This window comes from Plectrocnemia conspersa, unplaced genomic scaffold, assembly GCF_051122295.1.
Source record: "Plectrocnemia conspersa isolate PC_06_02 unplaced genomic scaffold, ASM5112229v1 ptg000005l, whole genome shotgun sequence".
In the NCBI taxonomy this organism is placed as follows: Eukaryota; Metazoa; Arthropoda; class Insecta; order Trichoptera; family Polycentropodidae; genus Plectrocnemia; species Plectrocnemia conspersa.
In genome coordinates, this window is record NW_028277169.1 from 4,824,342 (window position 1) to 4,896,430 (window position 72,089).

A 72,089-nucleotide genomic window follows, 5' to 3' on the forward strand; every position below is an offset into this window, starting at 1 on the left:
CGAAAGTCTCAAAATGGCTAGTATGGGGGTACGATCGAACTGATACATCGCTTGTTTTCAAGCAAAAATATATATTTTTTATATTTTACTTAGATGAGCTTTAGGCTTCTCAACATTTCATGTATAGAGACCTTTTTGACAAAATTGAACACTACTGAGTAATAAGTGATTGAATTTTAATACTTGTCGCCATTTTGCAAAAAATTGACAAAATGGATTTTGCTAACAAACATACACAGGATGCTTAAGAATTCTATACTGTCACAAAATTTTGAAATTCAAATATGTATAAATAAGCTCACACTGACCTTAACTATATTGAAAATCTTATGAGCGTATGTATGGTGGGTCGATCGACTCATCACACTAAACGTGTTTTGAAAAAAAAATACTTTTATTTTTTAATTTTTAATTTTTTTGTATAGTATCGTAAGTATAGTTGAAAGCTCTATTTGGTATAAAAAATTCAAGTCAATTTCTTAAATAGAAGCTTCATACGAGCGTTAACTGTATGCAGAGTCGCATAAAAGCTCGTTCGAGGTCTCGGTCAATATATGGTAAGACTCGGTTTTTATTAAAAAAAAAATAATTAAGAATTGCTTTTATATGCAAAATAAAATTTCAAACACTTTTTGCATACGACATTTTTCAGTAGGATTTGATTTAGCAAAGTTATGACACTTTGAATTTTTACGATAGCCGCCATTTTGAAAAAAAATTTTATATATTTTTTTTAAACATAACGTATAGGGGCTGCACGTTAGTTCTATGCGATATTAAAAATTAAAATTTTAATCTTCGAAACCAAGCAGTTAAGAGCGTTAACTCTTCCGAAAGTCTCAAAATGGCTAGTATGGGGGTACGATCGAACTGATACATCGCTTGTTTTCAAGCAAAAATATATATTTTTTATATTTTACTTAGATGAGCTTTAGGCTTCTCAACATTTCATGTATAGAGACCTTTTTGACAAAATTGAACACTACTGAGTAATAAGTGATTGAATTTTAATACTTGTCGCCATTTTGCAAAAAATTGACAAAATGGATTTTGCTAACAAACATACACAGGATGCTTAAGAATTCTATACTGTCACAAAATTTTGAAATTCAAATATGTATAAATAAGCTCACACTGACCTTAACTATATTAAAAATCTTATGAGCGTATGTATGGTGGGTCGATCGACTCATCACACTAAACGTGTTTTGAAAAAAAAATACTTTTATTTTTTAATTTTTAATTTTTTTGTATAGTATCGTAAGTATAGTTGAAAGCTCTATTTGGTATAAAAAATTCAAGTCAATTTCTTAAATAGAAGCTTCATACGAGCGTTAACTGTATGCAGAGTCGCATAAAAGCTCGTTCGAGGTCTCGGTCAATATATGGTAAGACTCGGTTTTTATTAAAAAAAAAATAATTAAAAATTGCTTTTATATGCAAAATAAAATTCCAATTACTTTTTGCATACGACATTTTTTAGTAGGATTTGATTTAGCAAAATTATGACACTTTGAATTTTTACGATAGCCGCCATTTTGAAAAAAAATTTTATATATTTTTTTTAAACATAACGTATAGGGGCTGCACGTTAGTTCTATGCGATATTAAAAATTAAAATTTTAATCTTCGAAACCAAGCAGTTAAGAGCGTTAACTCTTCCGAAAGTCTCAAAATGGCTAGTATGGGGGTACGATCGAACTGATACATCTCTTGTTTTCAAGCAAAAATATATATTTTTTATATTTTACTTAGATGAGCTTTAGGCTTCTCAACATTTCATGTATAGAGACCTTTTTGACAAAATTGAACACTACTGAGTAATAAGTGATTGAATTTTAATACTTGTCGCCATTTTGCAAAAAATTGACAAAATGGATTTTGCTAACAAACATACACAGGATGCTTAAGAATTCTATACTGTCACAAAATTTTGAAATTCAAATTTGTATAAATAAGCTCACACTGACCTTAACTATATTGAAAATCTTATGAGCGTATGTATGGTGGGTCGATCGACTCATCACACTAAACGTGTTTTGAAAAAAAAATACTTTTATTTTTTAATTTTTAATTTTTTTGTATAGTATCGTAAGTATAGTTGAAAGCTCTATTTGGTATAAAAAATTCAAGTCAATTTCTCAAATAGAAGCTTCATACGAGCGTTAACTGTATGCAGAGTCGCATAAAAGCTCGTTCGAGGTCTCGGTCAATATATGGTAAGACTCGGTTTTTATTAAAAAAAAAAAAATTAAAAATTGCTTTTATATGCAAAATAAAATTCCAAACACTTTTTGCATACGACATTTTTCAGTAGGATTTGATTTAGCAAAGTTATGACACTTTGAATTTTTACGATAGCCGCCATTTTGAAAAAAAATTTTATATATTTTTTTTAAACATAACGTATAGGGGCTGCACGTTAGTTCTATGCGATATTAAAAATTAAAATTTTAATCTTCGAAACCAAGCAGTTAAGAGCGTTAACTCTTCCGAAAGTCTCAAAATGGCTAGTATGGGGGTACGATCGAACTGATACATCGCTTGTTTTCAAGCAAAAATATATATTTTTTATATTTTACTCAGATGAGCTTTAGGCTTCTCAACATTTCATGTATAGAGACCTTTTTGACAAAATTAAACACTACTGAGTAATAAGTGATTGAATTTTAATACTTGTCGCCATTTTGCAAAAAATTGACAAAATGGATTTTGCTAACAAACATACACAGGATGCTTAAGAATTCTATACTGTCACAAAATTTTGAAATTCAAATATGTATAAATAAGCTCACACTGACCTTAACTATATTGAAAATCTTATGAGCGTATGTATGGTGGGTCGATCGACTCATCACACTAAACGTGTTTTGAAAAAAAAATACTTTTATTTTTTAATTTTTAATTTTTTTGTATAGTATCGTAAGTATAGTTGAAAGCTCTATTTGGTATTAAAAATTCAAGTCAATTTCTTAAATAGAAGCTTCATACGAGCGTTAACTGTATGCAGAGTCGCATAAAAGCTCGTTCGAGGTCTCGGTCAATATATGGTAAGACTCGGTTTTTATTAAAAAAAAAATAATTAAGAATTGCTTTTATATGCAAAATAAAATTTCAAACACTTTTTGCATACGACATTTTTCAGTAGGATTTGATTTAGCAAAGTTATGACACTTTGAATTTTTACGATAGCCGCCATTTTGAAAAAAAATTTTATATATTTTTTTTAAACATAACGTATAGGGGCTGCACGTTAGTTCTATGCGATATTAAAAATTAAAATTTTAATCTTCGAAACCAAGCAGTTAAGAGCGTTAACTCTTCCGAAAGTCTCAAAATGGCTAGTATGGGGGTACGATCGAACTGATACATCGCTTGTTTTCAAGCAAAAATATATATTTTTTATATTTTACTTAGATGAGCTTTAGGCTTCTCAACATTTCATGTATAGAGACCTTTTTGACAAAATTGAACACTACTGAGTAATAAGTGATTGAATTTTAATACTTGTCGCCATTTTGCAAAAAATTGACAAAATGGATTTTGCTAACAAACATACACAGGATGCTTAAGAATTCTATACTGTCACAAAATTTTGAAATTCAAATATGTATAAATAAGCTCACACTGACCTTAACTATATTGAAAATCTTATGAGCGTATGTATGGTGGGTCGATCGACTCATCACACTAAACGTGTTTTGAAAAAAAAATACTTTTATTTTTTAATTTTAAATTTTTTTGTATAGTATCGTAAGTATAGTTGAAAGCTCTATTTGGTATAAAAAATTCAAGTCAATTTCTTAAATAGAAGCTTCATACGAGCGTTAACTGTATGCAGAGTCGCATAAAAGCTCGTTCGAGGTCTCGGTCAATATATGGTAAGACTCGGTTTTTATTAAAAAAAAAATAATTAAAAATTGCTTTTATATGCAAAATAAAATTCCAAACACTTTTTGCATACGACATTTTTCAGTAGGATTGGATTTAGCAAAGTTATGACATTTTAAATTTTTACGATAGCCGCCATTTTGAAAAAAAATTTTATATATTTTTTTTAAACATAACGTATAGGGGCTGCACGTTAGTTCTATGCGATATTAAAAATTAAAATTTTAATCTTCGAAACCAAGCAGTTAAGAGCGTTAACTCTTCCGAAAGTCTCAAAATGGCTAGTATGGGGGTACGATCGAACTGATACATCGCTTGTTTTCAAGCAAAAATATATATTTTTTATATTTTACTTAGATGAGCTTTAGGCTTCTCAACATTTTATGTATAGAGACCTTTTTGACAAAATTGAACACTACTGAGTAATAAGTGATTGAATTTTAATACTTGTCGCCATTTTGCAAAAAATTGACAAAATGGATTTTGCTAACAAACATACACAGGATGCTTAAGAATTCTATACTGTCACAAAATTTTGAAATTCAAATATGTATAAATAAGCTCACACTGACCTTAACTATATTGAAAATCTTATGAGCGTATGTATGGTGGGTCGATCGACTCATCACACTAAACGTGTTTTGAAAAAAAAATACTTTTATTTTTTAATTTTTAATTTTTTTGTATAGTATCGTAAGTATAGTTAAAAGCTCTATTTGGTATAAAAAATTCAAGTCAATTTCTTAAATAGAAGCTTCATACGAGCGTTAACTGTATGCAGAGTCGCATAAAAGCTCGTTCGAGGTCTCGGTCAATATATGGTAAGACTCGGTTTTTATTAAAAAAAAAATAATTAAAAATTGCTTTTATATGCAAAATAAAATTCCAAACACTTTTTGCATACGACATTTTTCAGTAGGATTTGATTTAGCAAAATTATGACACTTTGAATTTTTACGATAGCCGCCATTTTAAAAAAAATTTTTATATATTTTTTTTAAACATAACGTATAGGGGCTGCACGTTAGTTCTATGCGATATTAAAAATTAAAATTTTAATCTTCGAAACCAAGCAGTTAAGAGCGTTAACTCTTCCGAAAGTCTCAAAATGGCTAGTATGGGGGTACGATCGAACTGATACATCGCTTGTTTTCAAGCAAAAATATATATTTTTTATATTTTACTTAGATGAGCTTTAGGCTTCTCAACATTTCATGTATAGAGACCTTTTTGACAAAATTGAACACTACTGAGTAATAAGTGATTGAATTTTAATACTTGTCGCCATTTTGCAAAAAATTGACAAAATGGATTTTGCTAACAAACATACACAGGATGCTTAAGAATTCTATACTGTCACAAAATTTTGAAATTCAAATATGTATAAATAAGCTCACACTGACCTTAACTATATTGAAAATCTTATGAGCGTATGTATGGTGGGTCGATCGACTCATCACACTAAACGTGTTTTGAAAAAAAAATACTTTTATTTTTTAATTTTTAATTTTTTTGTATAGTATCGTAAGTATAGTTGAAAGCTCTATTTGGTATAAAAAATTCAAGTCAATTTCTTAAATAGAAGCTTCATACGAGCGTTAACTGTATGCAGAGTCGCATAAAAGCTCGTTCGAGGTCTCGGTCAATATATGGTAAGACTCGGTTTTTATTAAAAAAAAAATAATTAAAAATTGCTTTTATATGCAAAATAAAATTCCAAACACTTTTTGCATACGACATTTTTCAGTAGGATTTGATTTAGCAAAGTTATGACACTTTGAATTTTTACGATAGCCGCCATTTTGAAAAAAAATTTTATATATTTTTTTTAAACATAACGTATAGGGGCTGCACGTTAGTTCTATGCGATATTAAAAATTAAAATTTTAATCTTCGAAACCAAGCAGTTAAGAGCGTTAACTCTTCCGAAAGTCTCAAAATGGCTAGTATGGGGGTACGATCGAACTGATACATCGCTTGTTTTCAAGCAAAAATATATATTTTTTATATTTTACTTAGATGAGCTTTAGGCTTCTCAACATTTCATGTATAGAGACCTTTTTGACAAAATTGAACACTACTGAGTAATAAGTGATTGAATTTTAATACTTGTCGCCATTTTGCAAAAAATTGACAAAATGGATTTTGCTAACAAACATACACAGGATGCTTAAGAATTCTATACTGTCACAAAATTTTGAAATTCAAATATGTATAAATAAGCTCACACTGACCTTAACTATATTGAAAATCTTATGAGCGTATGTATGGTGGGTCGATCGACTCATCACACTAAACGTGTTTTGAAAAAAAAATACTTTTATTTTTTAATTTTTAATTTTTTTGTATAGTATCGTAAGTATAGTTGAAAGCTCTATTTGGTATAAAAAATTCAAGTCAATTTCTTAAATAGAAGCTTCATACGAGCGTTAACTGTATGCAGAGTCGCATAAAAGCTCGTTCGAGGTCTCGGTCAATATATGGTAAGACTCGGTTTTTATTAAAAAAAAAATAATAAAAAATTGCTTTTATATGCAAAATATAATTCCAAACACTTTTTGCATACGACATTTTTCAGTAGGATTTGATTTAGCAAAGTTATGACACTTTGAATTTTTACGATAGCCGCCATTTTGAAAACCAATTTTATATATTTTTTTTAAACATAACGTATAGGGGCTGCACGTTAGTTCTATGCGATATTAAAAATTAAAATTTTAATCTTCGAAACCAAGCAGTTAAGAGCGTTAACTCTTCCGAAAGTCTCAAAATGGCTAGTATGGGGGTACGATCGAACTGATACATCGCTTGTTTTCAAGCAAAAATATATATTTTTTATATTTTACTTAGATGAGCTTTAGGCTTCTCAACATTTCATGTATAGAGACCTTTTTGACAAAATTGAACACTACTGAGTAATAAGTGATTGAATTTTAATACTTGTCGCCATTTTGCAAAAAATTGACAAATTGGATTTTGCTAACAAACATACACAGGATGCTTAAGAATTCTATACTGTCACAAAATTTTGAAATTCAAATATGTATAAATAAGCTCACACTGACCTTAACTATATTGAAAATCTTATGAGCGTATGTATGGTGGGTCGATCGACTCATCACACTAAACGTGTTTTGAAAAAAAAATACTTTTATTTTTTAATTTTTAATTTTTTTGTATAGTATCGTAAGTATAGTTGAAAGCTCTATTTGGTATAAAAAATTCAAGTCAATTTCTTAAATAGAAGCTTCATACGAGCGTTAACTGTATGCAGAGTCGCATAAAAGCTCGTTCGAGGTCTCGGTCAATATATGGTAAGACTCGGTTTTTATTAAAAAAAAAATAATTAAAAATTGCTTTTATATGCAAAATAAAATTCCAAACACTTTTTGCATACGACATTTTTCAGTAGGATTTGATTTAGCAAAGTTATGACACTTTGAATTTTTACGATAGCCGCCATTTTGAAAAAAAATTTTATATATTTTTTTTAAACATAACGTATAGGGGCTGCACGTTAGTTCTATGCGATATTAAAAATTAAAATTTTAATCTTCGAAACCAAGCAGTTAAGAGCGTTAACTCTTCCGAAAGTCTCAAAATGGCTAGTATGGGGGTACGATCGAACTGATACATCGCTTGTTTTCAAGCAAAAATATATATTTTTTATATTTTACTTAGATGAGCTTTAGGCTTCTCAACATTTCATGTATAGAGACCTTTTTGACAAAATTGAACACTACTGAGTAATAAGTGATTGAATTTTAATACTTGTCGCCATTTTGCAAAAAATTGACAAAATGGATTTTGCTAACAAACATACACAGGATGCTTAAGAATTCTATACTGTCACAAAATTTTGAAATTTAAATATGTATAAATAAGCTCACACTGACCTTAACTATATTGAAAATCTTATGAGCGTATGTATGGTGGGTCGATCGACTCATCACACTAAACGTGTTTTGAAAAAAAAATACTTTTATTTTTTAATTTTTAATTTTTTTGTATAGTATCGTAAGTATAGTTGAAAGCTCTATTTGGTATAAAAAATTCAAGTCAATTTCTTAAATAGAAGCTTCATACGAGCGTTAACTGTATGCAGAGTCGCATAAAAGCTCGTTCGAGGTCTCGGTCAATATATGGTAAGACTCGGTTTTTATTAAAAAAAAAATAATTAAAAATTGCTTTTATATGCAAAATAAAATTCCAAACACTTTTTGCATACGACATTTTTCAGTAGGATTTGATTTAGCAAAGTTATGACACTTTGAATTTTTACGATAGCCGCCATTTTGAAAAAAAATTTTATATATTTTTTTTAAACATAACGTATAGGGGCTGCACGTTAGTTCTATGCGATATTAAAAATTAAAATTTTAATCTTCGAAACCAAGCAGTTAAGAGCGTTAACTCTTCCGAAAGTCTCAAAATGGCTAGTATGGGGGTACGATCGAACTGATACATCGCTTGTTTTCAAGCAAAAATATATATTTTTTATATTTTACTTAGATGAGCTTTAGGCTTCTCAACATTTCATGTATAGAGCCCTTTTTGACAAAATTGAACACTACTGAGTAATAGGTGATTGAATTTTAATACTTGTCGCCATTTTGCAAAAAATTGACAAAATGGATTTTGCTAACAAACATACACAGAATGCTTAAGAATTCTATACTGTCACAAAATTTTGAAATTCAAATATGTATAAATAAGCTCACACTGACCTTAACTATATTGAAAATCTTATGAGCGTATGTATGGTGGGTCGATCGACTCATCACACTAAACGTGTTTTGAAAAAAAAATACTTTTATTTTTTAATTTTTAATTTTTTTGTACAGTATCGTAAGTATAGTTGAAAGCTCTATTTGGTATAAAAAATTCAAGTCAATTTCTTAAATAGAAGCTTCATACGAGCGTTAACTGTATGCAAAGTCGCATAAAAGCTCGTTCGAGGTCTCGGTCAATATATGGTAAGACTCGGTTTTTATTAAAAAAAAAATAATTAAAAATTGCTTTTATATGCAAAATAAAATTCCAAACACTTTTTGCATACGACATTTTTCAGTAGGATTTGATTTAGCAAAGTTATGACACTTTGAATTTTTACGATAGCCGCCATTTTGAAAAAAAATTTTATATATTTTTTTTAAACATAACGTATAGGGGCTGCACGTTAGTTCTATGCGATATTAAAAATTAAAATTTTAATCTTCGAAACCAAGCAGTTAAGAGCGTTAACTCTTCCGAAAGTCTCAAAATGGCTAGTATGGTGGTACGATCGAACTGATACATCGCTTGTTTTCAAGCAAAAATATATATTTTTTATATTTTACTTAGATGAGCTTTAGGCTTCTCAACATTTAATGTATAGAGACCTTTTTGACAAAATTGAACACTACTGAGTAATAAGTGATTGAATTTTAATACTTGTCGCCATTTTGCAAAAAATTGACAAAATGGATTTTGCTAACAAACATACACAGGATGCTTAAGAATTCTATACTGTCACAAAATTTTGAAATTCAAATATGTATAAATAAGCTCACACTGACCTTAACTATATTGAAAATCTTATGAGCGTATGTATGGTGGGTCGATCGACTCATCACACTAAACGTGTTTTGAAAAAAAAATACTTTTATTTTTTAATTTTTAATTTTTTTGTATAGTATCGTAAGTATAGTTGAAAACTCTATTTGGTATAAAAAATTCAAGTCAATTTCTTAAATAGAAGCTTCATACGAGCGTTAACTGTATGCAGAGTCGCATAAAAGCTCGTTCGAGGTCTCGGTCAATATATGGTAAGACTCGGTTTTTATTAAAAAAAAAATAATTAAGAATTGCTTTTATATGCAAAATAAAATTCCAAACACTTTTTGCATACGACATTTTTCAGTAGGATTTGATTTAGCAAAGTTATGACACTTTGAATTTTTACGATAGCCGCCATTTTGAAAAAAAATTTTATATATTTTTTTTAAACATAACGTATAGGGGCTGCACGTTAGTTCTATGCGATATTAAAAATTAAAATTTTAATCTTCGAAACCAAGCAGTTAAGAGCGTTAACTCTTCCGAAAGTCTCAAAATGGCTAGTATGGGGGTACGATCGAACTGATACATCGCTTGTTTTCAAGCAAAAATATATATTTTTTATATTTTACTTAGATGAGCTTTAGGCTTTTCAACATTTCATGTATAGAGACCTTTTTGACAAAATTGAACACTACTGAGTAATAAGTGATTGAATTTTAATACTTGTCGCCATTTTGCAAAAAATTGACAAAATGGATTTTGCTAACAAACATACACAGGATGCTTAAGAATTCTATACTGTCACAAAATTTTGAAATTCAAATATGTATAAATAAGCTCACACTGACCTTAACTATATTGAAAATCTTATGAGCGTATGTATGGTGGGTCGATCGACTCATCACACTAAACGTGTTTTGAAAAAAAAATACTTTTATTTTTTAATTTTTAATTTTTTTGTATAGTATCGTAAGTATAGTTGAAAGCTCTATTTGGTATAAAAAATTCAAGTCAATTTCTTAAATAGAAGCTTCATACGAGCGTTAACTGTATGCAGAGTCGCATAAAAGCTCGTTCGAGGTCTCGGTCAATATATGGTAAGACTCGGTTTTTATTAAAAAAAATAATTAAAAATTGCTTTTATATGTAAAATAAAATTCCAAACACTTTTTGCATACGACATTTTTAAGTAGGATTTGATTTAGCAAAGTTATGACACTTTGAATTTTTACGATAGCCGCCATTTTGAAAAAAAATTTTATATATTTTTTTTAAACATAACGTATAGGGGCTGCACGTTAGTTCTATGCGATATTAAAAATTAAAATTTTAATCTTCGAAACCAAGCAGTTAAGAGCGTTAACTCTTCCGAAAGTCTCAAAATGGCTAGTATGGGGGTACGATCGAACTGATACATCGCTTGTTTTCAAGCAAAAATATATATTTTTTATATTTTACTTAGATGAGCTTTAGGCTTCTCAACATTTCATGTATAGAGACCTTTTTGACAAAATTGAACACTACTGAGTAATAAGTGATTGAATTTTAATACTTGTCGCCATTTTGCAAAAAATTAACAAAATGGATTTTGCTAACAAACATACACAGGATGCTTAAGAATTCTATACTGTCACAAAATTTTGAAATTCAAATATGTATAAATAAGCTCACACTGACCTTAACTATATTGAAAATCTTATAAGCGTATGTATGGTGGGTCGATCGACTCATCACACTAAACGTGTTTTGAAAAAAAAATACTTTTATTTTTTAATTTTTAATTTTTTTGTATAGTATCGTAAGTATAGTTGAAAGCTCTATTTGGTATAAAAAATTCAAGTCAATTTCTTAAATAGAAGCTTCATACGAGCGTTAACTGTATGCAGAGTCGCATAAAAGCTCGTTCGAGGTCTCGGTCAATATATGGTAAGACTCGGTTTTTATTAAAAAAAAATAATTAAAAATTGCTTTTATATGCAAAATAAAATTCCAAACACTTTTTGCATACGACATTTTTTAGTAAGATTTGATTTAGCAAAGTTATGACACTTTGAATTTTTACGATAGCCGCCATTTTGAAAAAAAATTTTATATATTTTTTTTAAACATAACGTATAGGGGCTGCACGTTAGTTCTATGCGATATTAAAAATTAAAATTTTAATCTTCGAAACCAAGCAGTTAAGAGCGTTAACTCTTCCGAAAGTCTCAAAATGGCTAGTATGGGGGTACGATCGAACTGATACATCGCTTGTTTTCAAGCAAAAATATATATTTTTTATATTTTACTTAGATGAGCTTTAGGCTTCTCAACATTTCATGTATAGAGACCTTTTTGACAAAATTGAACACTACTGAGTATTAAGTGATTGAATTTTAATACTTGTCGCCATTTTGCAAAAAATTGACAAAATGGATTTTGCTAACAAACATACACAGGATGCTTAAGAATTCTATACTGTCACAAAATTTTGAAATTCAAATATGTATAAATAAGCTCACACTGACCTTAACTATATTGAAAATCTTATGAGCGTATGTATGGTGGGTCGATCGACTCATCACACTAAACGTGTTTTGAAAAAAAAATACTTTTATTTTTTAATTTTTAATTTTTTTGTATAGTATCGTAAGTATAGTTGAAAGCTCTATTTGGTATAAAAAATTCAAGTCAATTTCTTAAATAGAAGCTTCATACGAGCGTTAACTGTATGCAGAGTCGCATAAAAGCTCGTTCGAGGTCTCGGTCAATATATGGTAAGACTCGGTTTTTATTAAAAAAAAAAAAATTAAAAATTGCTTTTATATGCAAAATAAAATTCCAAACACTTTTTGCATACGACATTTTTCAGTAGGATTTGATTTAGCAAAGTTATGACACTTTGAATTTTTACGATAGCCGCCATTTTGAAAAAAAATTTTATATATTTTTTTTAAACATAACGTATAGAGGCTGCACGTTAGTTCTATGCGATATTAAAAATTAAAATTTTAATCTTCGAAACCAAGCAGTTAAGAGCGTTAACTCTTCCGAAAGTCTCAAAATGGCTAGTATGGGGGTACGATCGAACTGATACATCGCTTGTTTTCAAGCAAAAATATATATTTTTTATATTTTACTTAGATGAGCTTTAGGCTTCTCAACATTTCATGTATAGAGACCTTTTTGACAAAATTGAACACTACTGAGTAATAAGTGATTGAATTTTAATACTTGTCGCCATTTTGCAAAAAATTGACAAAATGGATTTTGCTAACAAACATACACAGGATGCTTAAGAATTCTATACTGTCACAAAATTTTGAAATTCAAATATGTATAAATAAGCTCACACTGACCTTAACTATATTTAAAATCTTATGAGCGTATGTATGGTGGGTCGATCGACTCATCACACTAAACGTGTTTTGAAAAAAAAATACTTTTATTTTTTAATTTTTAATTTTTTTGTATAGTATCGTAAGTATAGTTGAAAGCTCTATTTGGTATAAAAAATTCAAGTCAATTTCTTAAATAGAAGCTTCATACGAGCGTTAACTGTATGCAGAGTCGCATAAAAGCTCGTTCGAGGTCTCGGTCAATATATGGTAAGACTCGGTTTTTATTAAAAAAAAAAAAATTAAAAATTGCTTTTATATGCAAAATAAAATTCCAAACACTTTTTGCATACGACATTTTTCAGTAAGATTTGATTTAGCAAAGTTATGACACTTTGAATTTTTACGATAGCCGCCATTTTGAAAAAAAATTTTATATATTTTTTTTAAACATAACGTATAGGGGCTGCACGTTAGTTCTATGCGATATTAAAAATTAAAATTTTAATCTTCGAAACCAAGCAGTTAAGAGCGTTAACTCTTCCGAAAGTCTCAAAATGGCTAGTATGGGGGTACGATCGAACTGATACATCGCTTGTTTTCAAGCAAAAATATATATTTTTTATATTTTACTTAGATGAGCTTTAGGCTTCTCAACATTTCATGTATAGAGACCTTTTTGACAAAATTGAACACTACTGAGTAATAAGTGATTGAATTTTAATACTTGTCGCCATTTTGCAAAAAATTGACAAAATGGATTTTGCTAACAAACATACACAGGATGCTTAAGAATTCTATACTGTCACAAAATTTTGAAATTCAAATATGTATAAATAAGCTCACACTGACCTTAACTATATTGAAAATCTTATGAGCGTATGTATGGTGGGTCGATCGACTCATCACACTAAACGTGTTTTGAAAAAAAAATACTTTTATTTTTTAATTTTTAATTTTTTTGTATAGTATCGTAAGTATAGTTGAAAGCTCTATTTGGTATAAAAAATTCAAGTCAATATTTTAAATAGAAGCTTCATACGAGCGTTAACTGTATGCAGAGTCGCATAAAAGCTCGTTCGAGGTCTCGGTCAATATATGGTAAGACTCGGTTTTTATTAAAAAAAAAATAATTAAAAATTGCTTTTATATGCAAAATAAAATTCCAAACACTTTTTGCATACGACATTTTTAAGTAGGATTTGATTTAGCAAAGTTATGACACTTTGAATTTTTACGATAGCCGCCATTTTGAAAAAAAATTTTATATATTTTTTTTAAACATAACGTATAGGGGCTGCACGTTAGTTCTATGCGATATTAAAAATTAAAATTTTAATCTTCGAAACCAAGCAGTTAAGAGCGTTAACTCTTCCGAAAGTCTCAAAATGGCTAGTATGGGGGTACGATCGAACTGATACATCGCTTGTTTTCAAGCAAAAATATATATTTTTTATATTTTACTTAGATGAGCTTTAGGCTTCTCAACATTTCATGTATAGAGACCTTTTTGACAAAATTGAACACTACTGAGTAATAAGTGATTGAATTTTAATACTTGTCGCCATTTTGCAAAAAATTGACAAAATGGATTTTGCTAACAAACATACACAGGATGCTTAAGAATTCTATACTGTCACAAAATTTTGAAATTCAAATATGTATAAATAAGCTCACACTGACCTTAACTATATTGAAAATCTTATGAGCGTATGTATGGTGGGTCGATCGACTCATCACACTAAACGTGTTTTGAAAAAAAAATACTTTTATTTTTTAATTTTTAATTTTTTTGTATAGTATCGTAAGTATAGTTGAAAGCTCTATTTGGTATAAAAAATTCAAGTCAATTTCTTAAATAGAAGCTTCATACGAGCGTTAACTGTATGCAGAGTCGCATAAAAGCTCGTTCGAGGTCTCGGTCAATATATGGTAAGACTCGGTTTTTATTAAAAAAAAAATAATTAAAAATTGCTTTTATATGCAAAATAAAATTCCAAACACTTTTTGCATGCGACATTTTTAAGTAGGATTTGATTTAGCAAAGTTGTGACACTTTGAATTTTTACGATAGCCGCCATTTTGAAAAAAATTTTTATATATTTTTTTTAAACATAACGTATAGGGGCTGCACGTTAGTTCTATGCGATATTAAAAATTAAAATTTTAATCTTCGAAACCAAGCAGTTAAGAGCGTTAACTCTTCCGAAAGTCTCAAAATGGCTAGTATGGGGGTACGATCGAACTGATACATCGCTTGTTTTCAAGCAAAAATATATATTTTTTATATTTTACTTAGATGAGCTTTAGGCTTCTCAACATTTCATGTATAGAGACCTTTTTGACAAAATTGAACACTACTGAGTAATAAGTGATTGAATTTTAATACTTGTCGCCATTTTGCAAAAAATTGACAAAATGGATTTTGCTAACAAACATACACAGGATGCTTAAGAATTCTATACTGTCACAAAATTTTGAAATTCAAATATGTATAAATAAGCTCACACTGACCTTAACTATATTGAAAATCTTATGAGCGTATGTATGGTGGGTCGATCGACTCATCACACTAAACGTGTTTTGAAAAAAAAATACTTTTATTTTTTAATTTTTAATTTTTTTGTATAGTATCGTAAGTATAGTTGAAAGCTCTATTTGGTATAAAAAATTCAAGTCAATTTCTTAAATAGAAGCTTCATACGAGCGTTAACTGTATGCAGAGTCGCATAAAAGCTCGTTCGAGGTCTCGGTCAATATATGGTAAGACTCGGTTTTTATTAAAAAAAAAATAATTAAAAATTGCTTTTATATGCAAAATAAAATTCCAAACACTTTTTGCATGCGACATTTTTAAGTAGGATTTGATTTAGCAAAGTTGTGACACTTTGAATTTTTACGATAGCCGCCATTTTGAAAAAAATTTTTATATATTTTTTTTAAACATAACGTATAGGGGCTGCACGTTAGTTCTATGCGATATTAAAAATTAAAATTTTAATCTTCGAAACCAAGCAGTTAAGAGCGTTAACTCTTCCGAAAGTCTCAAAATGGCTAGTATGGGGGTACGATCGAACTGATACATCGCTTGTTTTCAAGCAAAAATATATATTTTTTATATTTTACTTAGATGAGCTTTAGGCTTCTTAACATTTCATGTATAGAGACCTTTTTGACAAAATTGAACACTACTGAGTAATAAGTGATTGAATTTTAATACTTGTCGCCATTTTGCAAAAAATTGACAAAATGGATTTTGCTAACAAACATACACAGGATGCTTAAGAATTCTATACTGTCACAAAATTTTGAAATTCAAATATGTATAAATAAGCTCACACTGACCTTAACTATATTGAAAATCTTATGAGCGTATGTATGGTGGGTCGATCGACTCATCACACTAAACGTGTTTTGAAAAAAAAATACTTTTATTTTTTAATTTTTAATTTTTTTGTATAGTATCGTAAGTATAGTTGAAAGCTCTATTTGGTATAAAAAATTCAAGTCAATTTCTTAAATAGAAGCTTCATACGAGCGTTAACTGTATGCAGAGTCGCATAAAAGCTCGTTCGAGGTCTCGGTCAATATATGGTAAGACTCGGTTTTTATTAAAAAAAAAATAATTAAGAATTGCTTTTATATGCAAAATAAAATTCCAAACACTTTTTGCATACGACATTTTTCAGTAGGATTTGATTTAGCAAAGTTATGACACTTTGAATTTTTACGATAGCCGCCATTTTGAAAAAAAATTTTATATATTTTTTTTAAACATAACGTATAGGGGCTGCACGTTAGTTCTATGCGATATTAAAAATTAAAATTTTAATCTTCGAAACCAAGCAGTTAAGAGCGTTAACTCTTCCGAAAGTCTCAAAATGGCTAGTATGGGGGTACGATCGAACTGATACATCGCTTGTTTTCAAGCAAAAATATATATTTTTTATATTTTACTTAGATGAGCTTTAGGCTTCTCAACATTTCATGTATAGAGACCTTTTTGACAAAATTGAACACTACTGAGTAATAAGTGATTGAATTTTAATACTTGTCGCCATTTTGCAAAAAATTGACAAAATGGATTTTGCTAACAAACATACACAGGATGCTTAAGAATTCTATACTGTCACAAAATTTTGAAATTCAAATATGTATAAATAAGCTCACACTGACCTTAACTATATTGAAAATCTTATGAGCGTATGTATGGTGGGTCGATAGACTCATCACACTAAACGTGTTTTGAAAAAAAAATACTTTTATTTTTTAATTTTTAATTTTTTTGTATAGTATCGTAAGTATAGTTGAAAGCTCTATTTGGTATAAAAAATTCAAGTAAATTTCTTAAATAGAAGCTTCATACGAGCGTTAACTGTATGCAGAGTCGCATAAAAGCTCGTTCGAGGTCTCGGTCAATATATTTTAAGACTCGGTTTTTATTAAAAAAAAAATAATTAAAAATTGCTTTTATATGCAAAATAAAATTCCAAACACTTTTTGCATACGACATTTTTAAGTAGGATTTGATTTAGCAAAGTTGTGACACTTTGAATTTTTACGATAGCCGCCATTTTGAAAAAAAATTTTATATATTTTTTTTAAACATAACGTATAGGGGCTGCACGTTAGTTCTATGCGATACTCGAAATTTAAATTTTAATCTTCGAAACCAAGCAGTTAAGAGCGTTAACTCTTCCGAAAGTCTCAAAATGGCTAGTATGGGGGTACGATCGAACTGATACATCGCTTGTTTTCAAGCAAAAATATATATTTTTTATATTTTACTTAGATGAGCTTTAGGCTTCTCAACATTTCATGTATAGAGACCTTTTTGACAAAATTGAACACTACTGAGTAATAAGTGATTGAATTTTAATACTTGTCGCCATTTTGCAAAAAATTGACAAAATGGATTTTGCTAACAAACATACACAGGATGCTTAAGAATTCTATACTGTCACAAAATTTTGAAATTCAAATATGTATAAATAAGCTCACACTGACCTTAACTATATTGAAAATCTTATGAGCGTATGTATGGTGGGTCGATCGACTCATCACACTAAACGTGTTTTGAAAAAAAAATACTTTTATTTTTTAATTTTTAATTTTTTTGTATAGTATCGTAAGTATAGTTGAAAGCTCTATTTGGTATAAAAAATTCAAGTCAATTTCTTAAATAGAAGCTTCATACGAGCGTTAACTGTATGCAGAGTCGCATAAAAGCTCGTTCGAGGTCTCGGTCAATATATGGTAAGACTCGGTTTTTATTAAAAAAAAAATAATTAAAAATTGCTTTTATATGCAAAATAAAATTGCAAACACTTTTTGCATACGACATTTTTCAGTAGGTTTTGATTTAGCAAAGTTATGACACTTTGAATTTTTACGATAGCCGCCATTTTGAAAAAAAATTTTATATATTTTTTTTAAACATAACGTATAGGGGCTGCACGTTAGTTCTATGCGATATTAAAAATTAAAATTTTAATCTTCGAAACCAAGCAGTTAAGAGCGTTAACTCTTCCGAAAGTCTCAAAATGGCTAGTATGGGGGTACGATCGAACTGATACATCGCTTGTTTTCAAGCAAAAATATATATTTTTTATATTTTACTTAGATGAGCTTTAGGCTTCTCAACATTTCATGTATAGAGACCTTTTTGACAAAATTGAACACTACTGAGTAATAAGTGATTGAATTTTAATACTTGTCGCCATTTTGCAAAAAATTGACAAAATGGATTTTGCTAACAAACATACACAGGATGCTTAAGAATTCTATACTGTCACAAAATTTTGAAATTCAAATATGTATAAATAAGCTCACACTGACCTTAACTATATTGAAAATCTTATGAGCGTATGTATGGTGGGTCGATCGACTCATCACACTAAACGTGTTTTGAAAAAAAAATACTTTTATTTTTTAATTTTTAATTTTTTTGTATAGTATCGTAAGTATAGTTGAAAGCTCTATTTGGTATAAAAAATTCAAGTCAATATTTTAAATAGAAGCTTCATACGAGCGTTAACTGTATGCAGAGTCGCATAAAAGCTCGTTCGAGGTCTCGGTCAATATATGGTAAGACTCGGTTTTTATTAAAAAAAAAATAATTAAAAATTGCTTTTATATGCAAAATAAAATTCCAAACACTTTTTGCATACGACATTTTTAAGTAGGATTTGATTTAGCAAAGTTATGACACTTTGAATTTTTACGATAGCCGCCATTTTGAAAAAAAATTTTATATATTTTTTTTAAACATAACGTATAGGGGCTGCACGTTAGTTCTATGCGATATTAAAAATTAAAATTTTAATCTTCGAAACCAAGCAGTTAAGAGCGTTAACTCTTCCGAAAGTCTCAAAATGGCTAGTATGGGGGTACGATCGAACTGATACATCGCTTGTTTTCAAGCAAAAATATATATTTTTTATATTTTACTTAGATGAGCTTTAGGCTTCTCAACATTTCATGTATAGAGACCTTTTTGACAAAATTGAACACTACTGAGTAATAAGTGATTGAATTTTAATACTTGTCGCCATTTTGCAAAAAATTGACAAAATGGATTTTGCTAACAAACATACACAGGATGCTTAAGAATTCTATACTGTCACAAAATTTTGAAATTCAAATATGTATAAATAAGCTCACACTGACCTTAACTATATTGAAAATCTTATGAGCGTATGTATGGTGGGTCGATCGACTCATCACACTAAACGTGTTTTGAAAAAAAAATACTTTTATTTTTTAATTTTTAATTTTTTTGTATAGTATCGTAAGTATAGTTGAAAGCTCTATTTGGTATAAAAAATTCAAGTCAATATTTTAAATAGAAGCTTCATACGAGCGTTAACTGTATGCAGAGTCGCATAAAAGCTCGTTCGAGGTCTCGGTCAATATATGGTAAGACTCGGTTTTTATTAAAAAAAAAATAATTAAAAATTGCTTTTATATGCAAAATAAAATTCCAAACACTTTTTGCATACGACATTTTTAAGTAGGATTTGATTTAGCAAAGTTATGACACTTTGAATTTTTACGATAGCCGCCATTTTGAAAAAAAATTTTATATATTTTTTTTAAACATAACGTATAGGGGCTGCACGTTAGTTCTATGCGATATTAAAAATTAAAATTTTAATCTTCGAAACCAAGCAGTTAAGAGCGTTAACTCTTCCGAAAGTCTCAAAATGGCTAGTATGGGGGTACGATCGAACTGATACATCGCTTGTTTTCAAGCAAAAATATATATTTTTTATATTTTACTTAGATGAGCTTTAGGCTTCTCAACATTTCATGTATAGAGACCTTTTTGACAAAATTGAACACTACTGAGTAATAAGTGATTGAATTTTAATACTTGTCGCCATTTTGCAAAAAATTGACAAAATGGATTTTGCTAACAAACATACACAGGATGCTTAAGAATTCTATACTGTCACAAAATTTTGAAATTCAAATATGTATAAATAAGCTCACACTGACCTTAACTATATTGAAAATCTTATGAGCGTATGTATGGTGGGTCGATCGACTCATCACACTAAACGTGTTTTGAAAAAAAAATACTTTTATTTTTTAATTTTTAATTTTTTTGTATAGTATCGTAAGTATAGTTGAAAGCTCTATTTGGTATAAAAAATTCAAGTCAATTTCTTAAATAGAAGCTTCATACGAGCGTTAACTGTATGCAGAGTCGCATAAAAGCTCGTTCGAGGTCTCGGTCAATATATGGTAAGACTCGGTTTTTATTAAAAAAAAAATAATTAAAAATTGCTTTTATATGCAAAATAAAATTCCAAACACTTTTTGCATGCGACATTTTTAAGTAGGATTTGATTTAGCAAAGTTGTGACACTTTGAATTTTTACGATAGCCGCCATTTTGAAAAAAATTTTTATATATTTTTTTTAAACATAACGTATAGGGGCTGCACGTTAGTTCTATGCGATATTAAAAATTAAAATTTTAATCTTCGAAACCAAGCAGTTAAGAGCGTTAACTCTTCCGAAAGTCTCAAAATGGCTAGTATGGGGGTACGATCGAACTGATACATCGCTTGTTTTCAAGCAAAAATATATATTTTTTATATTTTACTTAGATGAGCTTTAGGCTTCTCAACATTTCATGTATAGAGACCTTTTTGACAAAATTGAACACTACTGAGTAATAAGTGATTGAATTTTAATACTTGTCGCCATTTTGCAAAAAATTGACAAAATGGATTTTGCTAACAAACATACACAGGATGCTTAAGAATTCTATACTGTCACAAAATTTTGAAATTCAAATATGTATAAATAAGCTCACACTGACCTTAACTATATTGAAAATCTTATGAGCGTATGTATGGTGGGTCGATCGACTCATCACACTAAACGTGTTTTGAAAAAAAAATACTTTTATTTTTTAATTTTTAATTTTTTTGTATAGTATCGTAAGTATAGTTGAAAGCTCTATTTGGTATAAAAAATTCAAGTCAATTTCTTAAATAGAAGCTTCATACGAGCGTTAACTGTATGCAGAGTCGCATAAAAGCTCGTTCGAGGTCTCGGTCAATATATGGTAAGACTCGGTTTTTATTAAAAAAAAAATAATTAAAAATTGCTTTTATATGCAAAATAAAATTCCAAACACTTTTTGCATGCGACATTTTTAAGTAGGATTTGATTTAGCAAAGTTGTGACACTTTGAATTTTTACGATAGCCGCCATTTTGAAAAAAATTTTTATATATTTTTTTTAAACATAACGTATAGGGGCTGCACGTTAGTTCTATGCGATATTAAAAATTAAAATTTTAATCTTCGAAACCAAGCAGTTAAGAGCGTTAACTCTTCCGAAAGTCTCAAAATGGCTAGTATGGGGGTACGATCGAACTGATACATCGCTTGTTTTCAAGCAAAAATATATATTTTTTATATTTTACTTAGATGAGCTTTAGGCTTCTTAACATTTCATGTATAGAGACCTTTTTGACAAAATTGAACACTACTGAGTAATAAGTGATTGAATTTTAATACTTGTCGCCATTTTGCAAAAAATTGACAAAATGGATTTTGCTAACAAACATACACAGGATGCTTAAGAATTCTATACTGTCACAAAATTTTGAAATTCAAATATGTATAAATAAGCTCACACTGACCTTAACTATATTGAAAATCTTATGAGCGTATGTATGGTGGGTCGATCGACTCATCACACTAAACGTGTTTTGAAAAAAAAATACTTTTATTTTTTAATTTTTAATTTTTTTGTATAGTATCGTAAGTATAGTTGAAAGCTCTATTTGGTATAAAAAATTCAAGTCAATTTCTTAAATAGAAGCTTCATACGAGCGTTAACTGTATGCAGAGTCGCATAAAAGCTCGTTCGAGGTCTCGGTCAATATATGGTAAGACTCGGTTTTTATTAAAAAAAAAATAATTAAGAATTGCTTTTATATGCAAAATAAAATTCCAAACACTTTTTGCATACGACATTTTTCAGTAGGATTTGATTTAGCAAAGTTATGACACTTTGAATTTTTACGATAGCCGCCATTTTGAAAAAAAATTTTATATATTTTTTTTAAACATAACGTATAGGGGCTGCACGTTAGTTCTATGCGATATTAAAAATTAAAATTTTAATCTTCGAAACCAAGCAGTTAAGAGCGTTAACTCTTCCGAAAGTCTCAAAATGGCTAGTATGGGGGTACGATCGAACTGATACATCGCTTGTTTTCAAGCAAAAATATATATTTTTTATATTTTACTTAGATGAGCTTTAGGCTTCTCAACATTTCATGTATAGAGACCTTTTTGACAAAATTGAACACTACTGAGTAATAAGTGATTGAATTTTAATACTTGTCGCCATTTTGCAAAAAATTGACAAAATGGATTTTGCTAACAAACATACACAGGATGCTTAAGAATTCTATACTGTCACAAAATTTTGAAATTCAAATATGTATAAATAAGCTCACACTGACCTTAACTATATTGAAAATCTTATGAGCGTATGTATGGTGGGTCGATAGACTCATCACACTAAACGTGTTTTGAAAAAAAAATACTTTTATTTTTTAATTTTTAATTTTTTTGTATAGTATCGTAAGTATAGTTGAAAGCTCTATTTGGTATAAAAAATTCAAGTAAATTTCTTAAATAGAAGCTTCATACGAGCGTTAACTGTATGCAGAGTCGCATAAAAGCTCGTTCGAGGTCTCGGTCAATATATTTTAAGACTCGGTTTTTATTAAAAAAAAAATAATTAAAAATTGCTTTTATATGCAAAATAAAATTCCAAACACTTTTTGCATACGACATTTTTAAGTAGGATTTGATTTAGCAAAGTTGTGACACTTTGAATTTTTACGATAGCCGCCATTTTGAAAAAAAATTTTATATATTTTTTTTAAACATAACGTATAGGGGCTGCACGTTAGTTCTATGCGATACTCGAAATTTAAATTTTAATCTTCGAAACCAAGCAGTTAAGAGCGTTAACTCTTCCGAAAGTCTCAAAATGGCTAGTATGGGGGTACGATCGAACTGATACATCGCTTGTTTTCAAGCAAAAATATATATTTTTTATATTTTACTTAGATGAGCTTTAGGCTTCTCAACATTTCATGTATAGAGACCTTTTTGACAAAATTGAACACTACTGAGTAATAAGTGATTGAATTTTAATACTTGTCGCCATTTTGCAAAAAATTGACAAAATGGATTTTGCTAACAAACATACACAGGATGCTTAAGAATTCTATACTGTCACAAAATTTTGAAATTCAAATATGTATAAATAAGCTCACACTGACCTTAACTATATTGAAAATCTTATGAGCGTATGTATGGTGGGTCGATCGACTCATCACACTAAACGTGTTTTGAAAAAAAAATACTTTTATTTTTTAATTTTTAATTTTTTTGTATAGTATCGTAAGTATAGTTGAAAGCTCTATTTGGTATAAAAAATTCAAGTCAATTTCTTAAATAGAAGCTTCATACGAGCGTTAACTGTATGCAGAGTCGCATAAAAGCTCGTTCGAGGTCTCGGTCAATATATGGTAAGACTCGGTTTTTATTAAAAAAAAAATAATTAAAAATTGCTTTTATATGCAAAATAAAATTGCAAACACTTTTTGCATACGACATTTTTCAGTAGGTTTTGATTTAGCAAAGTTATGACACTTTGAATTTTTACGATAGCCGCCATTTTGAAAAAAAATTTTATATATTTTTTTTAAACATAACGTATAGGGGCTGCACGTTAGTTCTATGCGATATTAAAAATTAAAATTTTAATCTTCGAAACCAAGCAGTTAAGAGCGTTAACTCTTCCGAAAGTCTCAAAATGGCTAGTATGGGGGTACGATCGAACTGATACATCGCTTGTTTTCAAGCAAAAATATATATTTTTTATATTTTACTTAGATGAGCTTTAGGCTTCTCAACATTTCATGTATAGAGACCTTTTTGACAAAATTGAACACTACTGAGTAATAAGTGATTGAATTTTAATACTTGTCGCCATTTTGCAAAAAATTGACAAAATGGATTTTGCTAACAAACATACACAGGATGCTTAAGAATTCTATACTGTCACAAAATTTTGAAATTCAAATATGTATAAATAAGCTCACACTGACCTTAACTATATTGAAAATCTTATGAGCGTATGTATGGTGGGTCGATCGACTCATCACACTAAACGTGTTTTGAAAAAAAAATACTTTTATTTTTTAATTTTTAATTTTTTTGTATAGTATCGTAAGTATAGTTGAAAGCTCTATTTGGTATAAAAAATTCAAGTCAATATTTTAAATAGAAGCTTCATACGAGCGTTAACTGTATGCAGAGTCGCATAAAAGCTCGTTCGAGGTCTCGGTCAATATATGGTAAGACTCGGTTTTTATTAAAAAAAAAATAATTAAAAATTGCTTTTATATGCAAAATAAAATTCCAAACACTTTTTGCATACGACATTTTTAAGTAGGATTTGATTTAGCAAAGTTATGACACTTTGAATTTTTACGATAGCCGCCATTTTGAAAAAAAATTTTATATATTTTTTTTAAACATAACGTATAGGGGCTGCACGTTAGTTCTATGCGATATTAAAAATTAAAATTTTAATCTTCGAAACCAAGCAGTTAAGAGCGTTAACTCTTCCGAAAGTCTCAAAATGGCTAGTATGGGGGTACGATCGAACTGATACATCGCTTGTTTTCAAGCAAAAATATATATTTTTTATATTTTACTTAGATGAGCTTTAGGCTTCTCAACATTTCATGTATAGAGACCTTTTTGACAAAATTGAACACTACTGAGTAATAAGTGATTGAATTTTAATACTTGTCGCCATTTTGCAAAAAATTGACAAAATGGATTTTGCTAACAAACATACACAGGATGCTTAAGAATTCTATACTGTCACAAAATTTTGAAATTCAAATATGTATAAATAAGCTCACACTGACCTTAACTATATTGAAAATCTTATGAGCGTATGTATGGTGGGTCGATCGACTCATCACACTAAACGTGTTTTGAAAAAAAAATACTTTTATTTTTTAATTTTTAATTTTTTTGTATAGTATCGTAAGTATAGTTGAAAGCTCTATTTGGTATAAAAAATTCAAGTCAATATTTTAAATAGAAGCTTCATACGAGCGTTAACTGTATGCAGAGTCGCATAAAAGCTCGTTCGAGGTCTCGGTCAATATATGGTAAGACTCGGTTTTTATTAAAAAAAAAATAATTAAAAATTGCTTTTATATGCAAAATAAAATTCCAAACACTTTTTGCATACGACATTTTTAAGTAGGATTTGATTTAGCAAAGTTATGACACTTTGAATTTTTACGATAGCCGCCATTTTGAAAAAAAATTTTATATATTTTTTTTAAACATAACGTATAGGGGCTGCACGTTAGTTCTATGCGATATTAAAAATTAAAATTTTAATCTTCGAAACCAAGCAGTTAAGAGCGTTAACTCTTCCGAAAGTCTCAAAATGGCTAGTATGGGGGTACGATCGAACTGATACATCGCTTGTTTTCAAGCAAAAATATATATTTTTTATATTTTACTTAGATGAGCTTTAGGCTTCTCAACATTTCATGTATAGAGACCTTTTTGACAAAATTGAACACTACTGAGTAATAAGTGATTGAATTTTAATACTTGTCGCCATTTTGCAAAAAATTGACAAAATGGATTTTGCTAACAAACATACACAGGATGCTTAAGAATTCTATACTGTCACAAAATTTTGAAATTCAAATATGTATAAATAAGCTCACACTGACCTTAACTATATTGAAAATCTTATGAGCGTATGTATGGTGGGTCGATCGACTCATCACACTAAACGTGTTTTGAAAAAAAAATACTTTTATTTTTTAATTTTTAATTTTTTTGTATAGTATCGTAAGTATAGTTGAAAGCTCTATTTGGTATAAAAAATTCAAGTCAATTTCTTAAATAGAAGCTTCATACGAGCGTTAACTGTATGCAGAGTCGCATAAAAGCTCGTTCGAGGTCTCGGTCAATATATGGTAAGACTCGGTTTTTATTAAAAAAAAAATAATTAAAAATTGCTTTTATATGCAAAATAAAATTGCAAACACTTTTTGCATACGACATTTTTCAGTAGGATTTGATTTAGCAAAGTTGTGACACTTTGAATTTTTACGATAGCCGCCATTTTGAAAAAAAATTTTATATATTTTTTTTAAACATAACGTATAGGGGCTGCACGTTAGTTCTATGCGATACTCGAAATTTAAATTTTAATCTTCGAAACCAAGCAGTTAAGAGCGTTAACTCTTCCGAAAGTCTCAAAATGGCTAGTATGGGGGTACGATCGAACTGATACATCGCTTGTTTTCAAGCAAAAATATATATTTTTTATATTTTACTTAGATGAGCTTTAGGCTTCTCAACATTTCATGTATAGAGACCTTTTTGACAAAATTGAACACTACTGAGTAATAAGTGATTGAATTTTAATACTTGTCGCCATTTTGCAAAAAATTGACAAAATGGATTTTGCTAACAAACATACACAGGATGCTTAAGAATTCTATACTGTCACAAAATTTTGAAATTCAAATATGTATAAATAAGCTCACACTGACCTTAACTATATTGAAAATCTTATGAGCGTATGTATGGTGGGTCGATCGACTCATCACACTAAACGTGTTTTGAAAAAAAAATACTTTTATTTTTTAATTTTTAATTTTTTTGTATAGTATCGTAAGTATAGTTGAAAGCTCTATTTGGTATAAAAAATTCAAGTCAATTTCTTGAATAGAAGCTTCATACGAGCGTTAACTGTATGCAGAGTCGCATAAAAGCTCGTTCGAGGTCTCGGTCAATATATGGTAAGACTCGGTTTTTATTAAAAAAAAAATAATTAAAAATTGCTTTTATATGCAAAATAAAATTGCAAACACTTTTTGCATACGACATTTTTCAGTAGGTTTTGATTTAGCAAAGTTATGACACTTTGAATTTTTACGATAGCCGCCATTTTGAAAAAAAATTTTATATATTTTTTTTAAACATAACGTATAGGGGCTGCACGTTAGTTCTATGCGATATTAAAAATTAAAATTTTAATCTTCGAAACCAAGCAGTTAAGAGCGTTAACTCTTCCGAAAGTCTCAAAATGGCTAGTATGGGGGTACGATCGAACTGATACATCGCTTGTTTTCAAGCAAAAATATATATTTTTTATATTTTACTTAGATGAGCTTTAGGCTTCTCAACATTTCATGTATAGAGACCTTTTTGACAAAATTGAACACTACTGAGTAATAAGTGATTGAATTTTAATACTTGTCGCCATTTTGCAAAAAATTGACAAAATGGATTTTGCTAACAAACATACACAGGATGCTTAAGAATTCTATACTGTCACAAAATTTTGAAATTCAAATATGTATAAATAAGCTCACACTGACCTTAACTATATTGAAAATCTTATGAGCGTATGTATGGTGGGTCGATCGACTCATCACACTAAACGTGTTTTGAAAAAAAAATACTTTTATTTTTTAATTTTTAATTTTTTTGTATAGTATCGTAAGTATAGTTGAAAGCTCTATTTGGTATAAAAAATTCAAGTCAATATTTTAAATAGAAGCTTCATACGAGCGTTAACTGTATGCAGAGTCGCATAAAAGCTCGTTCGAGGTCTCGGTCAATATATGGTAAGACTCGGTTTTTATTAAAAAAAAAATAATTAAAAATTGCTTTTATATGCAAAATAAAATTCCAAACACTTTTTGCATACGACATTTTTAAGTAGGATTTGATTTAGCAAAGTTATGACACTTTGAATTTTTACGATAGCCGCCATTTTGAAAAAAAATTTTATATATTTTTTTTAAACATAACGTATAGGGGCTGCACGTTAGTTCTATGCGATATTAAAAATTAAAATTTTAATCTTCGAAACCAAGCAGTTAAGAGCGTTAACTCTTCCGAAAGTCTCAAAATGGCTAGTATGGGGGTACGATCGAACTGATACATCGCTTGTTTTCAAGCAAAAATATATATTTTTTATATTTTACTTAGATGAGCTTTAGGCTTCTCAACATTTCATGTATAGAGACCTTTTTGACAAAATTGAACACTACTGAGTAATAAGTGATTGAATTTTAATACTTGTCGCCATTTTGCAAAAAATTGACAAAATGGATTTTGCTAACAAACATACACAGGATGCTTAAGAATTCTATACTGTCACAAAATTTTGAAATTCAAATATGTATAAATAAGCTCACACTGACCTTAACTATATTGAAAATCTTATGAGCGTATGTATGGTGGGTCGATCGACTCATCACACTAAACGTGTTTTGAAAAAAAAATACTTTTATTTTTTAATTTTTAATTTTTTTGTATAGTATCGTAAGTATAGTTGAAAGCTCTATTTGGTATAAAAAATTCAAGTCAATTTCTTAAATAGAAGCTTCATACGAGCGTTAACTGTATGCAGAGTCGCATAAAAGCTCGTTCGAGGTCTCGGTCAATATATGGTAAGACTCGGTTTTTATTAAAAAAAAAATAATTAAAAATTGCTTTTATATGCAAAATAAAATTCCAAACACTTTTTGCATACGACATTTTTAAGTAGGATTTGATTTAGCAAAGTTGTGACACTTTGAATTTTTACGATAGCCGCCATTTTGAAAAAAAATTTTATATATTTTTTTTAAACATAACGTATAGGGGCTGCACGTTAGTTCTATGCGATACTCGAAATTTAAATTTTAATCTTCGAAACCAAGCAGTTAAGAGCGTTAACTCTTCCGAAAGTCTCAAAATGGCTAGTATGGGGGTACGATCGAACTGATACATCGCTTGTTTTCAAGCAAAAATATATATTTTTTATATTTTACTTAGATGAGCTTTAGGCTTCTCAACATTTCATGTATAGAGACCTTTTTGACAAAATTGAACACTACTGAGTAATAAGTGATTGAATTTTAATACTTGTCGCCATTTTGCAAAAAATTGACAAAATGGATTTTGCTAACAAACATACACAGGATGCTTAAGAATTCTATACTGTCACAAAATTTTGAAATTCAAATATGTATAAATAAGCTCACACTGACCTTAACTATATTGAAAATCTTATGAGCGTATGTATGGTGGGTCGATCGACTCATCACACTAAACGTGTTTTGAAAAAAAAATACTTTTATTTTTTAATTTTTAATTTTTTTGTATAGTATCGTAAGTATAGTTGAAAGCTCTATTTGGTATAAAAAATTCAAGTCAATATTTTAAATAGAAGCTTCATACGAGCGTTAACTGTATGCAGAGTCGCATAAAAGCTCGTTCGAGGTCTCGGTCAATATATGGTAAGACTCGGTTTTTATTAAAAAAAAAATAATTAAAAATTGCTTTTATATGCAAAATAAAATTGCAAACACTTTTTGCATACGACATTTTTCAGTAGGATTTGATTTAGCAAAGTTATGACACTTTGAATTTTTACGATAGCCGCCATTTTGAAAAAAAATTTTATATATTTTTTTTAAACATAACGTATAGGGGCTGCACGTTAGTTCTATGCGATATTAAAAATTAAAATTTTAATCTTCGAAACCAAGCAGTTAAGAGCGTTAACTCTTCCGAAAGTCTCAAAATAGCTAGTATGGGGGTACGATCGAACTGATACATCGCTTGTTTTCAAGCAAAAATATATATTTTTTATATTTTACTTAGATGAGCTTTAGGCTTCTCAACATTTCATGTATAGAGACCTTTTTGACAAAATTGAACACTACTGAGTAATAAGTGATTGAATTTTAATACTTGTCGCCATTTTGCAAAAAATTGACAAAATGGATTTTGCTAACAAACATACACAGGATGCTTAAGAATTCTATACTGTCACAAAATTTTGAAATTCAAATATGTATAAATAAGCTCACACTGACCTTAACTATATTGAAAATCTTATGAGCGTATGTATGGTGGGTCGATCGACTCATCACACTAAACGTGTTTTGAAAAAAAAATACTTTTATTTTTTAATTTTTAATTTTTTTGTATAGTATCGTAAGTATAGTTGAAAGCTCTATTTGGTATAAAAAATTCAAGTCAATTTCTTAAATAGAAGCTTCATACGAGCGTTAACTGTATGCAGAGTCGCATAAAAGCTCGTTCGAGGTCTCGGTCAATATATGGTAAGACTCGGTTTTTATTAAAAAAAAAATAATTAAAAATTGCTTTTATATGCAAAATAAAATTGCAAACACTTTTTGCATACGACATTTTTCAGTAGGTTTTGATTTAGCAAAGTTATGACACTTTGAATTTTTACGATAGCCGCCATTTTGAAAAAAAATTTTATATATTTTTTTTAAACATAACGTATAGGGGCTGCACGTTAGTTCTATGCGATATTAAAAATTAAAATTTTAATCTTCGAAACCAAGCAGTTAAGAGCGTTAACTCTTCCGAAAGTCTCAAAATGGCTAGTATGGGGGTACGATCGAACTGATACATCGCTTGTTTTCAAGCAAAAATATATATTTTTTATATTTTACTTAGATGAGCTTTAGGCTTCTCAACATTTCATGTATAGAGACCTTTTTGACAAAATTGAACACTACTGAGTAATAAGTGATTGAATTTTAATACTTGTCGCCATTTTGCAAAAAATTGACAAAATGGATTTTGCTAACAAACATACACAGGATGCTTAAGAATTCTATACTGTCACAAAATTTTGAAATTCAAATATGTATAAATAAGCTCACACTGACCTTAACTATATTGAAAATCTTATGAGCGTATGTATGGTGGGTCGATCGACTCATCACACTAAACGTGTTTTGAAAAAAAAATACTTTTATTTTTTAATTTTTAATTTTTTTGTATAGTATCGTAAGTATAGTTGAAAGCTCTATTTGGTATAAAAAATTCAAGTCAATATTTTAAATAGAAGCTTCATACGAGCGTTAACTGTATGCAGAGTCGCATAAAAGCTCGTTCGAGGTCTCGGTCAATATATGGTAAGACTCGGTTTTTATTAAAAAAAAAATAATTAAAAATTGCTTTTATATGCAAAATAAAATTGCAAACACTTTTTGCATACGACATTTTTCAGTAGGATTTGATTTAGCAAAGTTATGACACTTTGAATTTTTACGATAGCCGCCATTTTGAAAAAAAATTTTATATATTTTTTTTAAACATAACGTATAGGGGCTGCACGTTAGTTCTATGCGATATTAAAAATTAAAATTTTAATCTTCGAAACCAAGCAGTTAAGAGCGTTAACTCTTCCGAAAGTCTCAAAATAGCTAGTATGGGGGTACGATCGAACTGATACATCGCTTGTTTTCAAGCAAAAATATATATTTTTTATATTTTACTTAGATGAGCTTTAGGCTTCTCAACATTTCATGTATAGAGACCTTTTTGACAAAATTGAACACTACTGAGTAATAAGTGATTGAATTTTAATACTTGTCGCCATTTTGCAAAAAATTGACAAAATGGATTTTGCTAACAAACATACACAGGATGCTTAAGAATTCTATACTGTCACAAAATTTTGAAATTCAAATATGTATAAATAAGCTCACACTGACCTTAACTATATTGAAAATCTTATGAGCGTATGTATGGTGGGTCGATCGACTCATCACACTAAACGTGTTTTGAAAAAAAAATACTTTTATTTTTTAATTTTTAATTTTTTTGTATAGTATCGTAAGTATAGTTGAAAGCTCTATTTGGTATAAAAAATTCAAGTCAATTTCTTAAATAGAAGCTTCATACGAGCGTTAACTGTATGCAGAGTCGCATAAAAGCTCGTTCGAGGTCTCGGTCAATATATGGTAAGACTCGGTTTTTATTAAAAAAAAAATAATTAAAAATTGCTTTTATATGCAAAATAAAATTGCAAACACTTTTTGCATACGACATTTTTTAGTAGGTTTTGATTTAGCAAAGTTATGACACTTTGAATTTTTACGATAGCCGCCATTTTGAAAAAAAATTTTATATATTTTTTTTAAACATAACGTATAGGGGCTGCACGTTAGTTCTATGCGATATTAAAAATTAAAATTTTAATCTTCGAAACCAAGCAGTTAAGAGCGTTAACTCTTCCGAAAGTCTCAAAATGGCTAGTATGGGGGTACGATCGAACTGATACATCGCTTGTTTTCAAGCAAAAATATATATTTTTTATATTTTACTTAGATGAGCTTTAGGCTTCTCAACATTTCATGTATAGAGACCTTTTTGACAAAATTGAACACTACTGAGTAATAAGTGATTGAATTTTAATACTTGTCGCCATTTTGCAAAAAATTGACAAAATGGATTTTGCTAACAAACATACACAGGATGCTTAAGAATTCTATACTGTCACAAAATTTTGAAATTCAAATATGTATAAATAAGCTCACACTGACCTTAACTATATTGAAAATCTTATGAGCGTATGTATGGTGGGTCGATCGACTCATCACACTAAACGTGTTTTGAAAAAAAAATACTTTTATTTTTTAATTTTTAATTTTTTTGTATAGTATCGTAAGTATAGTTGAAAGCTCTATTTGGTATAAAAAATTCAAGTCAATATTTTAAATAGAAGCTTCATACGAGCGTTAACTGTATGCAGAGTCGCATAAAAGCTCGTTCGAGGTCTCGGTCAATATATGGTAAGACTCGGTTTTTATTAAAAAAAAAATAATTAAAAATTGCTTTTATATGCAAAATAAAATTCCAAACACTTTTTGCATACGACATTTTTAAGTAGGATTTGATTTAGCAAAGTTATGACACTTTGAATTTTTACGATAGCCGCCATTTTGAAAAAAAATTTTATATATTTTTTTTAAACATAACGTATAGGGGCTGCACGTTAGTTCTATGCGATATTAAAAATTAAAATTTTAATCTTCGAAACCAAGCAGTTAAGAGCGTTAACTCTTCCGAAAGTCTCAAAATGGCTAGTATGGGGGTACGATCGAACTGATACATCGCTTGTTTTCAAGCAAAAATATATATTTTTTATATTTTACTTAGATGAGCTTTAGGCTTCTCAACATTTCATGTATAGAGACCTTTTTGACAAAATTGAACACTACTGAGTAATAAGTGATTGAATTTTAATACTTGTCGCCATTTTGCAAAAAATTGACAAAATGGATTTTGCTAACAAACATACACAGGATGCTTAAGAATTCTATACTGTCACAAAATTTTGAAATTCAAATATGTATAAATAAGCTCACACTGACCTTAACTATATTGAAAATCTTATGAGCGTATGTATGGTGGGTCGATCGACTCATCACACTAAACGTGTTTTGAAAAAAAAATACTTTTATTTTTTAATTTTTAATTTTTTTGTATAGTATCGTAAGTATAGTTGAAAGCTCTATTTGGTATAAAAAATTCAAGTCAATTTCTTAAATAGAAGCTTCATACGAGCGTTAACTGTATGCAGAGTCGCATAAAAGCTCGTTCGAGGTCTCGGTCAATATATGGTAAGACTCGGTTTTTATTAAAAAAAAAATAATTAAAAATTGCTTTTATATGCAAAATAAAATTCCAAACACTTTTTGCATACGACATTTTTAAGTAGGATTTGATTTAGCAAAGTTGTGACACTTTGAATTTTTACGATAGCCGCCATTTTGAAAAAAAATTTTATATATTTTTTTTAAACATAACGTATAGGGGCTGCACGTTAGTTCTATGCGATACTCGAAATTTAAATTTTAATCTTCGAAACCAAGCAGTTAAGAGCGTTAACTCTTCCGAAAGTCTCAAAATGGCTAGTATGGGGGTACGATCGAACTGATACATCGCTTGTTTTCAAGCAAAAATATATATTTTTTATATTTTACTTAGATGAGCTTTAGGCTTCTCAACATTTCATGTATAGAGACCTTTTTGACAAAATTGAACACTACTGAGTAATAAGTGATTGAATTTTAATACTTGTCGCCATTTTGCAAAAAATTGACAATATGGATTTTGCTAACAAACATACACAGGATGCTTAAGAATTCTATACTGTCACAAAATTTTGAAATTCAAATATGTATAAATAAGCTCACACTGACCTTAACTATATTGAAAATCTTATGAGCGTATGTATGGTGGGTCGATCGACTCATCACACTAAACGTGTTTTGAAAAAAAAATACTTTTATTTTTTAATTTTTAATTTTTTTGTATAGTATCGTAAGTATAGTTGAAAGCTCTATTTGGTATAAAAAATTCAAGTCAATTTCTTAAATAGAAGCTTCATACGAGCGTTAACTGTATGCAGAGTCGCATAAAAGCTCGTTCGAGGTCTCGGTCAATATATGGTAAGACTCGGTTTTTATTAAAAAAAAAATAATTAAAAATTGCTTTTATATGCAAAATAAAATTCCAAACACTTTTTGCATACGACATTTTTAAGTAGGATTTGATTTAGCAAAGTTGTGACACTTTGAATTTTTACGATAGCCGCCATTTTGAAAAAAAATTTTATATATTTTTTTTAAACATAACGTATAGGGGCTGCACGTTAGTTCTATGCGATACTCGAAATTTAAATTTTAATCTTCGAAACCAAGCAGTTAAGAGCGTTAACTCTTCCGAAAGTCTCAAAATGGCTAGTATGGGGGTACGATCGAACTGATACATCGCTTGTTTTCAAGCAAAAATATATATTTTTTATATTTTACTTAGATGAGCTTTAGGCTTCTCAACATTTCATGTATAGAAACCTTTTTGACAAAATTGAACACTACTGAGTAATAAGTGATTGAATTTTAATACTTGTCGCCATTTTGCAAAAAATTGACAAAATGGATTTTGCTAACAAACATACACAGGATGCTTAAGAATTCTATACTGTCACAAAATTTTGAAATTCAAATATGTATAAATAAGCTCACACTGACCTTAACTATATTGAAAATCTTATGAGCGTATGTATGGTGGGTCGATCGACTCATCACACTAAACGTGTTTTGAAAAAAAAATACTTTTATTTTTTAATTTTTAATTTTTTTGTATAGTATCGTAAGTATAGTTGAAAGCTCTATTTGGTATAAAAAATTCAAGTCAATTTCTTAAATAGAAGCTTCATACGAGCGTTAACTGTATGCAGAGTCGCATAAAAGCTCGTTCGAGGTCTCGTTTAATATATGGTAAGACTCGGTTTTTAATAAAAAAAAAATAATTAAAAATTCCTTTTATATGCAAAATAAAATTTCAAACACTTTTTGCATACGACATTTTTCAGTAGGATTTGATTTAGCAAAGTTATGACACTTTGAATTTTTACGATAGCCGCCATTTTGAAAAAAAAATTTATATATTTTTTTTAAACATAACGTATAGGGGCTGCACGTTAGTTCTATGCGATATTAAAAATTAAAATTTTAATCTTCGAAACCAAGCAGTTAAGAGCGTTAACTCTTCCGAAAGTCTCAAAATGGCTAGTATGGGGGTACGATCGAACTGATACATCGCTTGTTTTCAAGCAAAAATATATATTTTTTATATTTTACTTAGATGAGCTTTAGGCTTCTCAACATTTCATGTATAGAGACCTTTTTGACAAAATTGAACACTACTGAGTAATAAGTGATTGAATTTTAATACTTGTCGCCATTTTGCAAAAAATTGACAAAATGGATTTTGCTAACAAACATACACAGGATGCTTAAGAATTCTATACTGTCACAAAATTTTGAAATTCAAATATGTATAAATAAGCTCACACTGACCTTAACTATATTGAAAATCTTATGAGCGTATGTATGGTGGGTCGATCGACTCATCACACTAAACGTGTTTTGAAAAAAAAATACTTTTATTTTTTAATTTTTAATTTTTTTGTATAGTATCGTAAGTATAGTTGAAAGCTCTATTTGGTATAAAAAATTCAAGTCAATTTCTTAAATAGAAGCTTCATACGAGCGTTAACTGTATGCAGAGTCGCATAAAAGCTCGTTCGAGGTCTCGGTCAATATATGGTAAGACTCGGTTTTTATTAAAAAAAAAATAATTAAAAATTGCTTTTATATGCAAAATAAAATTCCAAACACTTTTTGCATACGACATTTTTCAGTAGGTTTTGATTTAGCAAAGTTATGACACTTTGAATTTTTACGATAGCCGCCATTTTGAAAAAAAATTTTATATATTTTTTTTAAACATAACGTATAGGGGCTGCACGTTAGTTCTATGCGATATTAAAAATTAAAATTTTAATCTTCGAAACCAAGCAGTTAAGAGCGTTAACTCTTCCGAAAGTCTCAAAATGGCTAGTATGGGGGTACGATCGAACTGATACATCGCTTGTTTTCAAGCAAAAATATATATTTTTTATATTTTACTTAGATGAGCTTTAGGCTTCTCAACATTTCATGTATAGAGACCTTTTTGACAAAATTGAACACTACTGAGTAATAAGTGATTGAATTTTAATACTTGTCGCCATTTTGCAAAAAATTGACAAAATAGATTTTGCTAACAAACATACACAGGATGCTTAAGAATTCTATACTGTCACAAAATTTTGAAATTCAAATATGTATAAATAAGCTCACACTGACCTTAACTATATTGAAAATCTTATGAGCGTATGTATGGTGGGTCGATCGACTCATCACACTAAACGTGTTTTGAAAAAAAAATACTTTTATTTTTTAATTTTTAATTTTTTTGTATAGTATCGTAAGTATAGTTGAAAGCTCTATTTGGTATAAAAAATTCAAGTCAATTTCTTAAATAGAAGCTTCATACGAGCGTTAACTGTATGCAGAGTCGCATAAAAGCTCGTTCGAGGTCTCGGTCAATATATGGTAAGACTCGGTTTTTATTAAAAAAAAAATAATTAAAAATTGCTTTTATATGCAAAATAAAATTCCAAACACTTTTTGCATACGACATTTTTAAGTAGGATTTGATTTAGCAAAGTTGTGACACTTTGAATTTTTACGATAGCCGCCATTTTTAAAAAAATTTTATATATTTTTTTTAAACATAACGTATAGGGGCTGCACGTTAGTTCTATGCGATATTAAAAATTAAAATTTTAATCTTCGAAACCAAGCAGTTAAGAGCGTTAACTCTTCCGAAAGTCTCAAAATGGCTAGTATGGGGGTACGATCGAACTGATACATCGCTTGTTTTCAAGCAAAAATATATATTTTTTATATTTTACTTAGATGAGCTTTAGGCTTCTTAACATTTCATGTATAGAGACCTTTTTGACAAAATTGAACACTACTGAGTAATAAGTGATTGAATTTTAATACTTGTCGCCATTTTGCAAAAAATTGACAAAATGGATTTTGCTAACAAACATACACAGGATGCTTAAGAATTCTATACTGTCACAAAATTTTGAAATTCAAATATGTATAAATAAGCTCACACTGACCTTAACTATATTGAAAATCTTATGAGCGTATGTATGGTGGGTCGATCGACTCATCACACTAAACGTGTTTTGAAAAAAAAATACTTTTATTTTTTAATTTTTAATTTTTTTGTATAGTATCGTAAGTATAGTTGAAAGCTCTATTTGGTATAAAAAATTCAAGTCAATTTCTTAAATAGAAGCTTCATACGAGCGTTAACTGTATGCAGAGTCGCATAAAAGCTCGTTCGAGGTCTCGGTCAATATATGGTAAGACTCGGTTTTTATTAAAAAAAAAAAATTAAGAATTGCTTTTATATGCAAAATAAAATTCCAAACACTTTTTGCATTCGACATTTTTCAGTAGGATTTGATTTAGCAAAGTTATGACACTTTGAATTTTTACGATAGCCGCCATTTTGAAAAAAAATTTTATATATTTTTTTTAAACATAACGTATAGGGGCTGCACGTTAGTTCTATGCGATATTAAAAATTAAAATTTTAATCTTCGAAACCAAGCAGTTAAGAGCGTTAACTCTTCCGAAAGTCTCAAAATGGCTAGTATGGGGGTACGATCGAACTGATACATCGCTTGTTTTCAAGCAAAAATATATATTTTTTATATTTTACTTAGATGAGCTTTAGGCTTCTCAACATTTCATGTATAGAGACCTTTTTGACAAAATTGAACACTACTGAGTAATAAGTGATTGAATTTTAATACTTGTCGCCATTTTGCAAAAAATTGACAAAATGGATTTTGCTAACAAACATACACAGGATGCTTAAGAATTCTATACTGTCACAAAATTTTGAAATTCAAATATGTATAAATAAGCTCACACTGACCTTAACTATATTGAAAATCTTATGAGCGTATGTATGGTGGGTCGATCGACTCATCACACTAAACGTGTTTTGAAAAAAAAATACTTTTATTTTTTAATTTTTAATTTTTTTGTATAGTATCGTAAGTATAGTTGAAAGCTCTATTTGGTATAAAAAATTCAAGTCAATATTTTAAATAGAAGCTTCATACGAGCGTTAACTGTATGCAGAGTCGCATAAAAGCTCGTTCGAGGTCTCGGTCAATATATGGTAAGACTCGGTTTTTATTAAAAAAAAAATAATTAAAAATTGCTTTTATATGCAAAATAAAATTCCAAACACTTTTTGCATACGACATTTTTAAGTAGGATTTGATTTAGCAAAGTTATGACACTTTGAATTTTTACGATAGCCGCCATTTTGAAAAAAAATTTTATATATTTTTTTTAAACATAACGTATAGGGGCTGCACGTTAGTTCTATGCGATATTAAAAATTAAAATTTTAATCTTCGAAACCAAGCAGTTAAGAGCGTTAACTCTTCCGAAAGTCTCAAAATGGCTAGTATGGGGGTACGATCGAACTGATACATCGCTTGTTTTCAAGCAAAAATATATATTTTTTATATTTTACTTAGATGAGCTTTAGGCTTCTCAACATTTCATGTATAGAGACCTTTTTGACAAAATTGAACACTACTGAGTAATAAGTGATTGAATTTTAATACTTGTCGCCATTTTGCAAAAAATTGACAAAATGGATTTTGCTAACAAACATACACAGGATGCTTAAGAATTCTATACTGTCACAAAATTTTGAAATTCAAATATGTATAAATAAGCTCACACTGACCTTAACTATATTGAAAATCTTATGAGCGTATGTATGGTGGGTCGATCGACTCATCACACTAAACGTGTTTTGAAAAAAAAATACTTTTATTTTTTAATTTTTAATTTTTTTGTATAGTATCGTAAGTATAGTTGAAAGCTCTATTTGGTATAAAAAATTCAAGTCAATTTCTTAAATAGAAGCTTCATACGAGCGTTAACTGTATGCAGAGTCGCATAAAAGCTCGTTCGAGGTCTCGGTCAATATATGGTAAGACTCGGTTTTTATTAAAAAAAAAATAATTAAAAATTGCTTTTATATGCAAAATAAAATTCCAAACACTTTTTGCATACGACATTTTTAAGTAGGATTTGATTTAGCAAAGTTGTGACACTTTGAATTTTTACGATAGCCGCCATTTTGAAAAAAAATTTTATATATTTTTTTTAAACATAACGTATAGGGGCTGCACGTTAGTTCTATGCGATATTAAAAATTAAAATTTTAATCTTCGAAACCAAGCAGTTAAGAGCGTTAACTCTTCCGAAAGTCTCAAAATGGCTAGTATGGGGGTACGATCGAACTGATACATCGCTTGTTTTCAAGCAAAAATATATATTTTTTATATTTTACTTAGATGAGCTTTAGGCTTCTCAACATTTCATGTATAGAGACCTTTTTGACAAAATTGAACACTACTGAGTAATAAGTGATTGAATTTTAATACTTGTCGCCATTTTGCAAAAAATTGACAAAATGGATTTTGCTAACAAACATACACAGGATGCTTAAGAATTCTATACTGTCACAAAATTTTGAAATTCAAATATGTATAAATAAGCTCACACTGACCTTAACTATATTGAAAATCTTATGAGCGTATGTATGGTGGGTCGATCGACTCATCACACTAAACGTGTTTTGAAAAAAAAATACTTTTATTTTTTAATTTTTAATTTTTTTGTATAGTATCGTAAGTATAGTTGAAAGCTCTATTTGGTATAAAAAATTCAAGTCAATTTCTTAAATAGAAGCTTCATACGAGCGTTAACTGTATGCAGAGTCGCATAAAAGCTCGTTCGAGGTCTCGGTCAATATATGGTAAGACTCGGTTTTTATTAAAAAAAAAATAATTAAAAATTGCTTTTATATGCAAAATAAAATTCCAAACACTTTTTGCATACGACATTTTTAAGTAGGATTTGATTTAGCAAAGTTGTGACACTTTGAATTTTTACGATAGCCGCCATTTTGAAAAAAAATTTTATATATTTTTTTTAAACATAACGTATAGGGGCTGCACGTTAGTTCTATGCGATACTCGAAATTTAAATTTTAATCTTCGAAACCAAGCAGTTAAGAGCGTTAACTCTTCCGAAAGTCTCAAAATGGCTAGTATGGGGGTACGATCGAACTGATACATCGCTTGTTTTCAAGCAAAAATATATATTTTTTATATTTTACTTAGATGAGCTTTAGGCTTCTCAACATTTCATGTATAGAGACCTTTTTGACAAAATTGAACACTACTGAGTAATAAGTGATTGAATTTTAATACTTGTCGCCATTTTGCAAAAAATTGACAAAATGGATTTTGCTAACAAACATACACAGGATGCTTAAGAATTCTATACTGTCACAAAATTTTGAAATTCAAATATGTATAAATAAGCTCACACTGACCTTAACTATATTGAAAATCTTATGAGCGTATGTATGGTGGGTCGATCGACTCATCACACTAAACGTGTTTTGAAAAAAAAATACTTTTATTTTTTAATTTTAAATTTTTTTGTATAGTATCGTAAGTATAGTTGAAAGCTCTATTTGGTATAAAAAATTCAAGTCAATTTCTTAAATAGAAGCTTCATACGAGCGTTAACTGTATGCAGAGTCGCATAAAAGCTCGTTCGAGGTCTCGTTTAATATATGGTAAGACTCGGTTTTTAATAAAAAAAAAATAATTAAAAATTCCTTTTATATGCAAAATAAAATTCCAAACACTTTTTGCATACGACATTTTTCAGTAGGATTTGATTTAGCAAAGTTATGACACTTTGAATTTTTACGATAGCCGCCATTTTGAAAAAAAAATTTATATATTTTTTTTAAACATAACGTATAGGGGCTGCACGTTAGTTCTATGCGATATTAAAAATTAAAATTTTAATCTTCGAAACCAAGCAGTTAAGAGCGTTAACTCTTCCGAAAGTCTCAAAATGGCTAGTATGGGGGTACGATCGAACTGATACATCGCTTGTTTTCAAGCAAAAATATATATTTTTTATATTTTACTTAGATGAGCTTTAGGCTTCTCAACATTTCATGTATAGAGACCTTTTTGACAAAATTGAACACTACTGAGTAATAAGTGATTGAATTTTAATACTTGTCGCCATTTTGCAAAAAATTGACAAAATGGATTTTGCTAACAAACATACACAGGATGCTTAAGAATTCTATACTGTCACAAAATTTTGAAATTCAAATATGTATAAATAAGCTCACACTGACCTTAACTATATTGAAAATCTTATGAGCGTATGTATGGTGGGTCGATCGACTCATCACACTAAACGTGTTTTGAAAAAAAAATACTTTTATTTTTTAATTTTTAATTTTTTTGTATAGTATCGTAAGTATAGTTGAAAGCTCTATTTGGTATAAAAAATTCAAGTCAATTTCTTAAATAGAAGCTTCATACGAGCGTTAACTGTATGCAGAGTCGCATAAAAGCTCGTTCGAGGTCTCGGTCAATATATGGTAAGACTCGGTTTTTATTAAAAAAAAAATAATTAAAAATTGCTTTTATATGCAAAATAAAATTCCAAACACTTTTTGCATACGACATTTTTCAGTAGGATTTGATTTAGCAAAGTTATGACACTTTGAATTTTTACGATAGCCGCCATTTTGAAAAAAATTTTTATATATTTTTTTTAAACATAACGTATAGGGGCTGCACGTTAGTTCTATGCGATATTAAAAATTAAAATTTTAATCTTCGAAACCAAGCAGTTAAGAGCGTTAACTCTTCCGAAAGTCTCAAAATGGCTAGTATGGGGGTACGATCGAACTGATACATCGCTTGTTTTCAAGCAAAAATATATATTTTTTATATTTTACTTAGATGAGCTTTAGGCTTCTCAACATTTCATGTATAGAGACCTTTTTGACAAAATTGAACACTACTGAGTAATAAGTGATTGAATTTTAATACTTGTCGCCATTTTGCAAAAAATTGACAAAATAGATTTTGCTAACAAACATACACAGGATGCTTAAGAATTCTATACTGTCACAAAATTTTGAAATTCAAATATGTATAAATAAGCTCACACTGACCTTAACTATATTGAAAATCTTATGAGCGTATGTATGGTGGGTCGATCGACTCATCACACTAAACGTGTTTTGAAAAAAAAATACTTTTATTTTTTAATTTTTAATTTTTTTGTATAGTATCGTAAGTATAGTTGAAAGCTCTATTTGGTATAAAAAATTCAAGTCAATTTCTTAAATAGAAGCTTTATACGAGCGTTAACTGTATGCAGAGTCGCATAAAAGCTCGTTCGAGGTCTCGGTCAATATATGGTAAGACTCGGTTTTTATTAAAAAAAAAATAATTAAAAATTGCTTTTATATGCAAAATAAAATTCCAAACACTTTTTGCATACGACATTTTTAAGTAGGATTTGATTTAGCAAAGTTGTGACACTTTGAATTTTTACGATAGCCGCTATTTTTAAAAAAATTTTATATATTTTTTTTAAACATAACGTATAGGGGCTGCACGTTAGTTCTATGCGATACTCGAAATTTAAATTTAATCTTCGAAACCAAGCAGTTAAGAGCGTTAACTCTTCCGAAAGTCTCAAAATGGCTAGTATGGGGGTACGATCGAACTGATACATCGCTTGTTTTCAAGCAAAAATATATATTTTTTATATTTTACTTAGATGAGCTTTAGGCTTCTCAACATTTCATGTATAGAGACCTTTTTGACAAAATTGAACACTACTGAGTAATAAGTGATTGAATTTTAATACTTGTCGCCATTTTGCAAAAAATTGACAAAATGGATTTTGCTAACAAACATACACAGGATGCTTAAGAATTCTATACTGTCACAAAATTTTGAAATTCAAATATGTATAAATAAGCTCACACTGACCTTAACTATATTGAAAATCTTATGAGCGTATGTATGGTGGGTCGATCGACTCATCACACTAAACGTGTTTTGAAAAAAAAATACTTTTATTTTTTAATTTTTAATTTTTTTGTATAGTATCGTAAGTATAGTTGAAAGCTCTATTTGGTATAAAAAATTCAAGTCAATTTCTTAAATAGAAGCTTCATACGAGCGTTAACTGTATGCAGAGTCGCATAAAAGCTCGTTCGAGGTCTCGGTCAATATATAGTAAGACTCGGTTTTTATTAAAAAAAAAATAATTAAGAATTGCTTTTATATGCAAAATAAAATTCCAAACACTTTTTGCATTCGACATTTTTCAGTAGGATTTGATTTAGCAAAGTTATGACACTTTGAATTTTTACGATAGCCGCCATTTTGAAAAAAAATTTTATATATTTTTTTTAAACATAACGTATAGGGGCTGCACGTTAGTTCTATGCGATATTAAAAATTAAAATTTTAATCTTCGAAACCAAGCAGTTAAGAGCGTTAACTCTTCCGAAAGTCTCAAAATGGCTAGTATGGGGGTACGATCGAACTGATACATCGCTTGTTTTCAAGCAAAAATATATATTTTTTATATTTTACTTAGATGAGCTTTAGGCTTCTCAACATTTCATGTATAGAGACCTTTTTGACAAAATTGAACACTACTGAGTAATAAGTGATTGAATTTTAATACTTGTCGCCATTTTGCAAAAAATTGACAAAATGGATTTTGCTAACAAACATACACAGGATGCTTAAGAATTCTATACTGTCACAAAATTTTGAAATTCAAATATGTATAAATAAGCTCACACTGACCTTAACTATATTGAAAATCTTATGAGCGTATGTATGGTGGGTCGATCGACTCATCACACTAAACGTGTTTTGAAAAAAAAATACTTTTATTTTTTAATTTTTAATTTTTTTGTATAGTATCGTAAGTATAGTTGAAAGCTCTATTTGGTATAAAAAATTCAAGTCAATTTCTTAAATAGAAGCTTCATACGAGCGTTAACTGTATGCAGAGTCGCATAAAAGCTCGTTCGAGGTCTCGGTCAATATATGGTAAGACTCGGTTTTTATTAAAAAAAAAAAATTTAAAAATTGCTTTTATATGCAAAATAAAATTCCAAACACTTTTTGCATACGACATTTTTCAGTAAGATTTGATTTAGCAAAGTTATGACACTTTGAATTTTTACGATAGCCGCCATTTTGAAAAAAAAATTTATATATTTTTTTTAAACATAACGTATAGGGGCTGCACGTTAGTTCTATGCGATATTAAAAATTAAAATTTTAATCTTCGAAACCAAGCAGTTAAGAGCGTTAACTCTTCCGAAAGTCTCAAAATGGCTAGTATGGGGGTACGATCGAACTGATACATCGCTTGTTTTCAAGCAAAAATATATATTTTTTATATTTTACTTAGATGAGCTTTAGGCTTCTCAACATTTCATGTATAGAGACCTTTTTGACAAAATTGAACACTACTGAGTAATAAGTGATTGAATTTTAATACTTGTCGCCATTTTGCAAAAAATTGACAAAATGGATTTTGCTAACAAACATACACAGGATGCTTAAGAATTCTATACTGTCACAAAATTTTGAAATTCAAATATGTATAAATAAGCTCACACTGACCTTAACTATATTGAAAATCTTATGAGCGTATGTATGGTGGGTCGATCGACTCATCACACTAAACGTGTTTTGAAAAAAAAATACTTTTATTTTTTAATTTTTAATTTTTTTGTATAGTATCGTAAGTATAGTTGAAAGCTCTATTTGGTATAAAAAATTCAAGTCAATTTCTTAAATAGAAGCTTCATACGAGCGTTAACTGTATGCAGAGTCGCATAAAAGCTCGTTCGAAGTCTCGGTCAATATATGGTAAGACTCGGTTTTTATTAAAAAAAAAATAATTAAAAATTGCTTTTATATGCAAAATAAAATTCCAAACACTTTTTGCATACGACATTTTTAAGTAGGATTTGATTTAGCAAAGTTGTGACACTTTGAATTTTTACGATAGCCGCCATTTTGAAAAAAAATTTTATATATTTTTTTTAAACATAACGTATAGGGGCTGCACGTTAGTTCTATGCGATACTCGAAATTTAAATTTTAATCTTCGAAACCAAGCAGTTAAGAGCGTTAACTCTTCCGAAAGTCTCAAAATGGCTAGTATGGGGGTACGATCGAACTGATACATCGCTTGTTTTCAAGCAAAAATATATATTTTTTATATTTTACTTAGATGAGCTTTAGGCTTCTCAACATTTCATGTATAGAGACCTTTTTGACAAAATTGAACACTACTGAGTAATAAGTGATTGAATTTTAATACTTGTCGCCATTTTGCAAAAAATTGACAAAATGGATTTTGCTAACAAACATACACAGGATGCTTAAGAATTCTATACTGTCACAAAATTTTGAAATTCAAATATGTATAAATAAGCTCACACTGACCTTAACTATATTGAAAATCTTATGAGCGTATGTATGGTGGGTCGATCGACTCATCACACTAAACGTGTTTTGAAAAAAAAATACTTTTATTTTTTAATTTTTAATTTTTTTGTATAGTATCGTAAGTATAGTTGAAAGCTCTATTTGGTATAAAAAATTCAAGTCAATTTCTTAAATAGAAGCTTCATACGAGCGTTAACTGTATGCAGAGTCGCATAAAAGCTCGTTCGAGGTCTCGGTCAATATATAGTAAGACTCGGTTTTTATTAAAAAAAAAATAATTAAAAATTGCTTTTATATGCAAAATAAAATTCCAAACACTTTTTGCATACGACATTTTTAAGTAGGATTTGATTTAGCAAAGTTGTGACACTTTGAATTTTTACGATAGCCGCCATTTTGAAAAAAAATTTTATATATTTTTTTTAAACATAACGTATAGGGGCTGCACGTTAGTTCTATGCGATATTAAAAATTAAAATTTTAATCTTCGAAACCAAGCAGTTAAGAGCGTTAACTCTTCCGAAAGTCTCAAAATGGCTAGTATGGGGGTACGATCGAACTGATACATCGCTTGTTTTCAAGCAAAAATATATATTTTTTATATTTTACTTAGATGAGCTTTAGGCTTCTCAACATTTCATGTATAGAGACCTTTTTGACAAAATTGAACACTACTGAGTAATAAGTGATTGAATTTTAATACTTGTCGCCATTTTGCAAAAAATTGACAAAATGGATTTTGCTAACAAACATACACAGGATGCTTAAGAATTCTATACTGTCACAAAATTTTGAAATTCAAATATGTATAAATAAGCTCACACTGACCTTAACTATATTGAAAATCTTATGAGCGTATGTATGGTGGGTCGATCGACTCATCACACTAAACGTGTTTTGAAAAAAAAATACTTTTATTTTTTAATTTTTAATTTTTTTGTATAGTATCGTAAGTATAGTTGAAAGCTCTATTTGGTATAAAAAATTCAAGTCAATTTCTTAAATAGAAGCTTCATACGAGCGTTAACTGTATGCAGAGTCGCATAAAAGCTCGTTCGAGGTCTCGGTCAATATATGGTAAGACTCGGTTTTTATTAAAAAAAAAAAATTTAAAAATTGCTTTTATATGCAAAATAAAATTCCAAACACTTTTTGCATACGACATTTTTCAGTAAGATTTGATTTAGCAAAGTTATGACACTTTGAATTTTTACGATAGCCGCCATTTTGAAAAAAAAATTTATATATTTTTTTTAAACATAACGTATAGGGGCTGCACGTTAGTTCTATGCGATATTAAAAATTAAAATTTTAATCTTCGAAACCAAGCAGTTAAGAGCGTTAACTCTTCCGAAAGTCTCAAAATGGCTAGTATGGGGGTACGATCGAACTGATACATCGCTTGTTTTCAAGCAAAAATATATATTTTTTATATTTTACTTAGATGAGCTTTAGGCTTCTCAACATTTCATGTATAGAGACCTTTTTGACAAAATTGAACACTACTGAGTAATAAGTGATTGAATTTTAATACTTGTCGCCATTTTGCAAAAAATTGACAAAATGGATTTTGCTAACAAACATACACAGGATGCTTAAGAATTCTATACTGTCACAAAATTTTGAAATTCAAATATGTATAAATAAGCTCACACTGACCTTAACTATATTGAAAATCTTATGAGCGTATGTATGGTGGGTCGATCGACTCATCACACTAAACGTGTTTTGAAAAAAAAATACTTTTATTTTTTAATTTTTAATTTTTTTGTATAGTATCGTAAGTATAGTTGAAAGCTCTATTTGGTATAAAAAATTCAAGTCAATTTCTTAAATAGAAGCTTCATACGAGCGTTAACTGTATGCAGAGTCGCATAAAAGCTCGTTCGAAGTCTCGGTCAATATATGGTAAGACTCGGTTTTTATTAAAAAAAAAATAATTAAAAATTGCTTTTATATGCAAAATAAAATTCCAAACACTTTTTGCATACGACATTTTTAAGTAGGATTTGATTTAGCAAAGTTGTGACACTTTGAATTTTTACGATAGCCGCCATTTTGAAAAAAAATTTTATATATTTTTTTTAAACATAACGTATAGGGGCTGCACGTTAGTTCTATGCGATACTCGAAATTTAAATTTTAATCTTCGAAACCAAGCAGTTAAGAGCGTTAACTCTTCCGAAAGTCTCAAAATGGCTAGTATGGGGGTACGATCGAACTGATACATCGCTTGTTTTCAAGCAAAAATATATATTTTTTATATTTTACTTAGATGAGCTTTAGGCTTCTCAACATTTCATGTATAGAGACCTTTTTGACAAAATTGAACACTACTGAGTAATAAGTGATTGAATTTTAATACTTGTCGCCATTTTGCAAAAAATTGACAAAATGGATTTTGCTAACAAACATACACAGGATGCTTAAGAATTCTATACTGTCACAAAATTTTGAAATTCAAATATGTATAAATAAGCTCACACTGACCTTAACTATATTGAAAATCTTATGAGCGTATGTATGGTGGGTCGATCGACTCATCACACTAAACGTGTTTTGAAAAAAAAATACTTTTATTTTTTAATTTTTAATTTTTTTGTATAGTATCGTAAGTATAGTTGAAAGCTCTATTTGGTATAAAAAATTCAAGTCAATTTCTTAAATAGAAGCTTCATACGAGCGTTAACTGTATGCAGAGTCGCATAAAAGCTCGTTCGAGGTCTCGGTCAATATATAGTAAGACTCGGTTTTTATTAAAAAAAAAATAATTAAAAATTGCTTTTATATGCAAAATAAAATTCCAAACACTTTTTGCATACGACATTTTTAAGTAGGATTTGATTTAGCAAAGTTGTGACACTTTGAATTTTTACGATAGCCGCCATTTTGAAAAAAAATTTTATATATTTTTTTTAAACATAACGTATAGGGGCTGCACGTTAGTTCTATGCGATACTCGAAATTTAAATTTTAATCTTCGAAACCAAGCAGTTAAGAGCGTTAACTCTTCCGAAAGTCTCAAAATGGCTAGTATGGGGGTACGATCGAACTGATACATCGCTTGTTTTCAAGCAAAAATATATATTTTTTATATTTTACTTAGATGAGCTTTAGGCTTCTCAACATTTTATGTATAGAGACCTTTTTGACAAAATTGAACACTACTGAGTAATAAGTGATTGAATTTTAATACTTGTCGCCATTTTGCAAAAATTTGACAAAATGGATTTTGCTAACAAACATACACAGGATGCTTAAGAATTCTATACTGTCACAAAATTTTGAAATTCAAATATGTATAAATAAGCTCACACTGACCTTAACTATATTGAAAATCTTATGAGCGTATGTATGGTGGGTCGATCGACTCATCACACTAAACGTGTTTTGAAAAAAAAATACTTTTATTTTTTAATTTTTAATTTTTTTGTATAGTATCGTAAGTATAGTTGAAAGCTCTATTTGGTATAAAAAATTCAAGTCAATTTCTTAAATAGAAGCTTCATACGAGCGTTAACTGTATGCAGAGTCGCATAAAAGCTCGTTCGAGGTCTCGGTCAATATATGGTAAGACTCGGTTTTTATTAAAAAAAAAATAATTAAAAATTGCTTTTATATGCAAAATAAAATTCCAAACACTTTTTGCATACGACATTTTTCAGTAGGATTTGATTTAGCAAAGTTATGACACTTTGAATTTTTACGATAGCCGCCATTTTGAAAAAAAATTTTATATATTTTTTTTAAACATAACGTATAGGGGCTGCACGTTAGTTCTATGCGATATTAAAAATTAAAATTTTAATCTTCGAAACAAAGCAGTTAAGAGCGTTAACTCTTCCGAAAGTCTCAAAATGGCTAGTATGGGGGTACGATCGAACTGATACATCGCTTGTTTTCAAGCAAAAATATATATTTTTTATATTTTACTTAGATGAGCTTTAGGCTTCTCAACATTTCATGTATAGAGACCTTTTTGACAAAATTGAACACTACTGAGTAATAAGTGATTGAATTTTAATACTTGTCGCCATTTTGCAAAAAATTGACAAAATGGATTTTGCTAACAAACATACACAGGATGCTTAAGAATTCTATACTGTCACAAAATTTTGAAATTCAAATATGTATAAATAAGCTCACACTGACCTTAACTATATTGAAAATCTTATGAGCGTATGTATGGTGGGTCGATCGACTCATCACACTAAACGTGTTTTGAAAAAAAAATACTTTTATTTTTTAATTTTTAATTTTTTTGTATAGTATCGTAAGTATAGTTGAAAGCTCTATTTGGTATAAAAAATTCAAGTCAATTTCTTAAATAGAAGCTTCATACGAGCGTTAACTGTATGCAGAGTCGCATAAAAGCTCGTTCGAGGTCTCGGTCAATATATGGTAAGACTCGGTTTTTATTAAAAAAAAAATAATTAAAAATTGCTTTTATATGCAAAATAAAATTCCAAACACTTTTTGCATACGACATTTTTAAGTAGGATTTAATTTAGCAAAGTTATGACACTTTGAATTTTTACGATAGCCGCCATTTTGAAAAATAATTTTATATATTTTTTTTAAACATAACGTATAGGGGCTGCACGTTAGTTCTATGCGATATTAAAAATTAAAATTTTAATCTTCGAAACCAAGCAGTTAAGAGCGTTAACTCTTCCGAAAGTCTCAAAATGGCTAGTATGGGGGTACGATCGAACTGATACATCGCTTGTTTTCAAGCAAAAATATATATTTTTTATATTTTACTTAGATGAGCTTTGGGCTTCTCAACATTTCATGTATAGAGACCTTTTTGACAAAATTGAACACTACTGAGTAATAAGTGATTGAATTTTAATACTTGTCGCCATTTTGCAAAAAATTGACAAAATGGATTTTGCTAACAAACATACACAGGATGCTTAAGAATTCTATACTGTCACAAAATTTTGAAATTCAAATATGTATAAATAAGCTCACACTGACCTTAACTATATTGAAAATCTTATGAGCGTATGTATGGTGGGTCGATCGACTCATCACACTAAACGTGTTTTGAAAAAAAAATACTTTTATTTTTTAATTTTTAATTTTTTTGTATAGTATCGTAAGTATAGTTGAAAGCTCTATTTGGTATAAAAAATTCAAGTCAATTTCTTAAATAGAAGCTTCATACGAGCGTTAACTGTATGCAGAGTCGCATAAAAGCTCGTTCGAGGTCTCGGTCAATATATGGTAAGACTCGGTTTTTATTAAAAAAAAAATAATTAAAAATTGCTTTTATATGCAAAATAAAATTCCAAACACTTTTTGCATACGACATTTTTCAGTAGGATTTGATTTAGCAAAGTTATGACACTTTGAATTTTTACGATAGCCGCCATTTTGAAAAAAAATTTTATATATTTTTTTTAAACATAACGTATAGGGGCTGCACGTTAGTTCTATGCGATATTAAAAATTAAAATTTTAATCTTCGAAACAAAGCAGTTAAGAGCGTTAACTCTTCCGAAAGTCTCAAAATGGCTAGTATGGGGGTACGATCGAACTGATACATCGCTTGTTTTCAAGCAAAAATATATATTTTTTATATTTTACTTAGATGAGCTTTAGGCTTCTCAACATTTCATGTATAGAGACCTTTTTGACAAAATTGAACACTACTGAGTAATAAGTGATTGAATTTTAATACTTGTCGCCATTTTGCAAAAAATTGACAAAATGGATTTTGCTAACAAACATACACAGGATGCTTAAGAATTCTATACTGTCACAAAATTTTGAAATTCAAATATGTATAAATAAGCTCACACTGACCTTAACTATATTGAAAATCTTATGAGCGTATGTATGGTGGGTCGATCGACTCATCACACTAAACGTGTTTTGAAAAAAAAATACTTTTATTTTTTAATTTTTAATTTTTTTGTATAGTATCGTAAGTATAGTTGAAAGCTCTATTTGGTATAAAAAATTTAAGTCAATTTCTTAAATAGAAGCTTCATACGAGCGTTAACTGTATGCAGAGTCGCATAAAAGCTCGTTCGAGGTCTCGGTCAATATATGGTAAGACTCGGTTTTTATTAAAAAAAAAATAATTAAAAATTGCTTTTATATGCAAAATAAAATTCCAAACACTTTTTGCATACGACATTTTTAAGTAGGATTTGATTTAGCAAAGTTATGACACTTTGAATTTTTACGATAGCCGCCATTTTGAAAAAAATTTTTATATATTTTTTTTAAACATAACGTATAGGGGCTGCACGTTAGTTCTATGCGATATTAAAAATTAAAATTTTAATCTTCGAAACCAAGCAGTTAAGAGCGTTAACTCTTCCGAAAGTCTCAAAATGGCTAGTATGGGGGTACGATCGAACTGATACATCGCTTGTTTTCAAGCAAAAATATATATTTTTTATATTTTACTTAGATGAGCTTTAGGCTTCTCAACATTTCATGTATAGAGACCTTTTTGACAAAATTGAACACTACTGAGTAATAAGTGATTGAATTTTAATACTTGTCGCCATTTTGCAAAAAATTGACAAAATGGATTTTGCTAACAAACATACACAGGATGCTTAAGAATTCTATACTGTCACAAAATTTTGAAATTCAAATATGTATAAATAAGCTCACACTGACCTTAACTATATTGAAAATCTTATGAGCGTATGTATGGTGGGTCGATCGACTCATCACACTAAACGTGTTTTGAAAAAAAAATACTTTTATTTTTTAATTTTTAATTTTTTTGTATAGTATCGTAAGTATAGTTGAAAGCTCTATTTGGTATAAAAAATTCAAGTCAATTTCTTAAATAGAAGCTTCATACGAGCGTTAACTGTATGCAGAGTCGCATAAAAGCTCGTTCGAGGTCTCGGTCAATATATGGTAAGACTCGGTTTTTATTAAAAAAAAAATAATTAAAAATTGCTTTTATATGCAAAATAAAATTGCAAACACTTTTTGCATACGACATTTTTCAGTAGGTTTTGATTTAGCAAAGTTATGACACTTTGAATTTTTACGATAGCCGCCATTTTGAAAAAAAATTTTATATATTTTTTTTAAACATAACGTATAGGTGCTGCACGTTAGTTCTATGCGATATTAAAAATTAAAATTTTAATCTTCGAAACCAAGCAGTTAAGAGCGTTAACTCTTCCGAAAGTCTCAAAATGGCTAGTATGGGGGTACGATCGAACTGATACATCGCTTGTTTTCAAGCAAAAATATATATTTTTTATATTTTACTTAGATGAGCTTTAGGCTTCTCAACATTTCATGTATAGAGACCTTTTTGACAAAATTGAACACTACTGAGTAATAAGTGATTGAATTTTAATACTTGTCGCCATTTTGCAAAAAATTGACAAAATGGATTTTGCTAACAAACATACACAGGATGCTTAAGAATTCTATACTGTCACAAAATTTTGAAATTCAAATATGTATAAATAAGCTCACACTGACCTTAACTATATTGAAAATCTTATGAGCGTATGTATGGTGGGTCGATCGACTCATCACACTAAACGTGTTTTGAAAAAAAAATACTTTTATTTTTTAATTTTTAATTTTTTTGTATAGTATCGTAAGTATAGTTGAAAGCTCTATTTGGTATAAAAAATTCAAGTCAATTTCTTAAATAGAAGCTTAATACGAGCGTTAACTGTATGCAGAGTCGCATAAAAGCTCGTTCGAGGTCTCGGTCAATATATGGTAAGACTCGGTTTTTATTAAAAAAAAAAAATTTAAAAATTGCTTTTATATGCAAAATAAAATTCCAAACACTTTTTGCATACGACATTTTTCAGTAAGATTTGATTTAGCAAAGTTATGACACTTTGAATTTTTACGATAGCCGCCATTTTGAAAAAAAAATTTATATATTTTTTTTAAACATAACGTATAGGGGCTGCACGTTAGTTCTATGCGATATTAAAAATTAAAATTTTAATCTTCGAAACCAAGCAGTTAAGAGCGTTAACTCTTCCGAAAGTCTCAAAATGGCTAGTATGGGGGTACGATCGAACTGATACATCGCTTGTTTTCAAGCAAAAATATATATTTTTTATATTTTACTTAGATGAGCTTTAGGCTTTTCAACATTTCATGTATAGAGACCTTTTTGACAAAATTGAACACTACTGAGTAATAAGTGATTGAATTTTAATACTTGTCGCCATTTTGCAAAAAATTGACAAAATGGATTTTGCTAACAAACATACACAGGATGCTTAAGAATTCTATACTGTCACAAAATTTTGAAATTCAAATATGTATAAATAAGCTCACACTGACCTTAACTATATTGAAAATCTTATGAGCGTATGTATGGTGGGTCGATCGACTCATCACACTAAACGTGTTTTGAAAAAAAAATACTTTTATTTTTTAATTTTTAATTTTTTTGTATAGTATCGTAAGTATAGTTGAAAGCTCTATTTGGTATAAAAAATTCAAGTCAATTTCTTAAATAGAAGCTTCATACGAGCGTTAACTGTATGCAGAGTCGCATAAAAGCTCGTTCGAGGTCTCGGTCAATATATGGTAAGACTCGGTTTTTATTAAAAAAAAAATAATTAAAAATTGCTTTTATATGCAAAATAAAATTCCAAACACTTTTTGCATACGACATTTTTAAGTAGGATTTTATTTAGCAAAGTTATGACACTTTGAATTTTTACGATAGCCGCCATTTTGAAAAAAAATTTTATATATTTTTTTTAAACATAACGTATAGGTGCTGCACGTTAGTTCTATGCGATATTAAAAATTGAAATTTTAATCTTCGAAACCAAGCAGTTAAGAGCGTTAACTCTTCCGAAAGTCTCAAAATGGCTAGTATGGGGGTACGATCGAACTGATACATCGCTTGTTTTCAAGCAAAAATATATATTTTTTATATTTTACTTAGATGAGCTTTAGGCTTCTCAACATTTCATGTATAGAGACCTTTTTGACAAAATTGAACACTACTGAGTAATAAGTGATTGAATTTTAATACTTGTCGCCATTTTGCAAAAAATTGACAAAATGGATTTTGCTAACAAACATACACAGGATGCTTAAGAATTCTATACTGTCACAAAATTTTGAAATTCAAATATGTATAAATAAGCTCACACTGACCTTAACTATATTGAAAATCTTATGAGCGTATGTATGGTGGGTCGATCGACTCATCACACTAAACGTGTTTTGAAAAAAAAATACTTTTATTTTTTAATTTTTAATTTTTTTGTATAGTATCGTAAGTATAGTTGAAAGCTCTATTTGGTATAAAAAATTCAAGTCAATTTCTTAAATAGAAGCTTCATACGAGCGTTAACTGTATGCAGAGTCGCATAAAAGCTCGTTCGAGGTCTCGGTCAATATATGGTAAGACTCGGTTTTTATTAAAAAAAAAAAATTTAAAAATTGCTTTTATATGCAAAATAAAATTCCAAACACTTTTTGCATACGACATTTTTCAGTAAGATTTGATTTAGCAAAGTTATGACACTTTGAATTTTTACGATAGCCGCTATTTTAAAAAAAAATTTTATATATTTTTTTTGAACATAACGTATAGGGGCTGCACGTTAGTTCTATGCGATATTAAAAATTAAAATTTTAATCTTCGAAACCAAGCAGTTAAGAGCGTTAACTCTTCCGAAAGTCTCAAAATGGCTAGTATGGGGGTACGATCGAACTGATACATCGCTTGTTTTCAAGCAAAAATATATATTTTTTATATTTTACTTAGATGAGCTTTAGGCTTCTCAACATTTCATGTATAGAGACCTTTTTGACAAAATTGAACACTACTGAGTAATAAGTGATTGAATTTTAATACTTGTCGCCATTTTGCAAAAAATTGACAAAATGGATTTTGCTAACAAACATACACAGGATGCTTAAGAATTCTATACTGTCACAAAATTTTGAAATTCAAATATGTATAAATAAGCTCACACTGACCTTAACTATATTGAAAATCTTATGAGCGTATGTATGGTGGGTCGATCGACTCATCACACTAAACGTGTTTTGAAAAAAAAATACTTTTATTTTTTAATTTTTAATTTTTTTGTACAGTATCGTAAGTATAGTTGAAAGCTCTATTTGGTATAAAAAATTCAAGTCAATTTCTTAAATAGAAGCTTCATACGAGCGTTAACTGTATGCAGAGTCGCATAAAAGCTCGTTCGAGGTCTAGGTCAATATATGGTAAGACTCGGTTTTTATTAAAAAAAAAATAATTAAAAATTGCTTTTATATGCAAAATAAAATTCCAAACACTTATTGCATACGACATTTTTCAGTAAGATTTTATTTAGCAAAGTTATGACACTTTGAATTTTTACGATAGCCGCCATTTTGAAAAAAAATTTTATATATTTTTTTTAAACATAATGTATAGGGGCTGCACGTTAGTTCTATGCGATATTAAAAATTAAAATTTTAATCTTCGAAACCAAGCAGTTAAGAGCGTTAACTCTTCCGAAAGTCTCAAAATGGCTAGTATGGGGGTACGATCGAACTGATACATCGCTTGTTTTCAAGCAAAAATATATATTTTTTATATTTTACTTAGATGAGCTTTAGGCTTCTCAACATTTCATGTATAGAGACCTTTTTGACAAAATTGAACACTACTGAGTAATAAGTGATTGAATTTTAATACTTGTCGCCATTTTGCAAAAAATTGACAAAATGGATTTTGCTAACAAACATACACAGGATGCTTAAGAATTCTATACTGTCACAAAATTTTGAAATTCAAATATGTATAAATAAGCTCACACTGACCTTAACTATATTGAAAATCTTATGAGCGTATGTATGGTGGGTCGATCGACTCATCACACTAAACGTGTTTTGAAAAAAAAATACTTTTATTTTTTAATTTTTAATTTTTTTGTATAGTATCGTAAGTATAGTTGAAAGCTCTATTTGGTATAAAAAATTCAAGTTAATTTCTTAAATAGAAGCTTCATACGAGCGTTAACTGTATGCAGAGTCGCATAAAAGCTCGTTCGAGGTCTCGGTCAATATATGGTAAGACTCGGTTTTTATTAAAAAAAAAATAATTAAAAATTGCTTTTATATGCAAAATAAAATTCCAAACACTTTTTGCATACGACATTTTTCAGTAGGATTTGATTTAGCAAAGTTATGACACTTTGAATTTTTACGATAGCCGCCATTTTGAAAAAAAATTTTATATATTTTTTTTAAACATAACGTATAGGGGCTGCACGTTAGTTCTATGCGATATTAAAAATTAAAATTTTAATCTTCGAAACCAAGCAGTTAAGAGCGTTAACTCTTCCGAAAGTCTCAAAATGGCTAGTATGGGGGTACGATCGAACTGATACATCGCTTGTTTTCAAGCAAAAATATATATTTTTTATATTTTACTTAGATGAGCTTTAGGCTTCTCAACATTTCATGTATAGAGACCTTTTTGACAAAATTGAACACTACTGAGTAATAAGTGATTGAATTTTAATACTTGTCGCCATTTTGCAAAAAATTGACAAAATGGATTTTGCTAACAAACATACACAGGATGCTTAAGAATTCTATACTGTCACAAAATTTTGAAATTCAAATATGTATAAATAAGCTCACACTGACCTTAACTATATTGAAAATCTTATGAGCGTATGTATGGTGGGTCGATCGACTCATCACACTAAACGTGTTTTGAAAAAAAAATACTTTTATTTTTTAATTTTTAATTTTTTTGTATAGTATCGTAAGTATAGTTGAAAGCTCTATTTGGTATAAAAAATTCAAGTCAATTTCTTAAATAGAAGCTTCATACGAGCGTTAACTGTATGCAGAGTCGCATAAAAGCTCGTTCGAGGTCTCGGTCAATATATGGTAAGACTCGGTTTTTATTAAAAAAAAAATAATTAAAAATTGCTTTTATATGCAAAATAAAATTCCAAACACTTTTTGCATACGACATTTTTTAGTGGGATTTGATTTAGCAAAGTTATGACACTTTGAATTTTTACGATAGCCGCCATTTTTAAAAAAAAATTTATATATTTTTTTTAAACATAACGTATAGGGGCTGCACGTTAGTTCTATGCGATATTAAAAATTAAAATTTTAATCTTCGAAACCAAGCAGTTAAGAGCGTTAACTCTTCCGAAAGTCTCAAAATGGCTAGTATGGGGGTACGATCGAACTGATACATCGCTTGTTTTCAAGCAAAAATATATATTTTTTATATTTTACTTAGATGAGCTTTAGGCTTCTCAACATTTCATGTATAGAGACCTTTTTGACAAAATTAAACACTACTGAGTAATAAGTGATTGAATTTTAATACTTGTCGCCATTTTGCAAAAAATTGACAAAATGGATTTTGCTAACAAACATACACAGGATGCTTAAGAATTCTATACTGTCACAAAATTTTGAAATTTAAATATGTATAAATAAGCTCACACTGACCTTAACTATATTGAAAATCTTATGAGCGTATGTATGGTGGGTCGATCGACTCATCACACTAAACGTGTTTTGAAAAAAAAATACTTTTATTTTTTAATTTTTAATTTTTTTGTATAGTATCGTAAGTATAGTTGAAAGCTCTATTTGGTATAAAAAATTCAAGTCAATTTCTTAAATAGAAGCTTCATACGAGCGTTAACTGTATGCAGAGTCGCATAAAAGCTCGTTCGAGGTCTCGTTTAATATATGGTAAGACTCGGTTTTTAATAAAAAAAAAATAATTAAAAATTCCTTTTATATGCAAAATAAAATTCCAAACACTTTTTGCATACGACATTTTTCAGTAAGATTTGATTTAGCAAAGTTATGACACTTTGAATTTTTACGATAGCCGCCATTTTAAAAAAAAATTTTATATATTTTTTTTAAACATAACGTATAGGGGCTGCACGTTAGTTCTATGCGATATTAAAAATTAAAATTTTAATCTTCGAAACCAAGCAGTTAAGAGCGTTAACTCTTATGAAAGTCTCAAAATGGCTAGTATGGGGGTACGATCGAACTGATACATCGCTTGTTTTCAAGCAAAAATATATATTTTTTATATTTTACTTAGATGAGCTTTAGGCTTCTCAACATTTCATGTATAGAGACCTTTTTGACAAAATTGAACACTACTGAGTAATAAGTGATTGAATTTCAATACTTGTCGCCATTTTGCAAAAAATTGACAAAATGGATTTTGCTAACAAACATACACAGGATGCTTAAGAATTCTATACTGTCACAAAATTTTGAAATTCAAATATGTATAAATAAGCTCACACTGACCTTAACTATATTGAAAATCTTATGAGCGTATGTATGGTGGGTCGATCGACTCATCACACTAAACGTGTTTTGAAAAAAAAATACTTTTATTTTTTAATTTTTAATTTTTTTGTATAGTATCGTAAGTATAGTTGAAAGTTCTATTTGGTATAAAAAATTCAAGTCAATTTCTTAAATAGAAGCTTTATACGAGCGTTAACTGTATGCAGAGTCGCATAAAAGCTCGTTCGAGGTCTCGGTCAATATATGGTAAGACTCGGTTTTTATTAAAAAAAAAATAATTAAAAATTGCTTTTATATTTAAAATAAAATTCCAAACACTTTTTGCATACGACATTTTTCAGTAGAATTTGATTTAGCAAAGTTATGACACTTTGAATTTTTACGATAGCCGCCATTTTGAAAAAACATTTTATATATTTTTTTTAAACATAACGTATAGGGGCTGCACGTTAGTTCTATGCGATATTAAAAATTAAAATTTTAATCTTCGAAACCAAGCAGTTAAGAGCGTTAACTCTTCCGAAAGTCTCAAAATGGCTAGTATGGGGGTACGATCGAACTGATACATCGCTTGTTTTCAAGCAAAAATATATATTTTTTATATTTTACTTAGATGAGCTTTAGGCTTCTCAACATTTCATGTATAGAGACCTTTTTGACAAAATTGAACACTACTGAGTAATAAGTGATTGAATTTTAATACTTGTCGCCATTTTGCAAAAAATTGACAAAATGGATTTTGCTAACAAACATACACAGGATGCTTAAGAATTCTATACTGTCACAAAATTTTGAAATTCAAATATGTATAAATAAGCTCACACTGACCTTAACTATATTGAAAATCTTATGAGCGTATGTATGGTGGGTCGATCGACTCATCACACTAAACGTGTTTTGAAAAAAAAATACTTGTATTTTTTAATTTTTAATTTTTTTGTATAGTATCGTAAGTATAGTTGAAAGCTCTATTTGGTATAAAAAATTCAAGTCAATTTCTTAAATAGAAGCTTCATACGAGCGTTAATTGTATGCAGAGTCGCATAAAAGCTCGTTCGAGGTCTCGGTCAATATATGGTAAGACTCGGTTTTTATTAAAAAAAAAAAAATTAAAAATTGCTTTTATATGCAAAATAAAATTCCAAACACTTTTTGCATACGACATTTTTCAGTAGGATTTGATTTAGCAAAGTTATGACACTTTGAATTTTTACGATAGCCGCCATTTTGAAAAAAAGATTTATATATTTTTTTTAAACATAACGTATAGCGGCTGCACGTTAGTTCTATGCGATATTAAAAATTAAAATTTTAATCTTCGAAACCAAGCAGTTAAGAGCGTTAACTCTTCCGAAAGTCTCAAAATGGCTAGTATGGGGGTACGATCGAACTGATACATCGCTTGTTTTCAAGCAAAAATATATATTTTTTATATTTTACTTAGATGAGCTTTAGGCTTCTTAACATTTCATGTATAGAGACCTTTTTGACAAAATTGAACACTACTGAGTAATAAGTGATTGAATTTTAATACTTGTCGCCATTTTGCAAAAAATTGACAAAATGGATTTTGCTAACAAACATACACAGGATGCTTAAGAATTCTATACTGTCACAAAATTTTGAAATTCAAATATGTATAAATAAGCTCACACTGACCTTAACTATATTGAAAATCTTATGAGCGTATGTATGGTGGGTCGATCGACTCATCACACTAAACGTGTTTTGAAAAAAAAATACTTTTATTTTTTAATTTTTAATTTTTTTGTATAGTATCGTAAGTATAGTTGAAAGCTCTATTTGGTATAAAAAATTCAAGTCAATTTCTTAAATAGAAGCTTCATACGAGCGTTAACTGTATGCAGAGTCGCATAAAAGCTCGTTCGAGGTCTCGGTCAATATATGGTAAGACTCAGTTTTTATTAAAAAAAAAATAATTAAAAATTGCTTTTATATGCAAAATGAAATTCCAAACACTTTTTGCATACGACATTTTTCAGTAGGATTTGATTTAGCAAAGTTATGACACTTTGAATTTTTACGATAGCCGCCATTTTAAAAAAAAATTTTATATATTTTTTTTAAACATAACGTATAGGGGCTGCACGTTAGTTCTATGCGATATTAAAAATTAAAATTTTAATCTTCGAAACCAAGCAGTTAAGAGCGTTAACTCTTCCGAAAGTCTCAAAATGGCTAGTATGGGGGTACGATCGAACTGATACATCGCTTGTTTTCAAGCAAAAATATATATTTTTTATATTTTACTTAGATGAGCTTTAGGCTTCTCAACATTTCATGTATAGAGACCTTTTTGACAAAATTAAACACTACTGAGTAATAAGTGATTGAATTTTAATACTTGTCGCCATTTTGCAAAAAATTGACAAAATGGATTTTGCTAACAAACATACACAGGATGCTTAAGAATTCTATACTGTCACACAATTTTGAAATTCAAATATGTATAAATAAGCTCACACTGACCTTAACTATATTGAAAATCTTATGAGCGTATGTATGGTGGGTCGATCGACTCATCACACTAAACGTGTTTTGAAAAAAAAATACTTTTATTTTTTAATTTTTAATTTTTTTGTATAGTATCGTAAGTATAGTTGAAAGCTCTATTTGGTATAAAAAATTCAAGTCAATTTCTTAAATAGAAGCTTCATACGAGCGTTAACTGTATGCAGAGTCGCATAAAAGCTCGTTCGAGGTCTCGGTCAATATATGGTAAGACTCGGTTTTTAAAAAAAAAAAAATAATTAAAAATTGCTTTTATATGCAAACAAAAATTCCAAACACTTTTTGCATACGACATTTTTCAGTAGGATTTGATTTAGCAAAGTTATGACACTTTGAATTTTTACGATAGCCGCCATTTTGAAAAAAAAATTTATATATTTTTTTTAAACATAACGTATAGGGGCTGCACGTTAGTTCTATGCGATATTAAAAATTAAAATTTTAATCTTCGAAACCAAGCAGTTAAGAGCGTTAACTCTTCCGAAAGTCTCAAAATGGCTAGTATGGGGGTACGATCGAACTGATACATCGCTTGTTTTCAAGCAAAAATATATATTTTTTATATTTTACTTAGATGAGCTTTAGGCTTCTCAACATTTCATGTATAGAGACCTTTTTGACAAAATTGAACACTACTGAGTAATAAGTGATTGAATTTTAATACTTGTCGCCATTTTGCAAAAAATTGACAAAATGGATTTTGCTAACAAACATACACAGGATGCTTAAGAATTCTATACTGTCACAAAATTTTGAAATTCAAATATGTATAAATAAGCTCACACTGACCTTAACTATATTGAAAATCTTATGAGCGTATGTATGGTGGGTCGATCGACTCATCACACTAAACGTGTTTTGAAAAAAAAATACTTTTATTTTTTAATTTTTAATTTTTTTGTATAGTATCGTAAGTATAGTTGAAAGCTCTATTTGGTATAAAAAATTCAAGTCAATTTCTTAAATAGAAGCTTCATACGAGCGTTAACTGTATGCAGAGTCGCATAAAAGCTCGTTCGAGGTCTCGGTCAATATATGGTAAGACTCGGTTTTTATTAAAAAAAAAATAATTAAAAATTGCTTTTATATGCAAAATAAAATTCCAAACACTTTTTGCATACGACATTTTTTAGTAGGATTTGATTTAGCAAAGTTATGACACTTTGAATTTTTACGATAGCCGCCATTTTGAAAAAAAATTTTATATATTTTTTTTAAACATAACGTATAGGGGCTGCACGTTAGTTCTATGCGATATTAAAAATTAAAATTTTAATCTTCGAAACCAAGCAGTTAAGAGCGTTAACTCTTCCGAAAGTCTCAAAATGGCTAGTATGGGGGTACGATCGAACTGATACATCGCTTGTTTTCAAGCAAAAATATATATTTTTTATATTTTACTTAGATGAGCTTTAGGCTTCTCAACATTTCATGTATAGAGACCTTTTTGACAAAATTGAACACTACTGAGTAATAAGTGATTGAATTTTAATACTTGTCGCCATTTTGCAAAAAATTGACAAAATGGATTTTGCTAACAAACATACACAGGTTGCTTAAGAATTCTATACTGTCACAAAATTTTGAAATTCAAATATGTATAAATAAGCTCACACTGACCTTAACTATATTGAAAATCTTATGAGCGTATGTATGGTGGGTCGATCGACTCATCACACTAAACGTGTTTTGAAAAAAAAATACTTTTATTTTTTAATTTTTAATTTTTTTGTATAGTATCGTAAGTATAGTTGAAAGCTCTATTTGGTATAAAAAATTCAAGTCAATTTCTTAAATAGAAGCTTCATACGAGCGTTAACTGTATGCAGAGTCGCATAAAAGCTCGTTCGAGGTCTCGGTCAATATATGGTAAGACTCGGTTTTTATTAAAAAAAAAATAATTAAAAATTGCTTTTATATGCAAAATAAAATTCCAAACACTTTTTGCATACGACATTTTTCAGTAGGATTTGATTTAGCAAAGTTATGACACTTTGAATTTTTACGATAGCCGCCATTTTGAAAAAAAATTTTATATATTTTTTTTAAACATAACGTATAGGGGCTGCACGTTAGTTCTATGCGATATTAAAAATTAAAATTTTAATCTTCGAAACCAAGCAGTTAAGAGCGTTAACTCTTCCGAAAGTCTCAAAATGGCTAGTATGGGGGTACGATCGAACTGATACATCGCTTGTTTTCAAGCAAAAATATATATTTTTTATATTTTACTTAGATGAGCTTTAGGCTTCTCAACATTTCATGTATAGAGACCTTTTTGACAAAATTGAACACTACTGAGTAATAAGTGATTGAATTTTAATACTTGTCGCCATTTTGCAAAAAATTGACAAAATGGATTTTGCTAACAAACATACACAGGATGCTTAAGAATTCTATACTGTCACAAAATTTTGAAATTCAAATATGTATAAATAAGCTCACACTGACCTTAACTATATTGAAAATCTTATGAGCGTATGTATGGTGGGTCGATCGACTCATCACACTAAACGTGTTTTGAAAAAAAAATACTTTTATTTTTTAATTTTTAATTTTTTTGTATAGTATCGTAAGTATAGTTGAAAGCTCTATTTGGTATAAAAAATTCAAGTCAATTTCTTAAATAGAAGCTTCATACGAGCGTTAACTGTATGCAGAGTCGCATAAAAGCTCGTTCGAGGTCTCGGTCAATATATGGTAAGACTCGGTTTTTATTAAAAAAAAAATAATTAAAAATTGCTTTTATATGCAAAATAAAATTCCAAACACTTTTTGCATACGACATTTTTAAGTAGGATTTGATTTAGCAAAGTTATGACACTTTGAATTTTTACGATAGCCGCCATTTTGAAAAAAAATTTTATATATTTTTTTTAAACATAACGTATAGGGGCTGCACGTTAGTTCTATGCGATATTAAAAATTAAAATTTTTATCTTCGAAACCAAGCAGTTAAGAGCGTTAACTCTTCCGAAAGTCTCAAAATGGCTAGTATGGGGGTACGATCGAACTGATACATCGCTTGTTTTCAAGCAAAAATATATATTTTTTATATTTTACTTAGATGAGCTTTAGGCTTCTCAACATTTCATGTATAGAGACCTTTTTGACAAAATTGAACACTACTGAGTAATAAGTGATTGAATTTTAATACTTGTCGCTATTTTGCAAAAAATTGACAAAATGGATTTTGCTAACAAACATACACAAGATGCTTAAGAATTCTATACTGTCACAAAATTTTGAAATTCAAATATGTATAAATAAGCTCACACTGACCTTAACTATATTGAAAATCTTATGAGCGTATGTATGGTGGGTCGATCGACTCATCACACTAAACGTGTTTTGAAAAAAAAATACTTTTATTTTTTAATTTTTAATTTTTTTGTATAGTATCGTAAGTATAGTTGAAAGCTCTATTTGGTATAAGAAATTCAAGTCAATTTCTTAAATAGAAGCTTCATACGAGCGTTAACTGTATGCAGAGTCGCATAAAAGCTCGTTCGAGGTCTCGGTCAATATATGGTAAGACTCGGTTTTTATTAAAAAAAAAATAATTGAAAATTGCTTTTATATGCAAAATAAAATTCCAAACACTTTTTGCATACGACATTTTTCAGTAGGATTTGATTTAGCAAAGTTATGACACTTTGAATTTTTACGATAGCCGCCATTTTGAAAAAAAATTTTATATATTTTTTTTAAACATAACGTATAGGGGCTGCACGTTAGTTCTATGCGATATTAAAAATTAAAATTTTAATCTTCGAAACCAAGCAGTTAAGAGCGTTAACTCTTCCGAAAGTCTCAAAATGGCTAGTATGGGGGTACGATCGAACTGATACATCGCTTGTTTTCAAGCAAAAATATATATTTTTTATATTTTACTTAGATGAGCTTTAGGCTTCTCAACATTTCATGTATAGAGACCTTTTTGACAAAATTGAACACTACTGAGTAATAAGTGATTGAATTTTAATACTTGTCGCCATTTTGCAAAAAATTGACAAAATGGATTTTGCTAACAAACATACACAGGATGCTTAAGAATTCTATACTGTCACAAAATTTTGAAATTCAAATATGTATAAATAAGCTCACACTGACCTTAACTATATTGAAAATCTTATGAGCGTATGTATGGTGGGTCGATCGACTCATCACACTAAACGTGTTTTGAAAAAAAAATACTTTTATTTTTTAATTTTTAATTTTTTTGTATAGTATCGTAAGTATAGTTGAAAGCTCTATTTGGTATAAAAAATTCAAGTCAATTTCTTAAATAGAAGCTTCATACGAGCGTTAACTGTATGCAGAGTCGCATAAAAGCTCGTTCGAGGTCTCGGTCAATATATGGTAAGACTCGGTTTTTATTAAAAAAAAAATAATTAAAAATTGCTTTTATATGCAAAATAAAATTCCAAACACTTTTTGCATACGACATTTTTAAGTAGGATTTGATTTAGCAAAGTTATGACACTTTGAATTTTTACGATAGCCGCCATTTTGAAAAAAAATTTTATATATTTTTTTTAAACATAACGTATAGGGGCTGCACGTTAGTTCTATGCGATATTAAAAATTAAAATTTTTATCTTCGAAACCAAGCAGTTAAGAGCGTTAACTCTTCCGAAAGTCTCAAAATGGCTAGTATGGGGGTACGATCGAACTGATACATCGCTTGTTTTCAAGCAAAAATATATATTTTTTATATTTTACTTAGATGAGCTTTAGGCTTCTCAACATTTCATGTATAGAGACCTTTTTGACAAAATTGAACACTACTGAGTAATAAGTGATTGAATTTTAATACTTGTCGCTATTTTGCAAAAAATTGACAAAATGGATTTTGCTAACAAACATACACAAGATGCTTAAGAATTCTATACTGTCACAAAATTTTGAAATTCAAATATGTATAAATAAGCTCACACTGACCTTAACTATATTGAAAATCTTATGAGCGTATGTATGGTGGGTCGATCGACTCATCACACTAAACGTGTTTTGAAAAAAAAATACTTTTATTTTTTAATTTTTAATTTTTTTGTATAGTATCGTAAGTATAGTTGAAAGCTCTATTTGGTATAAGAAATTCAAGTCAATTTCTTAAATAGAAGCTTCATACGAGCGTTAACTGTATGCAGAGTCGCATAAAAGCTCGTTCGAGGTCTCGGTCAATATATGGTAAGACTCGGTTTTTATTAAAAAAAAAATAATTGAAAATTGCTTTTATATGCAAAATAAAATTCCAAACACTTTTTGCATACGACATTTTTCAGTAGGATTTGATTTAGCAAAGTTATGACACTTTGAATTTTTACGATAGCCGCCATTTTGAAAAAAAATTTTATATATTTTTTTTAAACATAACGTATAGGGGCTGCACGTTAGTTCTATGCGATATTAAAAATTAAAATTTTAATCTTCGAAACCAAGCAGTTAAGAGCGTTAACTCTTCCGAAAGTCTCAAAATGGCTAGTATGGGGGTACGATCGAACTGATACATCGCTTGTTTTCAAGCAAAAATATATATTTTTTATATTTTACTTAGATGAGCTTTAGGCTTCTCAACATTTCATGTATAGAGACCTTTTTGACAAAATTGAACACTACTGAGTAATAAGTGATTGAATTTTAATACTTGTCGCCATTTTGCAAAAAATTGACAAAATGGATTTTGCTAACAAACATACACAGGATGCTTAAGAATTCTATACTGTCACAAAATTTTGAAATTCAAATATGTATAAATAAGCTCACACTGACCTTAACTATATTGAAAATCTTATGAGCGTATGTATGGTGGGTCGATCGACTCATCACACTAAACGTGTTTTGAAAAAAAAATACTTTTATTTTTTAATTTTTAATTTTTTTGTATAGTATCGTAAGTATAGTTGAAAGCTCTATTTGGTATAAAAAATTCAAGTCAATTTCTTAAATAGAAGCTTCATACGAGCGTTAACTGTATGCAGAGTCGCATAAAAGCTCGTTCGAGGTCTCGGTCAATATATGGTAAGACTCGGTTTTTATTAAAAAAAAAATAATTAAAAATTGCTTTTATATGCAAAATAAAATTCCAAACACTTTTTGCATACGACATTTTTTAGTAGGATTTGATTTAGCAAAGTTATGACACTTAGAATTTTTACGATAGCCGCCATTTTGAAAAAAAATTTTATATATTTTTTTTAAACATAACGTATAGGGGCTGCACGTTAGTTCTATGCGATATTAAAAATTAAAATTTTAATCTTCGAAACCAAGCAGTTAAGAGCGTTAACTCTTCCGAAAGTCTCAAAATGGCTAGTATGGGGGTACGATCGAACTGATACATCGCTTGTTTTCAAGCAAAAATATATATTTTTTATATTTTACTTAGATGAGCTTTAGGCTTCTCAACATTTCATGTATAGAGACCTTTTTGACAAAATTGAACACTACTGAGTAATAAGTGATTGAATTTTAATACTTGTCGCCATTTTGCAAAAAATTGACAAAATGGATTTTGCTAACAAACATACACAGGTTGCTTAAGAATTCTATACTGTCACAAAATTTTGAAATTCAAATATGTATAAATAAGCTCACACTGACCTTAACTATATTGAAAATCTTATGAGCGTATGTATGGTGGGTCGATCGACTCATCACACTAAACGTGTTTTGAAAAAAAAATACTTTTATTTTTTAATTTTTAATTTTTTTGTATAGTATCGTAAGTATAGTTGAAAGCTCTATTTGGTATAAAAAATTCAAGTCAATTTCTTAAATAGAAGCTTCATACGAGCGTTAACTGTATGCAGAGTTGCATAAAAGCTCGTTCGAGGTCTCGGTCAATATATGGTAAGACTCGGTTTTTATTAAAAAAAAAATAATTAAAAATTGCTTTTATATGCAAAATAAAATTCCAAACACTTTTTGCATACGACATTTTTCAGTAGGATTTGATTTAGCAAAGTTATGACACTTTGAATTTTTACGATAGCCGCCATTTTGAAAAAAAATTTTATATATTTTTTTTAAACATAACGTATAGGGGCTGCACGTTAGTTCTATGCGATATTAAAAATTAAAATTTTAATCTTCGAAACCAAGCAGTTAAGAGCGTTAACTCTTCCGAAAGTCTCAAAATGGCTAGTATGGGGGTACGATCGAACTGATACATCGCTTGTTTTCAAGCAAAAATATATATTTTTTATATTTTACTTAGATGAGCTTTAGGCTTCTCAACATTTCATGTATAGAGACCTTTTTGACAAAATTGAACACTACTGAGTAATAAGTGATTGAATTTTAATACTTGTCGCCATTTTGCAAAAAATTGACAAAATGGATTTTGCTAACAAACATACACAGGATGCTTAAGAATTCTATACTGTCACAAAATTTTGAAATTCAAATATGTATAAATAAGCTCACACTGACCTTAACTATATTGAAAATCTTATGAGCGTATGTATGGTGGGTCGATCGACTCATCACACTAAACGTGTTTTGAAAAAAAAATACTTTTATTTTTTAATTTTTAATTTTTTTGTATAGTATCGTAAGTATAGTTGAAAGCTCTATTTGGTATAAAAAATTCAAGTCAATTTCTTAAATAGAAGCTTCATACGAGCGTTAACTGTATGCAGAGTCGCATAAAAGCTCGTTCGAGGTCTCGGTCAATATATGGTAAGACTCGGTTTTTATTAAAAAAAAAATAATTAAAAATTGCTTTTATATGCAAAATAAAATTCCAAACACTTTTTGCATACGACATTTTTAAGTAGGATTTGATTTAGCAAAGTTATGACACTTTGAATTTTTACGATAGCCGCCATTTTGAAAAAAAATTTTATATATTTTTTTTAAACATAACGTATAGGGGCTGCACGTTAGTTCTATGCGATATTAAAAATTAAAATTTTTATCTTCGAAACCAAGCAGTTAAGAGCGTTAACTCTTCCGAAAGTCTCAAAATGGCTAGTATGGGGGTACGATCGAACTGATACATCGCTTGTTTTCAAGCAAAAATATATATTTTTTATATTTTACTTAGATGAGCTTTAGGCTTCTCAACATTTCATGTATAGAGACCTTTTTAACAAAATTGAACACTACTGAGTAATAAGTGATTGAATTTTAATACTTGTCGCTATTTTGCAAAAAATTGACAAAATGGATTTTGCTAACAAACATACACAAGATGCTTAAGAATTCTATACTGTCACAAAATTTTGAAATTCAAATATGTATAAATAAGCTCACACTGACCTTAACTATATTGAAAATCTTATGAGCGTATGTATGGTGGGTCGATCGACTCATCACACTAAACGTGTTTTGAAAAAAAAATACTTTTATTTTTTAATTTTTAATTTTTTTGTATAGTATCGTAAGTATAGTTGAAAGCTCTATTTGGTATAAGAAATTCAAGTCAATTTCTTAAATAGAAGCTTCATACGAGCGTTAACTGTATGCAGAGTCGCATAAAAGCTCGTTCGAGGTCTCGGTCAATATATGGTAAGACTCGGTTTTTATTAAAAAAAAAATAATTGAAAATTGCTTTTATATGCAAAATAAAATTCCAAACACTTTTTGCATACGACATTTTTCAGTAGGATTTGATTTAGCAAAGTTATGACACTTTGAATTTTTACGATAGCCGCCATTTTGAAAAAAAATTTTATATATTTTTTTTAAACATAACGTATAGGGGCTGCACGTTAGTTCTATGCGATATTAAAAATTAAAATTTTAATCTTCGAAACCAAGCAGTTAAGAGCGTTAACTCTTCCGAAAGTCTCAAAATGGCTAGTATGGGGGTACGATCGAACTGATACATCGCTTGTTTTCAAGCAAAAATATATATTTTTTATATTTTACTTAGATGAGCTTTAGGCTTCTCAACATTTCATGTATAGAGACCTTTTTGACAAAATTGAACACTACTGAGTAATAAGTGATTGAATTTTAATACTTGTCGCCATTTTGCAAAAAATTGACAAAATGGATTTTGCTAACAAACATACACAGGATGCTTAAGAATTCTATACTGTCACAAAATTTTGAAATTCAAATATGTATAAATAAGCTCACACTGACCTTAACTATATTGAAAATCTTATGAGCGTATGTATGGTGGGTCGATCGACTCATCACACTAAACGTGTTTTGAAAAAAAAATACTTTTATTTTTTAATTTTTAATTTTTTTGTATAGTATCGTAAGTATAGTTGAAAGCTCTATTTGGTATAAAAAATTCAAGTCAATTTCTTAAATAGAAGCTTCATACGAGCGTTAACTGTATGCAGAGTCGCATAAAAGCTCGTTCGAGGTCTCGGTCAATATATGGTAAGACTCGGTTTTTATTTAAAAAAAAATAATTAAGAATTGCTTTTATATGCAAAATAAAATTCCAAACACTTTTTGCATACGACATTTTTAAGTAGGATTTGATTAAGCAAAGTTATGACCCTTTGAATTTTTACGATAGCCGCCATTTTAAAAAAAAATTTTATATATTTTTTTTAAACATAACGTATAGGGGCTGCACGTTAGTTCTATGCGATATTAAAAATTAAAATTTTAATCTTCGAAACCAAGCAGTTAAGAGCGTTAACTCTTCCGAAAGTCTCAAAATGGCTAGTATGGGGGTACGATCGAACTGATACATCGCTTGTTTTCAAGCAAAAATATATATTTTTTATATTTTACTTAGATGAGCTTTAGGCTTCTCAACATTTCATGTATAGAGACCTTTTTGACAAAATTGAACACTACTGAGTAATAAGTGATTGAATTTTAATACTTGTCGCCATTTTGCAAAAAATTTACAAAATGGATTTTGCTAACAAACATACACAGGATGCTTAAGAATTCTATACTGTCACAAAATTTTGAAATTTAAATATGTATAAATAAGCTCACACTGACCTTAACTATATTGAAAATCTTATGAGCGTATGTATGGTGGGTCGATCGACTCATCACACTAAACGTGTTTTGAAAAAAAAATACTTTTATTTTTTAATTTTTAATTTTTTTGTATAGTATCGTAAGTATAGTTGAAAGCTCTATTTGGTATAAAAAATTCAAGTCAATTTCTTAAATAGAAGCTTCATACGAGCGTTAACTGTATGCAGAGTCGCATAAAAGCTCGTTCGAGGTCTCGGTCAATATATGGTAAGACTCGGTTTTTATTAAAAAAAAAATAATTAAAAATTGCTTTTATATGCAAAATAAAATTCCAAACACT